The sequence below is a fragment of the Clupea harengus genome, chromosome 11 (assembly GCF_900700415.2).
Source record: "Clupea harengus chromosome 11, Ch_v2.0.2, whole genome shotgun sequence".
Taxonomy (NCBI): domain Eukaryota; kingdom Metazoa; phylum Chordata; class Actinopteri; order Clupeiformes; family Clupeidae; genus Clupea; species Clupea harengus.
This window is the reverse complement of record NC_045162.1, coordinates 26,460,023-26,532,111: the sequence shown is the minus strand read 5'-3', so window position 1 is coordinate 26,532,111 and position 72,089 is coordinate 26,460,023. Positions and strand designations below refer to the sequence as shown.

At 41.6% G+C, this 72,089-nt stretch overlaps 2 protein-coding genes across 3 annotated transcripts in view; one reads left to right on the top strand and one right to left on the bottom strand.

The window, feature by feature from the left end:
* LOC105893984 (myelin basic protein) overlaps positions 1–8,182 on the bottom strand; it is a 39,997-nt gene extending 31,815 nt beyond the window's left edge. Inside the window, exon 1 of one of the 2 annotated variants that reach the window (XM_031576588.2) lies at positions 7,884–8,182. The gene's annotated coding sequence lies outside the window, so the exon portion shown is untranslated. The remainder of the gene's footprint in view (positions 1–7,883) is intronic. The other variant, XM_012820457.3, reaches the window with a different exon arrangement.
* A 14,167-nt stretch (positions 8,183–22,349) lies between these two features.
* galr1a (galanin receptor 1a) lies at positions 22,350–28,572 on the top strand. Its single transcript, XM_012820440.3, has 3 exons — positions 22,350–23,649; positions 23,806–23,871; positions 27,442–28,572. The coding sequence occupies exons 1-3, from the start codon at positions 22,978–22,980 to the stop codon at positions 27,757–27,759; spliced, it is 1,056 nt and encodes a 351-aa protein (XP_012675894.2). The 5' UTR covers positions 22,350–22,977; the 3' UTR covers positions 27,760–28,572.
* The last annotated feature ends 43,517 nt before the right edge of the window (positions 28,573–72,089 follow it).

The following is a 72,089-nucleotide window of genomic DNA, read 5'->3' as shown; positions in this document are numbered from 1 at the left end:
AAATATTATAACTGCAAGCTTCGCCTCACTGAAACCTTATAATTATAATAACTCCAAACCCTTGCACATAGAAAACCAGATCATGTTTTGTTTTTTGTATTTTTTTTCTCAGACCACAAACCTTCCAACCTGACCATTTCAGTTTAAACTCCGACTCACATTCCCTCCCCCTGTCCAACACAATTGGTGGGTTGGGGCTCACAAATATGAGGGTATAAAACTCACTCACATATTCTTTATCAGGTACGTGAGATTAAAAGCAAAAAAAGGGAAAAAACAATGAGTTCCTGCAGAGGTGCGGGGTTGAATGGAAACTATTTCACCGGTGCCTCTATATAGGGAAGAAAAATGTGTTAACACACCTTTGGAAGAAATTACACCCTACCTTCAACTGCCAGCGTGGCAGATATGGATTTGATCTATAGGTGCATGTTCCCTGCATGTGTGTGAGTCTGCCAATATATATGTGTGATTCTGTTCTCTTCGTCCTCTCGCTCACTCTGTCTGTGTGTGTGTGTGTGTGTGTGTGTGTGTGTGTGTGTGTGTGTGTGTGTGTGTTTGAATCCCTCTGAGAAACAGGAGGAAAGGACAATTTTCCTCATAAAAGATAAGCTTACAGGTATGTGCTAGCAGTGTAAAGAGGGCAACTGCAAGAGGGAAAAGCAACACAAATTCCCAAGGAGAGAGAGAGTTCGGCATGTTTAGGCAAGCTCAATGCCAGAATTCCAGCGGAAAGCCCACTGATTGCCCACTGATTGAGCTCTGAGAGATTTGCTTTCCCAATAGTGGAAAGCTTGACATTTTCCATACAATATCGATGTACAAAATTGATGTAGCAGTGCAGTGCTAATTTACTAACAGATTTGCTATACTAATTTCTGTAATATATATTTGGCTGACATCACATACCCACAGCCCAAGCAGACACAAGCACACTAAACCTACAGTGCTACAATCCAGAGGATCAAACTCATATTATTATGGCCCAGAGGTCGTAGAAATGACCTTTGCGAATACTGCGAACCACCTTGGCAAGCTTTTGGTATTCCAAGAATGACAAGCTTTGTGCGAAGAGTGAGTACTGTTTCCCTTCCACTGACCTTGGTGCAATCACTCTCCACCTTCTCAGTAACTGAGAACGCAGCAAGTCTCTGGCTGTTAAAGTGAGCCTATGCTTCCACATCGAAACCAATCTCATACACTGATTAGAGTAACTGTCAAATACTTAAATGTAAATCGAAAGGGGAAAATGTCTACAACATCAGAGGATGCTTTGAGGTGTACTTCACGTTTGGTGTGAGAGGTACTCGAAGGGGAGTGGGATTCATGAAAAGAAATGTTGTGTCAACGCTAGGAGAGATGACACACAACAGCACGGAGATCGTGCACAGGCTTGAGGCTGTTGCGTCACACACACACACGCCCTGAAGAGGGGGGAAGAGATACGACAACACATCTTAAAGCAAATGAAGGCTCAGCCATCTCAGAGCAACAAAAGACTTGAGGGGTGCTCATTCCACCCCTCCATGCTTTCTTTCATAATCAATGTGTCACAGGCACACATGTATGCAGAGACACACACACACACACACACACACACACACACACACACACACACTCACACACAAATATATCCACGACACAATCAAGAGAGGTTTTGAAGTCACCATAGAAGATGACTGTACAGGAGAGATTTCAGAAACAGAGAGGTACACAGAGAGGGATACAGACAAACGACAAGATTCCAACCCTAATGAAGGGTGAAAAGAGAGGAAAGATAACAGGAAGCGGCTGGAGAACCACATCAGTTGACAGAGGGAGATAACAAGAGGGATGAGTTGAGAAGCACATACAGGAAAAAAAAAAGAGACACACAAGCACACACACACACACGCGCACACACACACACTTGCAAAGACACGCGGGATCACTCAGAACCCTAGGCTGTTGCGCTCGGCGCGCCTCCCAAATTGGACATATGCCTCATCAACACAAACGAGTTATTTCATTTATTCTGGCCTGCCCTACTTGTGGGATTGCCGTCTCCCACCCCCGACTGCGGGACTCAAACAACTACTACAACAACAACAACAACAAAATCTCATTAATCCAAACCGTTTGAAACATGGCAATCAAGACCGCATTGTTAACACCGTGGTCACCCTTATCCACAGCTCATCAAAAAAAAAAAACACTAACTGCCATCAGACACTGCCCCTCACAGCACGAGAGAGCAATCCTGCTGTGATTATTAAAAATGGATGTCAATCGCTGTGTACACTGCTCTTAGATAATATTTCGAAAGCCCATTGATTAATCTGACCCGGCTCGACGTCCTCCCTCCCGGTACTTCCCCGGCTTCCTCAGAAGGACCTGAGGCTACGGCTGTTCCGCTCTTGACGCGTATTAACAATATGGTTAGCCACGCTCCGCAGTCCCACAGCCTAATACACACCAGGCCCTCCACTAATCTCTTGCATGCCATTGAATACATTGCTCCAATGGATAACACTGACAGAATTATGGGTTTGTGGCCACCGATGAATGTTCCAGAGGTCTCTCACACACACACAACACAGTGGAAACCACTAAATGCTTATGATCAGCCACGTTCCTATGCAATCTGTTTCCCAATGTCCAGTTCCAAGTCACAAACTCCTTCTCGCTGGGGAGAGAGATATTCGTGATGTATTGAGAGCAAACAGCAGCACCCAGGAAAGCATACAATACTAACGCCACCCCTCCCCTCCTTCAAGACCAGCTGGCGGATTATGGAGTAACAGATGCCGGAACTTTCCAATCTGCATTGCAAATCCCAAAAGCTAGAGTTCACAAAACTCTTGGGCACAAAAGTCACTGTTTTTAAAGGTACCTGAGGCTTTCCAAATCAGAGAAATGTAGTATAAAGCTTATCTGCACTGGAAGCCTGAATTTGAAATGAATATCACTGATGCAATTTCCGCAGCAGGATAAAAGGTAACACCGACTGCTGATAAAACTGAAATAGATAACGCTGTAATATGATCAGTGTAGCTTGTAGGAATGTATCTAATCTTGGGGATGTACTGCAGATTATCTGACACCAAGTACAAACATTGGGTAAAGGTATGAAGGAGAAGGATTGTGAATCTGTAAAAGTGGGAATATAACATTAAGGCAGGTTTAGACTGTGACTGTTGCCTGTTGGAAACTTAAGTTCGCTGTAGAAGAAATATGGCATAATCATCCAATATGAGCTCAAATGGTGGTCTTTAAATGTTCAATTCAGCAACTGAAAAGACGGCACATTTAGGGCCTCTGCGGGCAATTCAATTCACTTTAAATCAATTTTATCTATATAGCGCCAAAACAATACAATTGTCTCACTGTGCTTTACAGAGCCCAGGGCCTGAAACCTCCTTAGAGCAAGCATAATGCTGCACATAAGGAGGGCCGAAAAGTCAGTCAAAAGTCAGCCTATGATTAAACTCTGTCACTGTGAGAAAATCTGGATGAAATGTTCTCTGTTTCTGTGACTACAAACCACTTCTACAAGGACACCTAATGTGAGTGATACAAGCTAAATTACGTTTGTGAGGCCTCCTGCGAGGATTCCTTAGACTTCCTTTATGTGTCAAACATAAATCACACAGCATGATAATTCAAACGAGATTCATTCTGCACAAAGCAGCACACAATAAACAAGAGCGCCGCTGTCACAGTTTGCACAAGGCTGACAGTAAGACATGTTACATTATTTATGACAACCATCAATTATGAAGAGTACCAAGTAAAGTAAGTACATAAATAAATTAGTACATTAATCAGAAGACACAAATATGCATTGCCCATAGTATGCTTGTCCATAGAATAAAAGGGAGGGATGAAATATATGTCCTTTAAGAGAGTTCAGGCTGGGGACAGTGAGGAGGAACACAACAGACAACAGGTCATTCCATACATACGTATAATCACAACATGGACACTCTGGACATTAGTCAGTTCTGTTGACAGCTCAGTAACTCTCTTAAATATTAAATAAAATCCACAGTGAACAAAACAAACATAATAAAATAAAAATGGAATTCTGCTAAATTAGATGGAAGATAATGGAATAAGACTGAGTGAGGCAAAGAAGGCACAGTGCAGCTCATAAGTGTGTGTGTGTGTGTGTGTGTGTGTGTGTGTGTGTGTGTGTGTGTGTGTGTCTGTGTGTCTGTGTGTCTGTGTGTGTCTCTGTGTGTGTGTGTGTGTGTGTGTGTGTCACCTCAGCAACTAGTCCTGACTCTTAAGCCTAGCTACCAGGCTGATTACTGCTACAACTCCTCTGGACCACGTCACCACACAGAGGTCAGTGTGTCACTGCTCTCTCCAAGGTGCTGAAGAAGTCACACTTATAGTCACTCTGCACACAGTCACTTCGGGCCACCTTCTCCAAGAACCTCTCCCTTCCACCCCCACAAAAGACATCTGCAAGCCATGTCCAGTATAAGCACACACATGCACAGCTCTTGCTCCAGTCCATGAATGATGCCAACACAAAGGCGCACACTCACACACACAATAAGAGTACAGGAGCGCTATGAATAAGTTCCTATGGACCAGTCGGCCATGGTGCTGATGTCGCATGGTCTCTCCATCGGCCGGAGCTGACTGTCGTCCTTGTGGACGGACAAACGCGTCATTCCTCCCTCCAGCTGCTCAGACTCACTCACCACTGCTGCTACTGTGCAAGGCTTACATAATGCCTGCACAGTCAGGCGCTATGAGCCCGCTATGGACACTGTCACTGGGGCGGGCGGGCGGGCAGGCAGGGGGATGGGTGGGGGGGGGGGGGGGGGGGGGGGGGGGGGGTTGGGTGTCCACATCTGTCTCAGGAGCTGGAATAACATCTGGTGCACAGTCATCAGGAGGAGGAGGAGATGGTGGGAAGCCAGTGGAGTGAAGCGGGAAAGGAGGACATTTTTCTTCCCTGTTGTCCATCGTATTTGATTGTTTGCTTCCATCTCATCTATTTCGATTCCCTGTTTTATTTCTGATTATCGATAACACACTCACAGTATAGACATCAACTGCTGACTGCTTCAGGACCGTGAGTGAGAGAAAAAACAAGGTGCCTGAGCAAGTGGTTGCGTGCCACACTTGAATCATCAGCGCCGGCCAAACTCTGGCTTGCTGCAATCAAATTTTTTTTCTCGCAATATCACGGGCTGTCAGTGATGATTACACCACTCTCTAGAGCCAGACACAGCAGCTCCCAACAGGCTCTGAGACTCTGTGCTAAAAACACCACATTTGCTCCAGTTTGAGCTATAGAAGCCCTGTTTACCATAACCACTGTGTTATCAAGCCACATCAACTGTGATTAAACAAGAAGCTTGATGTGGCTGGTGGTTGAAGAAAGGGATGCTGCGATCTGTGCTAAGGAAATATTAATAACTTTTTGAAGCAGATTAAAGAGCTTATTGCTTTGACTGAACACAGTATGATTCACAATGAGAGTGATCAACCAGAAAATGAATCTGCTATTTCAGGTGGCATCTGACTATAAAAAAAAGGAGGGAATTCCATTAACAAACGACAGCATAATTGGCGATATTTCCTTGACATTTAAGACAGAGAGCGGCTGATTACTCCTTCCTCTGGGAGAAACACACACACACACACACACACACACACACCCTTTCTGTAATTATGCATTAGGCCTTGGGAAAGTGTTGATATTACTCATCACGGATTACACAAATACAGGCACCAGGAGGCTGGTCCTGTAAGCCTTACATTTCAACTTGGCTCTGGTTGTTGTAGAGCCCATCCCTCCCATCTGCTCTCGGTACGGTTTTCTATGTTCCTGGCAAGCGAGACTCAACAACACAGGCAGTCCCTTGATTGTTGGACGGGTAGAAATCCACTGATAGTACAAACACCTGCCCTTCCTGCCCCCTCCTGCGACCTCTTCTTCCGCAGACCGAAAATGATGCATGAAGGAAATGACACAAGAGGAGGCTGCTCTGGGCACTCTGAAAGGGTTGACTAACCTCACTGACTCACCTGCAGGCTGAAACTTGCATGAACACACACACACACACACACACACACACACACACACACACACACACACACACACATTTCCACAAACCTTGATCTACATACAATTCCCCTATCAGTGTTGTCTTAGAGTCTATCCAGCTCTATAAGGCATTTATATGATGAGTACCACATGCACCAGCAAGTTCAAAAGGAGTTTAAGCATTTCTTATCTTAGAAGTGAACATTTGGATCCTTGGATTAGCCCATATCTCTCACATTTTTGGCTATTTTCATCACATTTGTGACAAACAAAAACTCCACGGAGCTATGACCTGTGCGTTTCAGGTGACGTCTAACACTGTGTGCCTTGGGGGTGTGGCCTATGACTGAGTTAGTTAGATTTGTTCAGACTTCTAAAGAAGGAAGCGGTCACAAGTGGGTGCTAGCAGAACAAACAAGTCATACTTTTTTCCCCCTCATACCCTGATAAGCTATTCTTTCCTGAATGCCATTGGGAACAAGTGTATGCAGGAAGAGGTGTGTAGCAGGAAGTTATGTGAAATCACATTCCTTTCGCCAATCGAACTCTTCTTTCTTGCTTAAGCTGCGTAGGATCCTTCCATCACACAATGTGTGGGCAGTAACACTCACCGTCACTTACTGCCAGATCCTTCTGCTCACATGTCAAAGGTTGATTGGTCTTAAGAGTGATTTCTAAGCTGATGTATTTATCAATGATTGATTGACATAATGTGATCAGAAAAATATCAAGATACTGAAACTTCAGCAGCAAAATAGCTTAATATAACAACAAAGTGCAGGACCATGTTTTGTATGCATAATAATGCTTGTGGTCTAGCAGGCAACCTGCAGTATAAGCATTTGCGTGTGCGTGTGCGTGTGTGTGTGTGTATAAGTGTAGGTGTGTTGCCCCCGCCCCCCCTTTCTCTGTTCAATCCACAACTTTCTGCCCTCAGTGGAAAAACATAGCTATTGGTGGTGACATATCTGAACAGCTGAACTGAACACTAAAGCGTCTCCCAACAGACTGTGAACTACACATACACATACCTCAATTTTGACATGTATTTTCAAATGTATTTATTTAAGTGGTTACTTTGCTTTAGGGGTTCGAAAAAAGTGTCGTTTTTTTGGCAAACCATACAAACTTCAATGAAGGCAAGCAGACACGCGCGTGCACTTCTCAGACAGACGTGGTTAAAGGCGGAAGCTGACAGCGGTCATTCAAATTTGTCACGCATAAAATAGTCTAACAACCTATGGTTTATTGTGAATTGCTCCCCGAGGTATTTGCAAACTCACCAAGCCTCACATTTCTGATCCATGTTAATAACGTGTTATATGCTGCACGATGGCCAAATAGCCTATGACACAACTCCAGCATAGAAAAGAAACAGATGTAGTAGCCTATGAAAAAAAATGTGAACTTATTCTCCAACACAATGTAAACGTAAGAGCAATATGTTCGAATGATGATCCCTGTAAGTGTGCGTAAACATTGTAGGTTGCCTGGCTGGCATGCCAGGAAGCAGAGTAGAAACATTTGTTTTTCTTCAGCGATCAACCTGCCGTGACTAGGCGTTGGAATTCCACCCATAGCTGAAAAAGTGATTGGAACCTTGCAATCTGATAAATAAACCTACAAGACGTTTGTACAATTTAACTTATATTATTAGGGAGCTGACAACACTGAAGACACTGTACATTCGACTGGCTTCTAGGCTATAGTAGCTACTACTACGTCTGTATATGCTCACTATAAATGTAAAGCCACTACGCGTAGCCTACGTTATTTTATGCACCTGAAACTGTGTTTAGTTTTGGTATCGACAGTAGGCAGGTTCGTTACATACCCCAGTGTGTTTGGATGGATCAAATTCATCCACGACTCTTTAAACAGCAGTGATTTCGTTGCGGTATAGGCTGTCCTCTCTCGCTTGCGTTGGATGCTGCGATGGAAACCTTATATTTTTAATTACAGACGCTATAATTATTGTGCTCTATTCGATCGTCTTCGTTTAGATTCATGGACATGTCTCTTCACTTCCTGTTTTTAGGTCGTGATGTTTCTGTGGGGTGGGGTTTGTACTCCGTGGGCAAAAGAACGAGCTCGCACACGTTGAAGTTATCGTAACCTTATCTGTGTCACGAGACCAGCGCAAGATTTCTCTATACAGAACCGCGACTTGTTTACATAATAGCCTTCTCCTTGGGCATGGTTGACCGAGCAAGTTGTGATTAATAAGCAAGAAATCATCAAATGAAAAAAAAATCGATCTGTATTAATATATGTAGGCTAAATTCATTATATGCATTATATTTATGGTTTAGAGTAGACAATATCGTTAAACCTATTGGCGTATCGATGCAATGTTTAAGCTGTTACAAATTAAATGCATTTAGTGCTTATTTGTATGGAGAAAATGTGCATTAGCTACACTGAAAAATAACCTGTGGTTGTTGACAATTACTGTGAAATTTGGTATATCTACCAAAACACAAGAGTGGCGCCGTGCCCATTGACTCAGAGTGGGCACGTGGCCACTCAACGTAATAAATAAATAAATACATACATAAATAAACATTGAATTGTGGCTATAATGTCCTAACGTCATAGTAAATGGTAAAGGATGGATTTTTATCCATACATCTTGTCTCCTCGGATAGCCATCGAGACCCATTCACACAGGCAACAATTAAGGGTTCTCATTTTGTTATCCGACAGTTTAATAGAGATTATATAGCTCAAAATTATTGATAAATTGGGTAGTATAATTGAAGGATAGTATGATAAACAACCATTAGTTGACCGCAATTTCTCCTCAGGCAAATTGGCCTACGTGTGAACAGGCTATGTAGCTACTATCTCGGCAACGTTGCATTTTCGCTCACAAAATAGCCTAGTTTGTCTCTGGAATAACAATTCAATATATCGTTAATAGTAGCCTATGGGGTTGCTAGTTAAACTGATGTGTATGTGTGTGCACTTTTAATAAGCTATATGGTATCCAGTGGTGTCGTTTTATGACTGGCCGCACATCTCAAAGTAATATATTAGCCCCGGAGCAATCCGATCATGCATTAAAGGCCCCCCAGGTTGCCACTTTGTTACTGGGATTCTGTTTTTAAAGGTTGTAACAGTGATGTCAGCTTTCTTTCTTTCTGTTGATAACCATTGTTTATACTTCACTGTTCAATAAAACGGATAAAATAAGTAGCCTGCTTTATTTCTCTTCAGATGATGGTGACTCTATAGTCCTGCCATGTGAGAGTAGGAAAGAGAAAATAACAATGCTGCTATTTAAAGCTGCATTCAACACTTTCAAATATAACATGACTGGCACAGGGGCTCAGGAAAACCTCTCTTCAGAGTCCCTGTGTAGCTATAAGCACTGTGATGTAAATCTTCTGCAGTAGTACTGGGAATTTGAATGAAGCCTTGTCATTGGTTCCTTGCCCCCATTGTCTGTAAAGTCTACCTAATGAAGCCCCATGGTGGGTAGGTTTCAGCATACTTTATAACCGCCCTCACATCCCAGGAAAGGGTATTGAATTTTAGTGTTTGACCTCTGCAGCTACATTTACATCCATTATTTAGGCAGGAGCACCCATTACAAATGATGATGGAGGGTAGTGTACATGCCGTGAGTACAGAGTCAGCACAGGCTCCTGTAAATTGAGTGGCTGAGCTGAGGATATGTGGTTACACAACAATAATTACAGTCTTTAGTATGTGTTTCATAACACTCCGTTAGTGGAGATCTTTAATGAGTTTTACTGGTCACGTGTGCTTTCTTCATTTATTCCTGTTTTTGTTCCGTATTATTTCTAGAAAGCAAACAAAGTATGTATACACTGTATCACTATGATCACTCCCGGAGAGGCAGACCCAGATACTCATGACTCGAGGCAGCCTCAATCTTTGATCATGAATCAAAGGGGTACTGCTGCTGTCTACAATATAGCAATCACATTTCCATCTGACAGTCTTCTGTTGGGATCTCGCGAATGAACTTGTGAAGTTTATTTGGGATATTACAAAGGTAGAGAGTTCACCGGTTCACAGGTTGCCATAGGAGCTTATCTTTGGACATCCATTTCATCAGAAACGATGCAGAAAGGTGTGTTGTAATTTTACTGTCTTCTGGGTCATGTTAGTTGGAACTATGCGTTCAGTGATAAAGAGGCAATGGCATAGACCCTGTGACACTGTGATGGAGCAGTAGTGAAGAATGGAGCTGAACCTACTTGTTTCCTTTCACATCTGTGCCACTTCATGAAAAAGATTAGACATAGAACTGGCTGTCAGTCTAGTCAAAGCCATTAGGCAACTCAGTGGCTTTAAACACGGTGTGCCCACACTCTAGGGCTGGCCTGAAGTCTGAAGAAATTGGAAGTTTTCAAAGCATGAGTCATTGAGACTACTGATACAAATAAAGAGAGAACGATTCATTTCCCATGGCTTGTCAGCTTTGCTAAGGCTATAAGGGCTCTGCAATATATAGAAATCAAATATGACAGCTGTCCGTCATGATGCGTTACATGCATGCGTCACCACTAACCTCTGTTCGCAGACTGTAAAAGTAAGTATCCCCTGAACTAAGCAATAGTATTAGTACGTTATATAGAAAACATGTAATGGTAAACTCAATATAGTGTGGCTTTAGGAAGCATAACACAAATGGAAAACACAACATTTGGGTTCCAAGTAGGGTTCCATATCATAGTGGTTGTTGACACTGTGGTTGTTGACACATATGGCACCTTTTAACTGTTACATAAGAGTATTGTGAGATTGCAGTGGCTATTGATTTAAATGCAGGTAAAGTAACAGTGTTCCTCTTTGCCCAGGTGATTTTCACCAACTGCTGATAAGGCAATACATTTCCTGTTTGTCCCGGACTTGCCTGAAAGAACATAGTGACAATTAGAATGGCAGTGGCCGTGGTAGCCTATGGATTTATTGCCTGTATTTGGTATAAGGGTTCTTATTTTGGAGGGCCTAGCTGATGAAGGATGTGGTATTTTACAACAAGAAGAGATGTGGTATTTTACAACTAGCTGCCCATTTCCCCAGTAGCCTTGTAGCTAGGCTATATGTTAAGGCTTACAAAAGCTGAAGTGGAAGCTAAAATCTATGGATCCTAAAATACTTAATTTCTGTCTAAAATAAAGCATCCTTTAATGGAAGGAAAACAATTAAAGGATGCTATGTACATGTAGGTTTGTCCATTACAGTGTCGCAAAATGTGTCCCTAGTCCCGCATCTAAATATTCTTGCTTGGATGTGTTTGTATTAATAACTATAAAGTCTGCAGTGAGATTTTAGTTAACTGTTAGCTAGCTAGTCACTTGACTATGCCCATCTGCACAACTAGCCATGTCAATGAAATGGCAGGCCAGGAACTGCTCGGTGATCAGGTATTTGCAACTTTCATAGAAAATAATAGTAATGCTAACGTTTAATGTAGCTTGAATTATTCATTTCCAACTTAGAGGACCTTCAAACTTATGAAAGATCAAGAGAGACCATGATTTCAACCCATCATTCCAGGATGCCAAATAATCACTGATTTTTAACTTATCAAGACCATGCAGTGTACACTGCTCTGTCATGTTTTGTTTTTTTGCAGACAAATACAGCCAAAATGTTTCGTCAGTGAAAAATGTAATTCTGTGTAAATCTAGTTAGGTGAACCCCTTGTTGTTTTGACAGGATCTGGTTACAAATGTATTTGCTTGTTCTGGCCTGATCTATGTTCCTCAGGTGAGTGGAGTTTGGTAGGTAGGTTCCCACGGTGATGGAAAAGGCCTACACATTTTCCAGAAAAACTCACAATGAATTCAAAATTCATCGAAAATATAGTCAAGATATTGCCAAAGTTAGAAATATTGTAAAAGATTCCTTTTACTCTGTACAAATTACATACTCTACTGGCACCAAAGCGCCACCAGACTAGCACATTTAATCTACCGTGCTTGAGACAATGTCTCAAGGACTCTTCCAGCATCTTTTCATTTGTTCTGTGCCTCACAAAGTTTCATCTCTGTGATCCAAACAGCTCAACTTGGATTTGTCTGTCTATAATATATTTTCAGTCATCGCACACCCAGTGTCTGTTTCTTTTTGTCTATTTTAGTCTATTAATTTCATTGGCCGGTCTTGGATCAAGCTTTTCTTGGAAACTGTCTAGAATACAAGCCTTCCAGAGCCTCTCCACTGCTGACAATGAGACTGGTGTTTATGGGCCGTATTTAATGAGTATTTCATAAGCTGCCAGCTGAGGACTTGTAAAGCATCTACGGTATTTCTCAGTCTAGAGATACTGATGTTCTTATCAACCTGCACAGTTGTGCACCTGTGCTTCCTGCTTGTCTTTCTATCCTGGTTAAAGCAGGTGTGTACTGTTCTGTGAAGGATGGAATAACCGTAATTTATTAGACCAATAATAGATTGATGGGTTTCTGGAGTCAGCTCTTTAATCCTGACCATTTTTAGACCAGAATCAATTCCACAAGTGCTGATGCTCCAGATACACAAGTAGCCCAAATATGGCCAGATTTATTGCCTCCTTAAACAGCACAACAGTCTTCAGCCACACAAATGTAGTTGCAAAAAGGTTTTCTAATAATGAATTAGCCTTTTTAACAATTTAGCATTAGCTAACATAATATGCCATTGAAACACTGGCGTAATAGTGGCAGAATATAGACCTTTTACACCTTTGTAGATATTGCATTCAAAATGAGCCATTTCCAGCTGCAATAGTCTTTGACAACATTATCATTGTCAATTGACATTATCAATGTCATTTCTGATCTGAATTTTAGGTTATTTGAATAGAAAAGGTATGCTTTTCTTCCAAAAACAATTCCTCAATGTAGGTCTTATAATGTAGTGTCCTTCATAATCTGATTCATTTGACTCAATATTGTTTAGGCGTACCATAATGAAAATGCATTGCGTTGTAAATACACGCTGAGCATTCTCTAAATATTAAATAAAATCCACTGTAAACAAAACAAACATAATAAAATAAAAATGGAATTCTGCTAAATTAGATGGAAGATAATGGAATAAGACTGAGTGAGGCAAAGAAGGCACAGTGCAGCTCATAAGTGTGAGCGTGTGTGTGTGTGTGTGTGTGTGTGTGGGGAGAGAGAGAGAGAGAGAGAGAATTTGGTATAATAGAGAAAATTCTCAGGTTAAGTCATTCAGGACATACTGTATAACCATGACGTTATTTAGTGGCTTTTCTATAGAAAAACCATTAAACACTATTAACATTACGTAGACATAAAAACTAGACATACTTCATTCAGGTTTGCTGATATAAAACAAATCCATTCAGTACTCAACCAAATCCATCTAGATAACAATCTGACTGAGTTGTGTGGCTATTGTGTCTGTCAATAGCTGATATGACTATTTGTCTGTAAAAGGAACAAGGAGGATAGCCTAATGCATGGATCAAGAGCTAAGAGCCATTGATAATGGATCCTAATAAAGGACTCACAGGCCAAGATTTCTCAGTTATATCTCTCCCAATTTAAATGACCATTTGGTAGTAGGTATATTGTAAAAGGCATGCAAAACCACCCCAATCTCAATGGCGGTACCTGCACAGATGACAGCATAAATTCATCATGGTGTGGGGCACATATTCCTGTCAAGTTTTGGATCCACTCATGCTGTCATAAGTGTGTCCGTAAAACAAAGGAGACGAGGTGCTCAAGGAGAGAAAACTCACAGACAGACAGCTTCAAGATTGATGAGACCAGACAACACAGGACAAAAGGAGCAGGCTTTTATACACAAGGGACAGGTGCACATAAATTAAGAAGCTTAGAGCGAAAGTGAAGAAGCGGATCAGACGTCTGGGGACCTGGAAGGCTGGCTGGAAGCCTGGGAACTGATAGAACACCCCTCTATAGAGGGAGAGCTGTGGCGCAAGCAGCATGGGGTTGGAACGCCCATGGGGACCTGGGTTCGAGTTCGGCTTGCGGTCATTTCCCAATCCCTCTCCCGATCTCTCTCCAGCTCGCTTCCTGTCTCTCTCTACGGTCTTGTCTCATTAAAGGCCTAAAAACCCAAAATAAAAAATAAATAAAAAAAACACCCCTCTATAGGCAGCAGAGCAACGGCGACCAGAAGGGCCCGAGGCCTCAAAGTTGGCAAACCAGTCGGGTACGATGAAAAATTGTCTTTCAGTTCCTGAGGATATCTCCCACCGGGATCCAGCTGCTATCCTGGGGGCCATACCCCTTCCAGTCTACCATATACTGTAACTGCCCCCTGTAACACCTGGAATCGAGGAGCGCAGACACCTGACGGGTTGGTGTGCCCCCGACATCAATAGCTGGAGGAGGGATTTCAGGAGGCATTGTGTCCACCAGGGGCCCGGGAACCTAAGGAGAGAAACATGGAAAACATGGTGAATTGGAAGATCATTAGGGATAACCTGGTTAACCTGCTCTGATACCAGAAACAGGCCAATGAACTAGAGTTTCCTGCTTGGCAGTTTAAGCCTGTTATCCCGGGTCGACAGCCACACTCTGTTGCTGGGCCTAAAAACTGGAGCCTCTCAACAGCTTGTTTTGCATGTCAGTACGCACACAGGAACATGGCTAGGTCCTGAAATGGTGCATTCTGCCTGACCGTTTGACTAAGTGTGATAACCTGAGGACAGGCTGATGGTGGTCCCCAATCTCTTATAGAAGGCTTTTCCTACTTGAGATATAAATTGGGGACCCGGGTCAGATACACGATAGGAACCGTGCGGATGTACTGGCGGATGTACCCTAAAGTTCAGTGGTCAGTGAAATACACAAAAGGGTGTTGTGAGCCCTTAAGCCATGTCACCATTCTTCTCCCTGTTACCAATGTCTTAATTTCGCTCTGCCTCAGTGAGCTTTCATGAAAAGAATGCACTCGGGTAAAATTTCTCAGGATTACCATATTTGAGATACGACCGCTCCGATGCCCACTTCCGGCGCATCTACCCCGATGATGATTTGCTTCACTGGATTGGGAGGCGCCAGGCAAAAGATCTGTCGCACAGTCCCAAGGACCCTTTTCCAGGTCTTGGTATTCTGTGGGGATTTCGATGGGAACATTGCTTTCAGTGGGCTTTCAATCAAAGTAGACATTAGTGGAACACTGGTGTGGATGCAGACACCATGGCAACAGGGTGACCATGCTTCAATTGTGTTCTGTTCCCAGTCCAGTGAGGGGTTTCCAAGACCAGGGTGCCATGAGTTGGGACATTTTGGTCTGTAGAGGCCGCCAAAAAGACTCTTTGCCTGGTGTCTGCATGTGCTCTATGTTTACTTCCTGCCTTTGTTTTCATGCTCTTTGCTGCCTCTTTGGATTTGAGTTTTCTGGTATTGAGTTCTGGTTTCATGTTCTCCAGTCCTTGTGTTTATCGTTTTTTTATGGTTTATAATAAACCCGGGGGGGGGGGGGGGGGGGGGACACCACGAGGAGAGTTCCCTGAACCTGTTCCATTCTCCAGAGTTCCCAGTGGTTCTGGGATTCCCCTGGCTCAACCGCCACAACCCCTGCATCGACTGGGTAACTGGTTGCATTCTCGAGTGGGGTCCTACCTGCCACGCCACCGGCCTCTCCTCAAGTCCCTCATCTTTGTGTCCTGAGTCTCCTGGTCCCACCGAGCTGTTCCAAGTTCCTGCTGAGTATTTGGATCGAAAAGAGGTGGGTAGCAACAGCTGAGTCGCAACTCTACCACCTCATCGGTCCCAGGCCAACTGGCGTCAGAGGCCAGTTCCGCCCTTCAGCCCTGGTCAGAGGGTTTTGTTGTCCCACTGCGGGTGGAGTCCCCGGGGCTTGCCTCCCAGTACGTTGGCCCTTTCAAGCCCCTTGTCCCTGCCCCCAAAGTCCCCCCCACCCCCCGAAACATCGGAGGCCAGCCAGCCTTCACTGTTCACCGGCTGCTGGACTCTCGCCCGGTGCTGCGTGGAGTGCAGTATCTGGTGGACTGGGAGGGGTATGGCCCTGAGGACCGTTCATGGGTCCCAGCCCGTGACATCCCGGATAAAGGCCTTTTGTCCAGGGAACATCAGGAGACGTTCCTAAAGGGGGGTTCCTGTCATGAGTTGACCATGTCTGGTCAATTTGGATCGCAATGGTGACAGGTGTGAGAGGTCCGTCTCCCACTGGCCTTCCATCAACCGCTTGGACTCTGGCCAAGACAAGCCTGACAGCAGGTGGTGCAGACGTTCCCCTACTTTAGTAGAGCTTAAGCAGGTAAGGAGGCACTCTTGTTCCTTGAGCACCTGATGCTGTCTGTCAATTCGCTTGTGCAGGAAAGGTAGGGATACATCTGCTGCGCCTCTTGAAAAGGTCTGGTTTTCTATAATGACTGTATCTGTAAAACAAAGTAGATGAGACACACATGCTCAATACCAAGATTTAATAGGACTTAAACAGGCGCTAGGCCTCAAGATACAATACAGCAGGGATACCAAGTAGAGAAAACTCACAGACAGACTGCTTCAAGGGTGATGAGACCAGACAACACACAACAAAACGAGCAGGCTTTTATACACAAGGGACAGGTGCACACAATTAAGAAGCTCAGAGTGAAAGCAAAGACCCAGATCAGTAGTCCAGGGATCTTGAATGCTGGCTGGAAGCTTGGGGACACATACCCACTAAAGGTAGTCACTGCAAATCACTTTCCTAGGCTTGGGATTGAGTGTGTATGCAGTTTCCACTTGAACTGACATAGCCTAACGAGCCTATTAGAAAAGGAATGAAAAGGTTGTTGTTTAATTTTCATTAAAAATTTAGGCCGAACCTGTGGAGTAAAGTACACAATTTTGTGTACTTGTAGGGTGTGAATGGTCCTGGAAATTTCATTAGGTGTGCTTGAAAAGTTTAGAAATGTTATCAATGAAAATGGGTAAGAACCCCTAAATACAGCAACAAATTCAGGTGTTGTAAGAATCTGAAAACTGCATTACCTCTACAAATGATTAGGCCTACTTCTGTCATGATATAGCTGGTCAAAACAGTTTGATTAGGCCTACGTCTGTCATGATATAGCTGGTCAAAACGGTTTGATTAGGCCTACGTCTGTCATGATATAGCTGGTCAAAACGGTTTGATTAGGCCTACTTCTGTCATGATATACAGTAGCTGGTCAAAACAGTTTGATTAGGCCTACTTCTGTCATGATATAGCTGGTCAAAACGGTTTGATTAGGCCTGCTTCTGTCATGGTATAGCTGGTCAAAACGGTTTGATTAGGCCTACTTCTGTCATGATATAGCTGGTCAAAACGGTTTGATTAGGCCTACTTCTGTCATGATATAGCTGGTCAAAACGGTTTGATTAGGCCTACTTCTGTCATGATATAGCTGGTCAAAACGGTTTGATTAAGCCTACTTCTGTCATGATATAGCTGGTCAAAACAGTTTGATTAGGCCTACGTCTGTCATGATATAGCTGGTCAAAACGGTTTGATTAGGCCTACGTCTGTCATGATATAGCTGGTCAAAACAGTTTGATTAGGCCTACGTCTGTCATGATATAGCTGGTCAAAACAGTTTGATTAGGCCTACTTCTGTCATGGTATAGCTGGTCAAAACGGTTTGATTAGGCCTACGTAGTTGTTTAATTTTCATTCAAAAATTAGGCCCAACCTGAGGAGTAAAGTACACAATTTTGTCTAGTTGTAGGCTGTGAAAGGTCATGGACATTTCATTAGGTGTGCTTGAACAGTAATGGAAACGTTTTGAAATGGGTGTGTACCCTCGATATTGTGTTTGTGTAGTACTTACTGTGTTTTTATGTTTTATGTTATGTGTAGTACTTTCTGTGTTTGTATGTTTTTATGTTTACTGTACGCACCTATACATCAGAACAAATTCCAGGTAGGTGTAAACCTACTTGGCAATAAATACTATTCTGATTCTGATTCTGATACAAAAGTCCACCTTATACTGCTAAAACGAGGTATTCAACCATGATGAGAGTCATATTTGTTTATCAAGTTCATGATATGGAAACTTCTTTCGCCAGAACAGAGTGAAATATTCATAGATTCGACCAAGCGATGTATTACACAAACACAAACACTAGTTCAGTATGATTGAAAAGTTATGCTACAATGAATAACAAATCTTTTTTTTTGTTCAGGGATGGAGAATCCATTTCTTATATTTCCTGTCTGCGATGGAATGGGCCTGGAAGCCCTGGGCTATGACACTGAAATGAAGTTTACAGAGGAATAACTCAGGGAGAATTCTGTTTTCTCAATTCTCAATCTGTTTTGATAAAAGGAGAAGAAAACTGCAAAATACACAATTTTCTTTTACTATTCTGGTTTAATATCAGCGAATCATTGTATGAATCATTTCAATTGTCAAATGAAATCTACTCCATTTTCTGCATTTACCAACCATGTATATATTCAAGTAATCAGCACAACAAAGCTCATCAAAAATAACAGGTGTGTGAAGACAATTTCATCTCCTTATCAAACAGCCATTTATTTAACTACTAAAAGGAATTATATTACCCATATGCACTTGATGACGCAAGTGTGACTCTTTCTCTCCAGTGTTGGGAATCTCAAGTTGCTTTGTTTCCTGGTTCCCTTCCGTCGCCAAGCAGTCATCGCTTGATAGTGTGTTTTTGTTGACCTGAGCGGACCTGTGATCCTTATCGAGCAGGCCCCTTTATTGTCCGTGGGTCTTCTGGCTTTAATCATGCTGAGTGGTAGCTCAGAGCAGAAGGTTATCTCAGAGAGGAGAGGGGGACGATGCATAATGATCACCGTGAACAAAACAGCATTATTCACTACACTACATTTCCACTGTCCAGGTTTATCGGAAGTGGCTATCAAGTCAGAGCTCGAGGGGATGAGTGTGTATTCATGGATTCTTTGTTGTTGTCTTTTTTGGTTAGTGTCTTTTCATGTCCATGCCGTAGTTGCACCGGTTCTACAGGCAGTTGCTGTCAAATCTGATCTGACTGACACGACCAATCCTGTCAAAACAAGCGAGACAACCGGCAGCATAACACATGCTTTCGAGCTTATTAACTTGTGCTGAAATATATAAAAATGACAGATATTTTTTCATAGACTTACATATTTAAAGGCGCAGTCAGTTGTTTTGTTGTGAAAAATTGAATTTAACTTTTTTAAACCTACAATAATGGCATATATCTGAAGGATGATAATTGACAATTGAAGGTTGACAATTGTTGTATGTTGTGTGCATGATGATACTTTGTTTGCTGTGTTTTTATGCATATGTTGGTCTGGGCGTGTAAACAAATAAAGACAAACAGAGAAACAAAGTGTGTAAAGTGCACAGTCGTATTGAAGACATTTATATTTATGGTATCTTCAGAGAATCATCATTAGAAGTCCAAAAGCATTACAAAAATTTGACCATAAACACAACTTATTACACACAATCAGAGCCCACCGTACATTGGAGTAAACACGAAAACTACTGCATCAGTTGAAATCATCATGGGAAGTCACTGGATTCAGAAATCCAATAAATAAATCCAAAATCCAAATCCAATTTAGCAGGGGTTTAACATGCGTGTGTGAATGCAAAGATGATGTGAAAGCACACACACTGTGGACTGAGCCACAACCACACGTGTAACTTGTGCTTCAGGGGTTATCAGAGACTCACAACCCAGACCACATGTGTAAATCTCACAGGCTTCATAGAGACACGCCGCATCTTCACATCAGAGGCCCTGATGAGGGCCCTCTCAAAATATGTCTGCCTAACAACACTCTAGGCTTGGCTGGCAAAAAAACATCCAAACAAGCCTGCCGACAAGACACCGTCCTCTAAAAAATACACCCTTCATTTGGCTGACTAGACTGAATAACATCCGTTGACTTCATTAGCAATCGCTAGGGTATATTATCTTTGTTATATATGTGTCTATGGGTGCACTATGTCCGTGCCCCTCTCATTTGAGCTAATGTCTGGGCTTGACGAGACATCGCATTGCGCTGCCATATTCATTTACTGTGGTTGGGGGGTTGGATGGCAGAGGGTTACAGCGAAAGCTTTGATTACTGTTCCCATCCCAGTCCATTTCCTTTCATGATTTACGGTTTTTAAATTAAAAAAGTGAAAATAATAAAATGTAAAAGCGACTGCAAATTGAAATGGACTAGAATATTATTTTCCAAGTTCATTTTTATTATTCTTTTGGCCTCTAATGTGTTTTTCTGTGCGATGCATTTTCTCATACCCCCAAAAAATAGATTTCTCTTTATTGGTATAGTGAGTGGTGTAGACTTATTATGAAATAGTTATTATGAGAAATAACTGAGGAACTGCCTATAGGAACAGTGATTAGACACAGCAGTGCAAACACATTATTGTTATCGCATGGGAATGGGTAGGGCTATAAGGCATGAAAGATGGAGTTGAGAAAATGTATCCTCTGTTTATGGCACCTGGAGGGGTGACAGCGTGAACAAAGAACCATCAGCTCTCTTCGCCATACAGGCCTGAGGGCTCTGGCCTCAAGAATGGGAGGAACTATCAATACAATCGACATGTTACTTAGCATAGTTCAAACAACATCCTTGCATTTTTTTTTTTTTCTGTGGTTCGAGTGTTTCTTCTAATATTAGGATGGATGAATACTAATGGAGACCCAATCCCCAGCAGATGAGTGAGTGGCCACTCTGGATAATGACATTAAGTATGTGTTGCCCTGGACAACAGAGCATAGCCCCATCTAGTGGAGACTGGCACATCTCAATGGGTCATATTTCTGGGCCACTTGGGCAGCTTCCAAAGATCAGACAGAAGACAATAAAGAGATATTATGTCTACATATAACTAAAGGTCATCAGCAGCCATCTATTTCTCTTTAGTGAAAAACAGTTAATATCAGAAAATGTCTTTAAATATTCAATCAAATGATGTCGCTGACCAGTTACACTATAGTGTCAGCTTGCATTACAATAAAGGCCATATGGATGCTTACACTGCCAAAAATAAAAGTTCCTCATACATTTGTGGAAAGTGTATGCATATTACTGCAATTTGTTTTGATGCCCCTTTACCCACATGCTAATTGAATCTTCACCTCTTCTGCATCTTACACAGGGAGGGACAGGCCAATTGAAATAATCTATTCATTTTCATCAATTAATTTTGTTTTATTTATGGCAGGCTGGGTATTCCGTGTGCACAAACCTGCACAGAACAGCCCAGTTCTTCCACCTCTGGAGAGGGGCACCTTGAGTCTCTTGAAGCCTGCTGAGATGGCATAGCCAGGCAGGAATAGAGAGAGAGGGGACCCTGTTTCGTCAGACTGACCTGAGACCAGGACCAGAACATGCTCTGCCTACCTCAGTCTGGTGCTGTTGCTGTTGCACTCGCTGAACCCTTTCTCCGACCATTTCATTGCCTCCCGAAGCTGGGACCGGAATCATGGACGAGGCGAGCCAGAGCAGTGGGGAGAGACAGAGAGGCTTGTTTTTCTAGATTGCAGTGTTTCCAAGGAGATGGTACCATAACAAGAGGTTACTAAAAAAAAAGCATCCAAACATTAAATATTATCCATCTCTTTGAGGAACTCAATCATATGCAATAAATGTTCTGTGATGATTCTTCTAATGACCTGTTCAATAATTAAAATGATTAAAAATGCAACGGGTAGAAACGAGAGAGAAAAAGGCCATCTGAATTCTATTTTGGTGTATAATGAACATAATATCATGAACGCTGTGGCAGACTCTTTGCTCAACATGCTATTGTTCTCCAATGGAGATACATCTTTCAGTTGTTCTGCTGAGATAGCGATAGCTTGCTTAGCCAATACACCCAGTAAGACCAACTCATTGTTTTGAAAGGTAAGTGCTTGTGAGTTGTTTACTGAACAATCAGGGGTCAAGGGGCCAAGGGTCTGTCACCATGTTACTAAGAAGCTCTGTGAGGTATGATGACACTAGTACTGGGACATGGGAAAAAAAACTACTGAACTGCTTGGAAACCAAATGATCAATCAAGGTAAAGCTAAAACATAGATCAAACTTGCTTGAGGCCCATTGGCAAGTAATTTAATTAGTGAACCCTCCAATATTACTAACATTAGTCATTAAAATATAGATTCTGTACTTGTCTGCATAGTGTGTTGCAAACTCATCTTACAGTCAACCTGCCAGTTACAGAATAGACCTCAGAACTGATCATTGCCAAGTAGTCCCTACAAAAGATCTTAAGATGATCTTTCTTATTGGAGACCTCTCCTATTATCTAGCATGGCTCCAATATTAGGGTCACAATATCAAGATATCTACACCATTGAACAAAAAAAGAAGCCTTTTAGTTGCTACCAAACCATTAGGGCTAACATACCTATAACATTCTCCCGAGTCTAGCTTACCATTACTGCACGAGAGGAGGAGTGAAAGGGTGGGCTCTGAGAAGTGAAGGGGCAGGGTGATTTGGGTGCGGGGTAGTGGAACTGCGTGCTGACGTGGGAGGTGCAGACCTGCCCAGAGTATATCAGAGGGAAAAAGGGGTTGAGGGGGAAACGCACGAAGCAGCTGGCGCGAGCGGAGACACTAGGTGACTAGGAGTGCCAATCTTACCAAGGACAACCGTTGCTGGCAGAGGACTACGGTATTAGCCTCAGACAGAACTGATTTAAGATCCTTTTTAAGCATCTACGGAAAGACGCTGATTAACAACGCTCAGGCACTGATTGACAGCCAATAATTGCAACTCAACTATCCAACAACAGAAAGTCTGTATTTTAAGGACTGAGATTCATGCATACAAGAATGGCAGCTCTTCGTATGAGAACATCACACAGAACTCTTCACTCACACACCTTGTGGTTCGGCTAAGAGGGAACATCCGTTAAAAAAAGAAAACACAGAAACATTTCGGGGAATACCCTTTTGACATTTTGATATAGGGCGCAATGAACTCGTCAGAGATTAGTAACTTCGGTGATGGAGAGGGTTTTTTCAACAGAACCGAGCCCAACGGCCAGTCTGATAAACTTTTGTTTGGGATTGGCACGGACAACTTCATCACGCTACTCGTATTTGGACTCATTTTCACGTTGGGCGTGATGGGCAACTCCATGGTCATAACAGTGCTTGCCAGGAGCAAGCCCGGAAAACCACGGAGCACCACCAACATCTTTATCCTAAACCTCAGCGTCGCTGACCTGTTTTACCTACTCTTCTGCATCCCATTTCAATCCACAATTTATATGATGCCAACATGGGTACTGGGTGCCTTCATTTGTAAATTCATCCACTACTTCTTTACGGTCTCTATGTTGGTCAGTATCTTCACTCTGTCTGCAATGTCCGTGGATCGCTACATTGCCATAGTTCACTCGAGAAAGTCGTCCACCATCCGTGTGGCGAGACATGCCCTGGTCGGGGTGATAATAATTTGGATCCTCTCCCTGGCAATGGCAGCACCTGTGGCTTACCATCAGATCCTGTTTGAGAGTAGAGAAAATAGTACCTACTGCTGGGAAGTATGGGCCAATCAAAATCATAAAAAGATCTATGTGGTGTGCACGTTCGTCTTCGGTTACGTGTTGCCCCTCTTACTAATATCTTTCTGTTACGCAAAGGTAAGTCGTACAATTACAACAGAAGAGTACAAATATAGCAGCTCTTCCATGTTGTTTCTAACACACTCATATTAAATCAACCCTTAAAACAACTCTTAATGAAGTTATTTCGGTTATTTTCATATGAATTGTAAATTCTGCTTTTTGTATTCTCAGGTCTTGAATCACTTGCACAAAAAACTAAGAAACATGTCTAAAAAATCAGAAGCGTCTAAGAAAAAGGTACGTCCATTGAATCTATTTAATGAGAAAAGTCAATGTAAATATCATGCTGACTGGAAATGTGATATTTTATGTTGGATTGATATTTTTGAGAAGAGATAGGTCCACGGTTGTTTCCTTAAAGCGGATGGTATTGACATTCGCAGTATTAATTGGTAGTATGTTTGGTATAATATAGTATTATCAATCAAGTGATTTTCAAGCACTGGCAGCAATCGAATTGTAGTTTTTAAATGTGCTCATTTTTAATATATAATGGATGTATTTGTAAATGCAACATGTCCTTGAAATTCATCTTCACAAACAACTACCTAGATGTGCTATGTGTTAATAGTACAAAGCATTTGCTCTAAAGAGAATGGTTTAATCCTATGAGACCTTTGCATAAAACACAGGCAGAGGCACAGAATGGCTCACAAGCACACATTTTAGCACAAAGATATAAGGACGCTTGTTTTGCATTTGACTGGAAACCCTTGAACACACACTCAACCGTTGGTCATTGATTAGTAGGGGTGGATATTGTTGATGGAAGCAATCACGCAGGGTGACCAGGAGTCCCTCTTTGCGTTGTACTGCACATCATTATGACCATTGGTCATATTGAAATAATGTCCCGTATTTCACATGTCATTTGATTTTTAATTGTCAGAAATAAGAACACACGGATGAGATATTTTACCCATCCGGCGCATGAGCCGCTTGTGTATGCCGTTGCGGCATAGTTTGTACTCTATTTAATAGCGCTACGTCGAAAGCAGCAACCTGGCTCTTACAAATGCAATGCAATATAGTATTCTAATGGGCTGGTTCTCATCCGATGGCAGAGAGAGCATGCTGAAGGCGGTCGTCAACAGACTGTGACGGCCCTCAGTCAAACTGTGCAGGTGGGGGGCCGGTGAACTCCTCTGCAAACTTACCCGTCTCACATTTGGTCTGTTTCTGGTCATCCTACAATCACGGCAAGCCGTTAAGTGGGGGGGAAGAGACAGAAATGAGACTACAAGCAATCTTCTAGACTGTCAATTGCAAGTAGAACAGATGATTGTGTGTCCATTAGCTGTTATGTCCATGGCTTTTATCATTTTTTTTTGGCTCAATCATTTACAGACAGTGGTTGAAGGTCCGTCCCCATGGCCACAGTCATTCTGCATGTTTAGGCTGTTCAATATCTTGAGCCATGAAGACTATTCATTTTTATCTCTTTCTTGCAGAACATTGACATTGATTGTTGAGGACACAATAGCCATAGATTTACCTGGAAATTAGATTTCCAGGTAAATCTATGCCCCCCCCCCCCCTTGCTTCTGGACATAATCCTTGTATGAGGCTTCATTGAATGAGATGAATATCTCACGGTGGTTTGTCATGGTGGTGGATATTGCAGCTAGCAGAAATGATTTAAGCACAAACAGTTAATACCCATGCCTGAGTTGCGCTGTGAATTTGAGAACAAGCTGTTCAAGTAAGAGTTGTTATTATCAACAGTGCCACTTGCGCTAATGCTGTGAAAGTCCATGTCACAGACAGCTGAGAAAATATGACTGGAGTCCTGAAGTATAAGTTGTTATCAGGCTTAAGCACACATTACACATGGACAGCATGTTTCTATATTTTTAAGTTACATTTTTAGCTTTTGGAGTTCTCTCCTGTTTCTAAATAAAGCACACTAACTCACCCCAAATTGGTCAAAACTTCTTGTTTTGATAAAAGGCAGTTGGCAACTGCTTTTCTGAGCAGTGCCAGACATAAGGTCAAATGAATTAAGGAATGTAAAGGGAAACTTACAATGGAGAAGAAATCAATGTATGTTATTTTAACATGAATTATCTCATGGAAAATGCTGTGATAGCCATAGAGCACAACAGGGACACCATGGCCATCACCTGGTCATAGCTAGCCTTTTCCGTCATAGATCATCACTGTCATTTTTTTTTAACACTTACCTACAGTACTTTATACAATACATTGCTTGAACATTTGTTTTGATAATAGTGATTCTGTCTGATAAAATAGTAGTTCCACCACAATAGGCTCGTTTCCACGCAACACAGTAACATGTCAGTAAATGAAAGATGCCTTCAGTATAAATCTATAGTCAGCCTAATTACTTATATGGACTGCAATGTGACAAAATTCTGCTTGTGTGGTCAAAACTTACTGTTGTACAGTTGTCAGTCTAGCTTGCATACAGCCCTTGTAGTGAGTTGGAATATTATATTCTGCCACAGTGTACACAAGATGTAACACTCTCCCCAATCAATTTTTAATCTCTCCCATTTAAATTAACTCCCAGGGTGATTGTGTGATTACTTTTCCACATAAGCATGGTCTTGCATTTCTGCCAGTCAGCCTGGTGAGAGACATAGCCAAGCCAATAGCCAAACGTTTTAGAAAAAGACCCAAAATGGAGTACTAAGAGAAGAAGAAAAATTAGCTGTTTGATTTCCTCCGCCGTGGCTCAGTTGATATTCAGCTGTCAGTTGATAGAAATAAGTGCTACCCCACAGGTTATGGCCAGGTGCAGTGGCCTTTTTGAATGAGAAAAGATGTGTGTGAGATGTAGATCCTGCACACAACACAGAGATAACTGGTGGAAAACCACACATAAGTACCCCATGGGTCACGGCACCATTACAGGACCTCTACTGGTTAGCTGTGGAAGGGTCATGTTTGGTTCTGACATTTTCCCTGTGAATGTTTTCACCTCATGGGTGGTCCATTAGCAATGGGTGGCTTTCTGTTTCAGTTAACTCACTGAAAAAAAAGAAAGAAAGAATCTGTGCTGGAATAAATACGTATGGATAAATGATATCTCCATAAATGGGCTTCTATAGCTGAGAAGGTCCCCATCACCAGCAGGATGAGATGGATGTAAGAGACTCCATATGCTGGTGTGTCAGTGGGTCTCAGCGCGGATGGTAGAATCAGTCTTCCTCACCAGCCAAGGACCTTCACCGCCCCCAACCCCAATAGTGGGGAAACAACACATTTTGAATCTTCCTGTAGACTGTTCGCCAGCACCTGTAGTGCGCTCTCGCTCTTTTATGCATGTCCCATGTAGCGTGCTAATTACACAAAATGATGGCAAATCAATCTGCTAACCTAAGACAAGGAGGAGAGAGAAATAGAGAGAGAGAGAGAGAGAGAGAGAGAGAGAAATGAGAGAGAGAGAGAGAGAGAGATAGAGAGAGTGAGGAGCAGAGAGATGACAGGAAAGTGAGCATGAAATTGATATTTCTGGTGGCAAACATCAGGTTTTACCATGAGGATTTAGGGAGGGAAGAATTTACCTAGAAACACTAACGTGAAGTGAAGTTGGAAAGACTAGAGATTAGAGAGATTAGAGATTCCATTTAGTTGCATCAGCTCTGATGCTGACCGTGCTTGTTTTCTGATGAACTTGTCTGCTATGAAAACTTCACTGTTGATCTTGTATGCCAGATTCATTTGTGTGAATGGCATGTGTGAATGATGGAATTCATTGCCCAATGGATATAGGGATGGACTCATTGATGTGTTGATTGACTGACTTGTACATCTCATGCCTCGTACCTTCTCCTTCGACAGACTGCTCAGACAGTGCTGGTGGTGGTCGTGGTCTTCTGCTTTTCCTGGCTACCCCATCATGTGGTCTACTTGTGGGTGGAGTTTGGGAATTTTCCACTCAACCAGGCGTCGTTCGTGTTCCGGGTGACCGCCCACTGCCTAGCATACAGCAACTCATCGGTCAATCCCATCATCTACGCATTCCTGTCGGAAAACTTCCGCAAGGCGTACAAACAGGTGTTCAGGTGCAAGCTCACCAGAGACTCTCCCCTCAATAACATCAAGGAGATCCGGAGCAAGGCGGACACCCCGCCCTCCACCAACTGTACCAATGTCTGACTGATTGGCAGGCTTGAATTGGCTGAGGCTCGTGCCACTTGCTCCAACATCATGAAGATCGAAGACTAATGAGAACCCAGTGGTTTGGCTTCTGGTGCATTCAAAAAAGGACTAATGTTTATGAATTGAACGTATAGCTCAATGTTTGTGCTACAACATGTCTAAATGCTCTGAATAGGGCCTATATGGTTGCATACATATGGTATATTCGGGAAAAACCTTCCACCCTCTTGCCCACTCTATCCATGTATTTACTTTCACAATCTGGCTTCACATATAGCAAGCTGTAGTACTGAATATATACGCATATTTATTTCTATTAAAGCAGGTACCTTTATTTGTGCGTGCCTTGTTGCATACAATATATACTGAAGGCAGTTCATTTCTCTCTGTGGTTCTGGGTTGACGGCTTAACACATAAACTCCTTCTCAATTGCATTCTGTCTTTGAGTGTCTGATAATCTGTTATCTTTCGAAGAACTACACACAGCAATCTATGCCCTTTATAATCTTCAGAGAAGAGCATGCCTCTAAAGAGGGTGGAATCTGGAACCATCTTTAAAGATGGGAGTGACCAGGGAACAACAATATTCTGTGTCATGCTCTCCTTTAATGGGATGTGTAATATTTGTCCAACATTGTGATTTTCATGAAAGTGTAACCTTTTCCTTCAATTATTCAGGTAAACAAACCAGGTAGGTGGCATTTTATGTTAGTGTTGACACAGGAGACTGAAATAGAGAGCCTGACCAAGTGTAGAAGGTACCGAACACAGAAAGCTCTCTGAAAAACAGAGGCCTCTTCATTTTTACAGGTCAAGAGAGGAGGGGATAGGCTATCGGTTATGCGTTGTTTACATCATTTATAAACAGATATCAGACATAAATGTATGCGTTGGTATTTGAAATGTGTATTTATAACATTGTGAAATTAAACACTGTGAATTTTTTTTTTTTTTTTTCCAAGAATGAAAAACAGGTATTTTTGTGAACACTACAGCTAAAGATCCATCATCAGTGCAGGATGACTATTTGGCAGGCAGGCCTAGACAAATGCGTTTTGTCTCTCTTTTAACCTTTTATGTCTCTTTTGGGCTCACTGTGTGACAAGACATAAGCCATAGACAAAGGTCACTATTTCCCTTCTGTTTCTACCAAATGCCAGGTTTCAAATGAGGCAAATGATCTGAGATGAAGAGACACCGTCAGCTAGAATGATACCCTCCATGTTTATCACACACCACTTACAGTGCATCGAAACTTTGATTGAACCATCTCTCATACTGATAAAGCACTGCTGTCCAATGAGATGTCCAGGCTGATTGACTCTGGGAGGCTGAGTGAAATTAATTGAATATAGAAGTACCCCAAGAGAGAAAAGAATGACTTAAAAAAAAAAAAATGCGAACCTCATCTTGACATATTTGTAAATCTTGAACTACCAGCCCCGTAGGAGATGTTGAATAAACAGAGGGGGAGGCAATGGTTTTTGGAACAGTCCATCCTGGCAGCGATCCAACGTTTATTTTTAGTGTACCCTAGAGTGCACTTTCCTGGAGACTTTCAGACAAAGAACATTCTTATTGGTAGGGCTGATCTAGATGGAGAAGCCCTCAAGATTACAGACCAAATGAAATGAGAAAAAAGTATACTACATACAATATTGTGTTTGATGTTCAAGTCAGCTGGAGAGAAATCTTTTCATCTGTTGCAGTCTCGCCATGCTTGAATGTTCCAATAAAAGGAGAATACTTTGATGTTTGACACCGTCTTTTGGAGTCTTGATCCTTAACATGCCATGCACTGTACATGGAGGTTGATGAAATTAAAAAGGAACATTTTTGCCAGTTAATATATAATAATTAGATGTGTTTTTCCCACATGATTACGAATAAAGTATTCATTTCTAAAGCGATTGAAGAGGGAGAGGTTCACAGTGCAATATGACTCAGCTCACTCAGAAGCCAGTTGTTTGTCATGAAATGTATCATGTAAAAAAACAGATATTTAAAATCTACGCCTTGAACATTATCAGAAAATGTCAAAGTAGTTCGGTTGAAAATAAATGGTTTATGAATTGTAGGTTTGCAAAGAGACATATTCTGGTGAGAGATAAATGAAAAAAAATATGATGATGCCATTTATTTATTTATTTATTTATTTATTTATTAAGAGGGCCATAAACAATAAGGGCTGTCCTTAGCCGCCCAGACCCAAGTGTTACAACCCTGGCAGAGTGAGCAAGCTCAAGGCAACATCTGAGTTCAAAACACCTATTTAACAGGAAGAAGCCTTGAGCAGAACCAAGTTCAGAAAAGCCACGTGCCAAAGATTGGACTGTGCAAGAAAGAAAGGGATGAACATGGCACAAAGCTAGGATGTGAAGAGAGGTGGGCAAAGGGAGCAGGAAAAAAGGACTGAACAGGATGAATAGGAATAAAGTAAAAGATGTGTGCTTCAGTTTAAAGATAAATATACTACTTTAAATGTGCAGCATGACAGTATGGAGTCTATCCAATACATGGTCGAGGAAGAGCAGCCATGTCTTGCAAATTTAAACCTAGAGAAAACCTTTATGGCTACACTTCTGCAAGGCATAGTGTATGTTTCTGCCTAATTTTAGTGCACATGGAATGTTGAGTGCCTGAGCCTGCAGCAGTAATCCATTTGCCAAACAGCTGCCTGTTGGTAAGAGATATGAAAGATTATCTATAGAGTAGACTGCAGAGCTGCAGATAGCTCTGTTTGAGCTCGGCCCAGGCAGGAACGGACTCTGGGACATGATTGAGACCATATCAGGGCCAGATCCATGTCAGAGTTACTACCTGTATGCGTACGTGTGTGTGTGTGTGTGTGTGTGTGTGTGTTGTGTGTGGTGTGTGTGTGTGTGTGTGTGTGTGTGTGAGTCTGTGGGTGTGTGAGTGTGTGTGTGTGTGTATGCGTGTGTGTGTGTGTGTGTGTGTCTGTGTGTGTGTGTGTGTGTGTGAGTCTGTGGGTGTGTGAGTGTGTGTGTGTGTGTATGCGTGTGTGTGTGTGTGTGTGTGTCGTGTGTGTGTGTGTGTGTGTTTGTGAGTCTGTGGGTGTGTGAGTGGTGTGTGTGTTGTATGTGGTGTGTGTGTGTGTGTGTGTGTGTGTGTGTGTGTGAGTCTGTGGGTGTGTGAGTGTGTGTGTGTGTGTATGCGTGTGTGTGTGTGTGTGTGTCTGTGTGTGTGTGTGTGTGTGTTTGTGAGTCTGTGGGTGTGTGAGTGTGTGTGTGTGTGTGTGTTTGTGAGTCTGTGGGTGTGTGAGTGTGTGTGTGTGTGTGTGTGTGTGTGTGTGTTGGAGTCGGGCTGGGAGTGCATCCCTATTTCCCCCTGCTGGCTCATAATACATGTGCACACGCACACACATGCACACCAGGGGATTTTTAAGCAGATGAAGCAACATGCATGAATTCAAACTGTATGTGTCCGTTACATTGAACGATGGATTACTTACCTGTGTTGCTGGTAGACAACCTGACGCTGTACAAATACAAGTACGCTGTACAAATAGTGGCCCCAACTGGCCAAATTTAAAATTACATCTGATCAAATGGTATCACGGCTAGAGAGATTTTAATGTTTTAATGTGACTTGTTATCAGTCAACTGACCTTTTGTCCCAGATTTTGAAGCACTGCCTTGTATTTTGTATTAACTATGCACGTTCATATAAAGTTGATTGATGATTGTGTCTACGATCACCATCACTTGCGCTCCCTTTTCGTACTACAGTTATGCTAAGTTATTCCTTGCATTCAAACACAGAGAGACATGATACATGTCAGATTACGACAATGTTCTTGCTCTCAGCAAAAAATTATGTTATCGACAGGATCCTTATATGCATCTTCTCTGAGCTATGAAGAGAAAGTGCAGTTTAAGTGTGAGGTAGACCAACACCTGACACCATGAGTTTTCCCATGAGACTAGTATGACAGCCATCGATGGCTAACAGGGAGCATTCAGGCTTATCAACTGTAGGCCTATTGCTGGGCATGTCTGACCTTTGGTAATGGAGCACCAAAGTGCAACAGATGGGCAAGAGTAGATGTTGATGACATGAACACGCTGGGCAATGTCAGAATAGATCATTTGGTGGATGAGGATGCACATCTGCCAACTGCTAGACACAATGAGACTGTGTGTGTGCAGAAACCACCTAAAAAGGGTAAGTGAGACTAGCTTAGCCTTGCTAGGTCTTTAGGAGCTAGCTTTAGGGGTGTGATGGAAGAGAACATTCGGTAAATAGAGGGGATTTCAGGGAGGTGATGTGATATCGCATTACGATGATCTACTAGCTTTACAATTTACAGTCTTCTTCTGTTTTCACTAGATAGTTTAAGACAATTCAGAATGATTTGATTGACGCTGTGGCTGCTTTGAAGTAGGCTGATGGATAGGGATCGATTCAAGGGTGCATTTGGGTTCTTTAGTGTGTCTAAAATACTAAGGTTGCAGAGCTAAGGTTAAGGCCGTAGCACCAAGTGAAGAATTTGTGCATTGCTGAGGCAGAGATGTTTTTGCTACTCTACGGGGATTCTCGTTGTTCTTTGTAAAATCCTCTTCATGTACAGGATACAAAACACAGCCCCCTTTAAGTTCTCTGCTGCCTGAGTCAGTCAGTCCTTGAAGCCCTCAGGCAGTATCGAAGTGTTTTTGCAAGTTAAAACTCTTGGGTGTTTGCAGCTTAAGGTGCTGGGATGTTTCACCTCACAGCAATAATATGCCTACTTGTTTAAATTTGTTTTTGGTGTTTGACTGTTGCATTGTGGTAGGTCAGATTTATTCCACTCAAAATAGTCATTTTCTGTTAAATGACTTATATTATTATAATCATAATCACTATGCCCTTTAGTTTTTGGTCATGTTTGTGTAAATTGAATAACCTCAACTGGTAATACATATAATTAATTGTATTAATACTTTGGTTTTGTTTGTGTACTGCTGAATACTGTTTACTTTCCCCAAACCCCAGACAAGGACATTACCACTGTCAACACATTTAGCCAAGGTCCTTTCTACAGCCATTTGACAATTATCAGTTGTCATGAAATGCTTGAATACAGTAATATCTGATAGCTTGAATCTGTTGAATTTGTAAGTCTTAATTTATCAATTTGTCTCCCCAAAATTCACAAGTCACCATGTTCACGAGTTCACGAGTTCACAATTTCATGCTTCATACTCTGTTTCAACCGTCAGCCGCCACTGATGCACACACACACACACAGATTCTCTCTCTATCTCTCTCTCTCGTGTATTCATTTGTGGACTAACTCTATACTGCCTTTATAATGTTCTCTAATGATCCTGTCCATCCGGTCACTGCATCCTTTTGTGTTCCCGCTGTTTTGCCTTCCTTCCCTTTCATCTGTGCTCTGATTCCCCGCCTTCCTTTAGTCTTCTTCATTCTCGGTTACACTACTCTCTTGTTCTTTTTCAAACCGTCTGTTTCATAACCTTTCGTAACCACTTTGTTCTCTTCTGTCTTGTTGTCAATCTTCTCTTTGTTTTTTTTTTTCCAATTCACCTCTCCGGAAGAGGCTTGTGTGTCTGTCAGCAGCTTCAGAGGCTACAAGAAGAACATGAAGGTCTGAGACAATATGGCTGAAAGACTTATGTGTTATTTGTTGCACCGAGATACAATAAACACATCTTCCCTGTTTTCTCTGTGCACTCTCTCTCTCTCTCTCTCTCTCTCCACATATGTACCCCCCCCCCACACACACACACACACAAACACACACACACACACACACACACACACACACACACACAAACACATTTAAATTATTTATTTGAATCCACTAATCATATTCTGTACAGAAAGGATTCAAACATTTCTCAGAGGTTGAATACAGCTTAGTGACTCATGGGTACAAGAAACATCTCCTACGCCAAACAGCAAGACTACCTATAACAGCTGATACAGAGCAGAACTTTGCTAGTTGTTTTGATTGTCTCTTACTAAGTCCTGCCAGTCGTAGCCCACTGACCGAAAGCTTATGGACATGCCCCAGGCTTCCAAATATCAACACTACCATCTTACATGTATAGCCTAGGTCTCTCATCTTAGCAACAATGGGCTGGTATTTGGTCAACTTGTCAAGGAAGGCTATGTCCATATAGAGGTCATAGACACAGGCTACCTCAAGGGCTACTACCTCTCTTTTAACCTTGTCCAAGAAAACAACATCAGGAGTGTTAGGGATGTTGCAGAACACATCATCAGAGCTGTTAAACCAATCTGGCATTATACGGGAGTGTTTGTACATTGACACATTGGGGGGGAATACTCCCTTAACAGTACTAGAAATTAGGTCGACAATGCGGTCATGGCGTGCAGTATAAAGTCCTTTGTACTTATTGCAGCCATTAACAATATGAGCAATGGATTCTAAATGTTGGTTGGGATTAGAGTGCATTATACAGTGTGGATGATGAGTGTTAGGGTACCATAACGCTAGATTGTATTTAGTTGGCAACACCTGTAGTCTGGCTTTAACAGTAAAGCAGAGGATGTCCTCTCCTACAGCAGCATTCCTATACATTGAATGAGAGACAGAGTGGTCAGCAAAGTCAAGGCATGCCAACTTCCCCTGCAGTCTCAGTCCAGTCCAGTGTTGTTTTGTCTCTGCCTGTTTAATGTTCAGGAGGGACTTTCTTGCTGTTGTGTTGTGGAGTGTTTGTTGTGTCCCATTGTGGTAGACAGTAGCATCCACATTAACAGATGGGTCTGTGACAACTGCATCAGATGCGTCTGGTGCAGTGTGTGAATTTACTTTCTCCCATTTCAGTCGAACTGACGCTCTGTTGCACAGGTCATTGAGGTCGAACACACACACACACACACACACACACACACACACACACACACACACACACACACACACACACACACACACACACACACAAAAACACACTTCTCTGAACCCACAATTGTCCAAAGTGGGACAGTAGAACATAGAGCAACCTGAAATCTTCAAGAGGTACTAGTGACCACAGAGGAAATAATTGTACAGAGACCTCCCAATTTGAACTGAAAACCTCTCTTATCACTTATATTTTCGGGACACACACAAACACTTTCCAGCTTACATTCTTCCTTCCCCACAAGAACAACTGAACTACCGGTAGTTATTAGTTACGTATTAGCTCTTGTTTGCAGGGTTACAATTTTTTTTAAGGCTGTGCGTGTGTGTGTGTGTGTACGTTTTGGATCTCCCAAAACCATTCTATGTATGTCTGCTGTTGTCAAAGAAGGATAATGAATGGATTTCACTTGGATTTCACCATGGGATCAATAGCAGAATAACTGCACTCTGGTAATGCAAAAGATTTCCGGAGGATTCATGTCAGATGTCTCCATTATGAAAGCTTACCTGTTTTGATCAGTCACCTGGATCCTGTTCCCGAGACTTGCAATCTCCAGAACCCTGCTGTGAATACTTACGCATCTTCGAGCTATGGGTTTTTTGTTAAAAAATAATTCCTTCTCTATCCAGACATGAAATCAACCACCAAATGCCTTCATGTGTCCCTGGGCACAGACGATGTATTTCATCTCAGGTCATCAACAGGTAATGGAAGCTTTGTTTGTAGAAAAACACATTTTCACCACATTTGGCACAATCACATATTGTTCTTCTCAAGCATTATTATTGTTATTCCGCTCATTTTTGGCGCAGCTTCTCCTCCGGACATTGGCACCATTCCAGCGCTTACAGGTCCGTCTGAGCGCTATTGCATCACTTTTTTGCCTTCGTTATGACAGCTCGATTAAAAAGATCCAACAGTTGTCTCGGAGGCAAACCTCAACATGTACTGGAAAACAGCCTGACTTCTCAGCAAAATAAAGGTTTGTATCTGCTTTTTATCTCTTTGCTAACTTATTCAGACACAGCAGCATCCCAGTTGGGTTAGTTCACTTTTGTGAATGGACAGAGTGATTGATAACTTCTTATAACTCTTATTAGCAAATATAGTCATCCTAGGCATTTGTGTCCATACAGTAACGTTTATGTTGGCTTACTGTATAGACAAGATAACAGATATGCACAACTCTTTTGAACTGGAACTGTTAAATATTTTCAAACAGGCATAAGTGATTGATATTTAATTGGCAGATCAACCCTGGAGATGATTGAATATTGATCAAAATAGTGGAATTCCCCCTTAGGCTCACGATGGAAAGTGGCCTACTTTAGCTCTTCACAGCGCAGTTGTATATACCTAAGTATAAATACCTAAGTCCGGGGAATGTCTGATTGAGCCCAAGGATAAACATTAATACATAGCACAACCACAGCTAAATATGTGATACTCTTTAAATGTAGTCTATCATGGCCGTCACTCGATCGGATAGTACTAGGTAGGTCATTCCACCATCGAGGTACTACTAATGAAAAGAGTTTTGATTGCCTCCTCTTGCTGTGGAGAGAGGGCAAAGACAAGAGCCATTCTTCGGGGACAAAGTGGTCAAGTTCTTCCTAGATCTCGATGAGGTGCATTGCACACAATGAATGGAGACCATCAACTCATCTTGAACACCTACTTATTCATATTTTAATAGCAGTGTGTGTTGTTTGCCTCTCTGTGCCAAATTATTGTTAAATTATATGTATTGCTCATCCTACAGGTAGTAGGAGCGTCAAACCTTTCTTTTGTAATTGCATTGGTTACAGTATGTGATGGCCGACTGCTGCAGGGGCGACAGTGGTACAGAAGGTAAAGAAGTCGTTTAGTAAGCAGAAGGTTGCTAGTTCGATTCCCTGTCGAAGCGTCCTTGAGCAAGACACTGAACCCCTAATTGCTCCTGATGTGCAGTGTGCCATAAATGTAAAATGTGTATACATTGTAAGTCGCACATATGTAAGTCGCTTTGGATAAAAGCGTCTGCTAAATGACTAAATGTAATGTAAAAGAAATGCATCTGTAGTTTTTACTTGGCGCTCCATTCAGTAGGCCTACTGAAAGTGGATTATAAATAAATAGGGATTTTTTTTTATGTTATGTAAAGAGCAAATTATATATAAGACATTACAAATAATGGGTATACTATGTACACATTTTAAACTGGCTTCTAGGATACTGTTGTATGTAGGATATATATATATATATATATCGTTTACAAAACAAAGATCTGTAATATAGTGTCTGGAGGACTATAAGAGGCGATGCTCTGCCATCTCTGAGCAGTGAAGGTGGAATCAGCTCTCATATTCAGGTACAAACCCTGAGGTCACGGTGATCGTACTGTAGGAGATGAGAGGTGCCCTGCCAAAGCCTCCTAACACAATTACGCCAACAATGTGAGCGTTCCCGCAAGAGGATTACAGAGCCTGCATGAGCTCCTACTACAACCTCACATGAGCTCTGATATATCATGATTCTTATCACCACCTGCCCAGTAACACCCGACCAATCAGATGGAAAGGAAGTAAGGCCAATAGGAATAATCAGTATGCAGAGCAAACAGTTGACTTCCAATTACCCATCAGCCATGATAAGCTAAGAGGCTGGTTGATGTTATCTTTGCTGCAACATTGCCTTGCATTGACTACCGGGATGTTGATGGTTAATGTTTACATGACAGCATAATTGGTCAGTGCGTGGAAATGATGACTCTATTTGAGTCGATCTACTAGTTAACTGCCAGTTATGTTCATATTATTTCAGCATGACACCATGGGTGACCTCTCCAGCTTCAATGGTTACAGAGACTATGCAAATATTGATTAACCCTCCTATTATGTTTGGGGTCAATTTGACCCCATTCAATGTTTAACGTCTCTAAATAAATGTTTGACATAATTTGTTTTGCCTCATATTTAATGACTTTTCCTAATTTAATGGGGACAACTGGGTAAACACAAAATGAACATGATGATATGTTTTCAATGTCCTGTACACATACTTTACGCATAGGTGTTGTTTGGGGTCAATTTGACCCCAGGCTGTTTTAATTGTATAAAATATATAAGAAATATCAATATACTTTTCTTGATAAAAGAAATCGTTTTTTATTCCAAATGTTATAGATAACAACAATATGTACTTAGAAATAATATGAAGCCATAAAAACACCAGAAGGATATCTCTTTCCAATTTTAGATCAATCAGTGAGATTTTATGGGGATCTGCATATTTCTCCATAGTCGCGTAACATGTATTCTGGATGTATAAAGGGAGTGGGTGGGGATATTGTTTTATTTTTTAAGGGCTATTTAGGTAGTCAACAAACAAACCTAAAGTACCTGACACATAAACTTGGGTAAAAAAAAATTATTATAATATTTTTTTGGAGGTTTAAATTGCTGGGGTCAAATTGACCCCAAGCATAATAGATGTGGGTGAAAAACGTCCTCATGACAATGCTAAACCTTTACAATTCACTACACGCTTGCTGGTCCATTATTTTTCCTTCAGGCATGAATAACCACAAGAAAAGGCTTCATGATTGCCTGCCATTGAGCCACCTGCATCTCCTTTCCTCATCGGATTGCTTTCAGATTGCAATGGAGGCGAGTATCTGTTTTCCCCCCTGTCACTTTGAATGTGTCATTTGGCTGGACATGGCCTTCTCCCTGCTCTGTTTGTGAATAGAGCATGTGACAGCTTATGGTAGGGCTGGAAGCCAGCCTTCCGAAAAGGGCCGAATTTCATGATGTGGAAAGTGGGGCTGTGACAACAGAAAGGAGCTCTGGCAAGACAGTAATGTTAGCCCAGAGCTCCGCAGCACTACAGTCTGAGTTGCACAGCTTGGCCACTATGAGATATCTGGACTAGATTGGATTTGGATTCTTGATGAAAATGTTTAAGGTCATTTTAGGGTAAAATGTTATGAGTGGCCACTCCACCTATGATAGATATGGATCCAATTATATCACAAAGCTCCCACACAGCTAGCAACACTTCTTGATGTATTGTACTATATATATTGTATGTTCACATGTATACACTCTATGGAGAAACACATATGGATGTGTAAGCCTGTGCCTAAACCATGGGATTGTTTCTTTTCTTCTCATACCAAACCCCTGGTGGCCCACATTCTCTTATTGTTGATGGCTGGTCCCAACAGAAGGCCAAGGACAGGTCTTTTTTTTCTTTCTTTTCCTTTTGAAAGATTTTGTATGGAAACCTCCCTCTCATTTAATAGGCACTGCAGCAAAAATAAGCAATGAATGCATGCAGGAGATCAAATGCTTGGGACCTCAAAGGCCTGGCTGACTATGAGGATAAATGAATTTCTGTCTCTTCAATATGTCAGTGTTCAGTATTCCCTGATTCCCTGAACCACCTGCTTCCAGAGTTCAATCAGCCTAAAACATGCTTGATTGCTTTTGCTAGGTTTTTGCATCTAACCTTTTCTCTCTTTGAATAGCTCAGATGGTGTGTGCTAATTTACTGTTTTCATCAAAATACACTCAAACTCAAATGTGGGTACAGGAAGAGGTTATATGTAGAATATCGGAGAGGCGGAGAGGCAAACAACATGTTGCAGATTTTGTCCTCAGAAAGCACTAATAAGCACTAATAGGAATATTCATTTCTGACCTTCCACTGTTGATCTTTTAAAATTGTGTATGTAAATTCTTTCATATGTCTTTCTTACTTGTATTACCATCTTTGTGTCAGTGTCCAAATGCATGAGAAGACAGCAAATACCTAACCTTAATACAGGCATTTCCTCTGAGAAACAGTGCACTGTTAGTGCTATATACAGTTGTGTCTGTGTATCATCTTACTGAGAGATGGAAGGGGGGTTACAAAGCAGTTCAAAGTACCCAAAAATAATTTATAGACTGAAGGTTCCAATTTGAGGTTGGCATTAGCTTTAATATATGTGGCAATGAATCTACATGTTAAAGCAACACACCAAAAACTGGCTGTGTACAGAAATAGTGGCTATAAAGGCCTATCCAATGAATGCTCGTGTATGCGCTTATGCACGCACCATAGGTGTTTTTATGGGGTGTTATTTCATCTTTTAGAACCATGGAGTCTCAAAAGCAAACAAAAAATGACCAACTAATATTTGAAAACTGTATACTAACACTACTAAACACAAAACACAAGGATTGCACAGCACCTGTGGGCTTTCACAGTCCGTCGTTCATGACAGACTTGCTCAGAACAGAACGTGTATTTCCATGGCAACTCGGCTATAAAGTTAAATAACATAACAGCCTTACCAGACACAAATATGATCTCTTTTACGTCATTTTTTGTTGAGCGACACTCATCACCTGGACTAAATTGGCCAGACACATTCTGCCAGACAGAGCCATAAGCATAGCAACAGCATTGACAATGACACACTGATTGATTGACACATGTAACCAAAGCGTGGTTGCCTTCTTTATGTTTTTTATTGGATATAGATAATAGATAATAATAATATAGAACATGACAAACGTCTATGTAAGCTTCTGGGGCAATTTTGTAGAAAATTTTGAAAACAGGGATATTTTAGTGTTTTACAGATATTTGTTGAGACTCGGACACCCGCCTTGAAACCGGGTCAATTTCGGACAAACCAGAAACTGTGCAAGCACTTATGCCTTAGAATTTCATTTTGTTAGGTCTTATACCCCTGCATTTCACCTGCAGTGTGAAATGTATTAATTATTTTTGAGCATTTCGATGCATCTTCCTCTAGTATTTTTTTTTCTTTTTTATTCTTGCCTTCTCGGCACAACCTATCTCCTTTCTCTTTCCGCTTCTGTTGTTGTCCATCACTTCCAACACACAAATACACGATGGCCCGCAAGAGAGTTCATCATAGCTGTTATTACGTCATTAGCTGACAAATCAGAATTCAAGGCACACCAGGGCCACTAGGGGGTTAGACAGACTGTGAGTGTGTTTTATATTTATATCGACTTATATGTGTTTGTATGTGGGAGACAGTGAGAGAGAGGTTACGAGCACAAGGCTCCGGCTGACCCGATGGCACAGCAAGGAACTTTTAAGGTATCCGTCTAGGACACACAGTAATCAGGCTGAAACACTAACGGCTCACTTGGAATTCTCCCAACCCTCCCGATTACCACTCCGCTACTTGGTGTCGCTCACACCTCAGTTTGCTTCCTGACCCCGGGTTTCTGAGCAATGCCAGGGTGTGGACCTTTGCTGTATTTTAATGTACTGAAAATTTATTTTTATATCAGCAAGTACATTTCAAGCACATTATTGTTTTGTGTGCAAAATATAAGTGCAATGTACCAATTACATTTACTTCAGTGTAATATATATATATAAGTACACTAATTAGCACTTATACTGAAATGTATGTTTAGGATATTCATATAAAGAAATATATAAAGGTCATTTATTTGTTCATAGTGTGCATTGAATACTCAATTCAACTCAAGTTCAATTTTAGTGGGGTTTTACATACTATTATCAAGTCCTATTTAAGCTGATTTCCGAAAACAAAATATGACAAATTACAGGTACATTTCTACAACAGTAGTACCCCAGTGTACTTAATAAAAACTAAGAAGCACTAATAATTGAATTGATATTTGGTGTCTTCAAATAGTAGTATTCCAAAAGTATATGTGTATAGTGTAAGTATATTGGTGTATTCAGATAGATAGTATTCAGAAAGTATATGTTATATATATATATATAACCTACCATAGCTGTCAACAGTCAAGCTTTGTGATATGTAGCTCTGAACTCAAGCCAAAAAAATTCCTTGCAATTTTTCTGATGCCATGAAAACCTTGACTGTTCAATAGATTTCAATTCCAACTTGTTTGTTGGGTCGGACGGCTCCTCATCACTATTCAAAAAGCATAGTTTGTGCAGGAAACACACAGCAGGACAAAAACTGCTGGTGCAAATGTTCACTGGAGGGGGCATGTTGGTGGAGGAGCTCGGAGAGGTAGGGGGGAGCCAGGTTGTTGACGGCCTGGTAGGTGGCTAGGAGAATCTTGAAATGTATCATGTTTAACCAGTGAAGGTCATGGAAGACTGATGTGTTGTGGTCACTTGAGTGGGTACTGGTAAGTAGGCGGGCGGCAGATTAATTCATTCATTAAACCTTATCAGCCAACCCTTATTTTGTCTGGTGAAAGAGGGCAGTCTAGAGGACAAACTCCATGCACACTGAGTGATCTGAACCGCTCTCAGGTGTTCATTTTTCACTTGTCCTCTAGACGGATAACTTAATGAATGCCGGTAGAGGAACACGGCAGCTGTATATAAAAAGGGCTGATTAATAGTTCTGTTTTGATAGCTCAGCTCATTGATAGGAAAGCTACTGCCCTTCTTTTTTCGGAGTTAGAAAGTCTGTACGGGCACTCTCCTTTGAGACCCAGGCTGGTTCAATGAAACTTGCATATGTGCAGAAATGCCATGACTGTGAGGATGCACCAGTCCAGTGCATTCTAGCCTGTATGGCCACCAACATGTTTGAATTGATCTGTGTGTGGCACTGGGACATTAGTGCCTCACAGTCTGTGCAATGGCATTTGATCTGGCACAGTGATGCTCGAATGCATTTGAATTATTTACTGACAAAATCATTGAATGTTGTTATTGTCGAAAATAAAAAAGGTTTCAACTTCTCATACTGAGGTACTTCTGAAGAAAAGGCGAACAAATATTTGTCCATTAACACATTCTACATACCTTTATTATTTACAGTTTTTAGGAGTAAATCAGAAATATAGGCTGAGTAGTTTTGTCAACACAGTTCCAATTTCTCAAGATATACCTCTTACCTCTGAGCAAACAGTGTAAACAGTAGGTCCAGTCTTTGGAATCTGACCTGGAATATGCCAGTGAAAGCTTTCTGCATGCTAGGGTATGACTTATTTGCTCTCAAAGGTCCGGGGGACAGTCATGGGGTTGCGACAATCAGTGTTCACCTACTGTCATGAATGTATAGTCCAAGATATTTTCCTGATGGGGGAAGCGTCAGCCTCAAGCTGAGCCTCTTTTCATTACGCCCGCTTTATATTTGAAATCTACACCACACTGTCACATTCCCATCTAATATGAAAAGCAACTGCATGCAAGGCAATGGCATCAAAAACTAAATCTAAATTCAAGTACATATGATCAAATGACCACTTACCCTAAGTACATATGATCAAATGAACACTTACCCTAAGTACATATGATCAAAGTGACTGGATCAACTCTTGTCTCTAGAAGCAGCATGAACAACATAGACAGTTCTCTCAAAAAAAAGGAATCACAATTTCCTAGTTTTCATTGACTTTCTTTACATAACTTCACAACAGAATATTGCAATATTCCCAATCCCTTGGACAGCAGTCATATTGTCATGCTCGGATTTCAATTACTTTTGTGACACCATCTTAACTCCCCATCGTTAGCTGATTAGCATTTACAGACATACAGCCTTTTCTTTTCTCTATACTCGTATCTTTTCAATTCCACTGAAAACTGAGTCGAGTCTGGCAGTGGCAGGCTGGTTTGAGGGAAACCAAAAGAGTCGAGCACAGAGAGAATGTGGCGCTGAAGATACAATTATTTTTATTCGTGTAAGAGTTGCCCCTCTCTCTCCCAGCCAATTTGGGTGCGTAAATGGGGATGGAATGTGTCTGACCTGCTAAAAAGGCAGATAGAACGCATTTGAATTCATAGGGAGTGAAGTCCTGCAGTTACATGGTTAAGTGCTTAAGTGATATTACAAGAGGGGATATTAAATGATAGCCTGATCTAACCAGATCCAAAATGACTTCATGAATTCGTGTCTGGCCAAGCTGCATTAAGGATTGTTTCTGGTCGTTGCATCCTACTGACAGTAGTCTTTGGGTGCATTTTGAAACCACTTGACTAGCCTTTAACCAATCAGCACTGACCACTATGGGATTGCTTCCTGGTTCACCACTAATGGTGCACGTTTATATATAAGCCTTTTCCTTAAAGCCTGTTGTCAATGGCTTTGTCATTGATGAATATATTTACACATTCCTCCTGCTCAGGCTTCAATTCTTCAATGTTTGCTACTACTTTACTCACTGTATCACTCTAGCCATAAGCCATTGGTCGCTCATTGGAGGCCCTTAAAATTGGCCCAGCAATTCATCTGGCAAAGAAGGTAGATGGAGCCAGAAAGAAATGAAAAAAAAACATGCTGTGAGATGGCCTCATGTTTGCTAGTTTAAGACTTACTGAGCTGTCCAACAGTTCAACATCTGGACAACAATGTCCCAAAATCAAATCCCAAAACTCCGAGTTTTACAGGTGATTTTTTTCAAGGTTTAGATCATTAACTTTGGAGCCTAAGGCTTGGACATGTCTGTACTGTGCTGTTGTGACTAATGACTCACCTCCGGAGCTTGGAGCAGGAGCAGTATATTACCATCGGTTACATCGGCAATCCATTTCTCCTCCTGTGAAGGTGAATGAAACGGGATTTGTGAGGTAAAAAAATAATGGGTTGAATGTTCGGTGCCGAAGAATGAAGATGGTATTTCAACCAAATATTTCGGAACTGTTGAATTTTGAATGCTGGAATGTTGTTTTCAATCAAAATATACAACCCCAGTGTATTGCAGTGCAGAAAATGTAAGCATGGTTATCGTGATATGTTTTTGTTCACATAATTCAACATGCCATCTTGCATTGAGGACATCTGGCCCTATTATACTTCCATAATGAAGCCTGCATAAATTCTACCAGAGGGAACATTTTGTGTCAAGGACCCCGTAGAATTAGAGGGAATCTTCCAATAGAAACAAACACCTCAAACAAAAGACACACATTTTACAGAGAAAAGGGTGATTAAAATCACATACATAAATGACAATAGGGATAATTCGTTTAATATTCGTTTTCCCCTAACATATTTATTAAAACTGTATTAAAACTTTGTCTATTCAGACAAAATTACTCAGCGGGTTTAATTAACTGAATAATCTCGATTAATGGTGATGAGGTGGTGTGTAAGACACATTTTATTGCCCAAATGAAGTGACCATGACAACTTCAGGCGCATGTACACACACTAACTTTTAACATGGCAACAACCACTTTCAACATGGCACAACCACTGACAATTAAATAATGAATTTACTGTGTTGTGAGTCGGTTTTCATAAACACACTACTGATGGCTGCTCATGCATACACGCTTTGATAATGCAAATCACCCTTTCAATTGCTGCTCCAACCCCCTCGACTCATTATAATTAGCTGCGGGGGCAATAAACGCCAAAAATCAAGAGTGTGGATTTGTGCATCAGAAATAAATTAAAGGCTTATCCACTACGAGAAGAAATTACTGGAGTCTTCTCTTTAATGCACATTAGGAACTGTTGCATGGTTTTGATATTAAGGTGAAAATGTATTCAGAACCCGCATAACGGTGATAACAAGACAGTAATGACTTCTGCCGTGCATTATTGTTTTAGGCATTAGTTTCAGCCCAGACACACCATCACAAATACACCATGCACTCGTATGTGTGCATTATGTACACAATAAACAGTATACAATTATTACTTATTATTACACTACATATTAGTTGGCTGGTGCAGACGAAGTTGTGCTAATTATGTGCTAATAGTTTTTGCTGCTGTCTTTATTATTGTACCAGAACACCCCCTATTAGTGTGCTGCATTTATCAACATACCAAATTATGTCATTAGATACGCAATAATGGATCATTAAATTGATCCGTTTAATGTGTTATTTGTGTAGAAAGCAGGGCCCATTATATGCTAATGCTTATAGCCAATGCATTTGGATTGTGCATATTCATATAATTTGAAGAGTCTGAAGACATAATGTCCTCGCATCCTGACAAGAGGTGCATACAAACAGATGCAAATATTTCCTTCTGTAACATGTATGTTCAGTCTATTGGCGAGATAGCATTGATGTTAAAATCCCTTTTGAGAGATAAGAATGATTCCAACAGGTTTATAAGTCTTTTTTTATTTACGAAGCAAGCATAGGTGTACCATCTTTGTGTTACCGAAGGATTATTCTTTTTGTTAAATGTCAGCTTGCTACACCCACCAGTCTTGCAGAGTAATTATGGATCTCTCCGTGACAGTGATTGCTACACAGGAATATTGTGAGTCACTGCAATTTCCATCCAGGAAATGCAAAAGGGGAAAAACATCAGGCAGATGTTTGTGAACATTTTAAAAGAGCTTTAGGATAAACAAATGCATTGGGCCCTTTGTGCCAATTCTGGAGAAGCAGAAAGAAGACTTAACTTTTCTTCTCTTGTGTGTCTTCTTTGTCTATGTATATTTCATAGTAACTAAATCGGCATGCTTTTGGTGACCCTGGTATACTTTGGAGTTTACTTTGCCAAACTCAGACACACTACCACAATTTAGAGCTTTTTTTTGTTTTCCAGGATTCAACAACAGCTTGCTGAGAATATGAGCAACAGGGAGAGTGGTAGGCCTGCTACTTTCCCCTGCTGGATAACCGTATGACCTCGCTGGGGGACAAAAATGTGCCCCGTAAAACAAATAACCACCATAATCAAACTAAAAAAAGGCCCAATTATAATGTTCAGTGCTGACATACAGGGCTATTACCTTGTTTGGCCTGAATGCATTAACTCCACAATTTTGAGTAAGCCTAATGATGAGAGGCCATCACAGTCTCCTGGTATTTTAAGCCAAATATGTACAAAAAAAGAAAAAAAAACAAGACAATGGCGCATCAGATAAATAAAAAAAAACACTGTGTACCACTCGAGATACCATTAGAGTTCCCTTTCCTCAGGCTGCCGGAGATGTAGGTCCACCGTCTTTTGTGTGCAGCACATCAGCCTGTTACCACATGACCATGTGATGTGGGAGTGAGGCATGCATACCTTCAGCATTGTCAGAGTACAACGTAGGTGTGATGGTTGGTGCTAACATTATTCTACCTCTCTCATTCTATTCTCTGCTGATGCAACTTTGCGGCCACATATGTATGCTATCTTATTCTGACTATGCATGCACCAGTGAAATTATGAATGATGATACTCTTATCTCTCTCCACATATGTATGCTATCTTACACTGATTATGCATGCACGCACCAGTGAAATTATGAATGATGATACTCGTATCTCTCTCCACAGTGATGTTCCATTTTTGGGTACTGGCTGTCTTTTACACTCTTTCAACTCATTCATCACCCTTATCAACTGCACACATTGCTTGTGGCCACCAAAGATCTCATTAAGTGTAATGAAATATGATGCGAGAATACAGTCATAACCTGCTTCTCAGCACATCTTTGGTCGTCACTTTACTAGTGCATGGTGGAGCTGGTGTTGCATTGATATACCAGCATTGCTGTTGTTTTTTTCTTTGGGTTTTCTCTGATCTTTTCCATCAAGAAACAAACACTTGCTGTCTTTGGCTGATCACAGTACATGCACTGCATACACATTCCCCAAGGGACCACAGGATGTCTCATAGGCAAAACTCATTATGAACTGAGTATGTACTGTAGTCTGTGGACTTCATAATTACAGTAAATTGATTGATTGACATTAACAAAGTCACGGCTCGCCTTCTGATCAGACTATGGAAACTTGAATCATTTCACTGGATGAGAGCAACAATCCCACATGACTGACGGAAGAGTGTGCGCGTCCCCTGATGAAACGCGTCATGGATGATTTTCTTTCATGATGGATCGCAGTTGGCTTTCACTTCTCTTTCACAGAGACCATCTCCTTTCTCTTGCTCTCTCAAAAGCCGAGTTGTGTTGCAACATTCTGTTGATGTCCCCCTAAGTGTGTGTTGTGTGTTGTGCAGTGGGTTTCTTCTCTTCGGGGGTCACTGTTCAAAGAGCCCATGGAGTGTCTTGGCTCGGAGCCTGATTGTGTTCATCGGCTCTTGTTCACACCCTCCGCCGGGACCCCTAATGAATAATTGAATATCTTAGGGTTAACACCTGTGAAGATGGCACACCGAGACACTATTATCACCTCATGCCGTCCACATACCAATTGCAGGGTAATGGCTCAGTGGAAGAGTGGATAGATTTATCCTGTCACGCACAATAATTGTACTCTTGACGTTTTCATTGCTCTTGCAAATGCCGTCATTATAAATTACAGTCAGTGAAGCACCAGTCTGCGACGGTACGGGGGATGACCTCTCTGCTCCCCACCATCTCAAGTACCATCCTACCCCATCATTCACAGCAGGAACAAAAGAAAGAGTAAGGAACTCAACTTCATCGCCTTTCTCTTCTAAAAAAAATGTGATGCTGGGGTTGAGTGGGGGCTGGATGCACCTGATGTTAAAAGAGACCAATTACTCAACTAGCGGCAAGGACCTATCTGCTATTTGGCAAATTCCAAGTCACAATGAGCACTTTAGGTTCCATTAATGAGCCTTCACCACCTGCCGATGCAAACACACGAGTATGAGCCCACTGACAACAAAATCAGCCTGCAATTCCCATCTAAGCTATTAAAGTTGGAAGAGAGGCAGAGCAGAATTTGACAAAATGGTCGGCATCATTAGAATCCTCTTCAACATTTTTCACAGCTGCAGAGGTTCACACCTGGATGCTCATCATTGCTATTTACACACATGTTATCCACAGCAAGACTGTCTCACCAGTAAGTATGGAGACTTTGACATATTTTCACAAGCCTGCTGTAGGCTTAGACTTGCTAAATATGTTTCATGTTGGCATTTATGTAGATGATGATTGAAACAGAGTGTCATTGAATCAGAGTGTCATTGAATCAGAGCAAAGGACATAGTTCTACTTGATGCTCTTGTATGACTTCTGTATCCCAGACGGCATTTATGGCAAAGTTCACATCGCAACCTCCTAATAAACATCTAACATGCCGTTTTACTCTTGTCCCAGACCCAGACTTGTAGTCTTAAAATGTTAAAATCCACATCAAAAGTGGAAAAGATCAAAAAGATTTTTCAACATGCTTGACTTAAGACAGAAGGAAATAAACACATACCATTTCAATTTCTAACGCATGAGATCCTTTAAAAAATAAAACAAAAGTGTCCCACAGTTATTTGTCATCTCCACACTCCACGCTGACACTCCAGGAGTAATATTAGCTGATAGCGGCCCTAAACACCTTGATAGGTACAACCAGATAGGTTAGGTTATTGACTTTTCTGAGTAACCTTTACCTGTGTAAATACAGCAAAGAAATTCAGACAGTGCCCTTTGGAGATTCACACCAACAGGCCACTCTTCTACCAGACCTAAACCAGAAAAGGTGGTACTTCACTGTGTTCCATCAGGTCCTCTATGACACATGACCCCTCAGCCACAACTAAAGTCCTCCCTTTTCTGAAAGGGCAAAAACTAGTTACCAATCCACCATGTTGCCAGTGATGGGCCAACCACCTAATATCATTTCAAGAATTTCATTCAAATTGAAAGTGAGATGACACGTAGACAAAATGGTAGCAAAGAGAAAGGGCATGCCAACTGCAAAAACACTAGATTCAAAAGATGAGGTCCAACATCGTTTTGTTCTTTGCTGAAAATGATGAGCTTGCCACAGGGGATGCCATTCTGCCAGATCAGCTCCTTACTGTCAATGGCACCATAAAAAATACATCAGGTACTGAATTCTATGGAGTTAGAATAGTTTCAATGTTCAAGGCTAAGCATTATCAATCATTAGCTATTGTTAGCCATCAACAAAATTGGTATCAATCACAATTCAAAAAGTTAAAAGTAGATGAAAACCTTAATTACACTCCGAAATCGGCCCATTTTCCAGTGCATGTTTCCAATGCTGAACAGGATGGATGGGAGGATAACGACTTTTTTTTACTTTACATAGCTCAAATAATAAAATATTTTTGGACCTCACCCCAACTCTATCCTTTGTGTAATCAGTTGTATGTACAGTGGGGAAAATAAGTATTTGAACCCCTGCCGATTTTGCAAGTTTGGCCACTTGCAAAGACATGTGTGATCTATAATTGTAATGGTAGGTGTATTTTAACAGTGAGAAATAGAATATCAACAAACAAATCCAGAAAACTGCATTTTATAACATTTATGACTTTATTTGTATTTGATGCAGAAAATAAGTATTTGAACCCCCAAGCAAACAGCAAGAATTCTGGCTCCCAATGACCAGTTATGTGCCCAAGAAGCACACAGATTAGTCCTCATTAGGCCTAACAGGGTACACCTGATCTCAACTGGTGACGTGTATAAAGGAAACCTGTCCAAAGAATCATACTTCACAACCTTCAACCTCACCACCATGGCAAGACCAAAGAGTTGACCAAGGACGTCAAGAGATAAGATTGTAGACCTGCAGACAAGGTGGAATGGGTACAAAACCATCGGCAAGCAGCTTGGTGAGAAGCAGACAACTGTTGGTGCGATTATTCGTAAATGGAAGCAACACCAAACAGCTGTCATCGCTCTAGGGTTGGGGCTCCATTGCAAGATATCCCCTCGTGCGGTATCGGTGATCATCCGAAAGGTGCAGAATAACCCCAGAACTACACAGGGGGAGCTTGTGAATGATCTCATGGCAGCTGGGACCACAGTCACCAAGAAAACCATTGGCAACACACTACGCCGTAATGGTTTGAACTTTGAAGTACTGCAGCACTCGCAAGGTCCCCCTGCTCAAGGAAGCACATGTACAGGGCCGTCTGAAGTTTGCCAAATAACACTTGAATGATTCTAAGGAGGATTGGGAGACAGGATGTGGTCAGATGAGACCAAAATCAAGCTCTTTGGCATCAACTCGACTTGCCGCGTTTGGAGGGGGAAGAATGCTGAATATGACCCCAGGAACACCATCCCCACCGTCAAGCATGGAGGTGGAAACATTATGCTTTGGGACTGTTTCTCTGCCAAGGGTACAGGACGAATCCACTGCATCGAGGGGACTATGGATGGGGCCATGTAACGTGGAATATTGGGCTTGAACCTCATTCCCTCATTCCCTCCCATTGAAAACGCAACATTAAGGATTTGGAGAGGATCCGCAAAGAGGAGTGGACCAAAATCCCTTCTGAGATGTGTGTAAACCTGGTGGCCAACTACAAGAAAAGTCTGACGTCTGTGCTTGCCAACAAGGGTTATTCCACCAAGTACTAAGTCATGTTTTGCTAGGGGTTCAAATACTTATTTTCTGCATCAAATGCAAATTAAGTCATAAATGTTATAAAATGCAGTTTTCTGGATTTTTTTGTTGATATTCTGTTTCTCACTGTTAAAATACAACTACTATTACAATTATAGATCACACATTTCTTTGCAAGTGGCCAAACTTGCGAAATCAGCAGGGGTTCAAATACTTATTTTCCCCACTGTATATGTGGATTGAGCTGTAAGGGGAAGCACCATAGCTATACCTAAATAGCCAGACTACGCCACCCTGGGAACTTCACAGAGAATATTAAACTAGAAGCCCAATTAGGCACTCACTTATTAACCAACTGGTGTTTTCTTCATTTTCTTTGCCCCTTTTGTTGGGGGGCTGGTCACCTGGTGGTGGAGTCCTGTCAGTGCATGCCAGTAGCTTATCACTAGTACTTTATGGTTGCAGTGTCAACTCTGGTCTGCAAACCCTGCCTGCTATAGCTTTTGTTTTCATTAGTTTTGAGTCCCCCCAACAGTGGTATAACAGTGCTGTCTGTTTGGACCCTGGTTTTAAAGACACAATTATGGTAATAACCATTTTCTACTTTTGACTAACCACTCTTGAGTCTCTCTACATCAGCCTCTTGCTTGGCAAGCGTGGCAGTTGTTCCATGGCAACAAATAATCATGTCTGAGGACACATGCAGGACCAATGGGGCGGGGGTTTAGAGGAGGGGTGCAGACATTGCGCCACCAATCCAACATAGGACTTGGCCAATTGAAGAATACCTGGTGGCCCAAAGTGTGCAGAGCAAATGTTCCTTCGCAAGCACCCCCTGGGAATGATTCATTTACATTTACATTTAGTCATTTAGCAGACGCTTTTATCCAAAGCGACTTACAAGGATGTATACACATTTTACATTTACACTGATGGCACACTGCACATCAGGAGCAATTAGGGTTCAGTGTCTTGCTCAAGGACGCTTCGACAGGGAATCGAACTAGCAACCTTCTGATTACTAAACGACTTCTCTACCCCCGTACCACTGTCGCCCCCAATGGCAACTAGTGGCTCCAGGCAGGCCCCCAAACCTGATACAGGGCTAGGCGGAGCCGGGAATGTGCCACAGGGTAAGCAAACTCTCCGATACATCCAGTTATCTGTGGAGTATCTGGTAGTGTACAGAAGTACAGGAGTACCGGATACACCTCTTTTCACACGGTGAAAAAGGCATGTGGAAATCAGTGCCCCTCAGAATCAGTGGAGTTCACGGAAACATTCCTTTCACACACACATTCTCAGTTGCATAGCCTACATAGACATTGGTTACATATTTTGTTTGAGTTAAATGGTCGGTAAATTTAGTAAATTATGGTAATTGATTGTTTTAAAATTGGAGGAGATTCGGCGGCCAGACGTTGAAAACCAAAATCCAGGTTACATTTTAAAGAAGGAACAGAACGCCTCCCACAAAACAATTTCCATAAAACACCTACGTTTTTGATTATTGGTGTTATGATAATCAATGCACATCTATTTTTGAAGCTGTAATGTCCTCAAATCAGCGTTACCCTTTTTAAGTCTCTCCCAGAGGAAATGTCACTGCTATGTTAGCATATCGACCCATTCTTTTAAGGTGGCAATCTCTCTATTTTGGCCTTCAATTGTAATAACTGTAATAATTTAAGGCCTCATAATGAAATTCGGTTATGCAGATTTTCACATTTTAAACTATTAACACTTTCCATTTTAACAGAGAGTTAAATAGCAAGTGATCAAAGAAGCATAAAAGTACATGAAAAGCACTATTCAAACTAAAAATAAATGACATACTTCAAAGTTCTGTTTAAATGTAGTTGACTGTGAAACACATGCTAACACATGTATCTTTAGCCTCTTCTCCTGCAGAGGTCTGCTGAAGGTCCCACAGCAGTGGAAGCAGTGGAAGATTCAGTGACAGATGAAGCTACAGATGATGTCACGGTTCTTTTCAGCAAGTGATGTCATTTTCAGCATGCTTATGTCTGAGGGATGGGCAGGTCAACCGCTTGATAATCAACTAAACACACAAAAACAGTTGCATTTTTTTATTTATGTCCATATCCAGAATGTCCATCTCCAGAATGTCCTTATTTCACTGTGAGAGGACTGAGAGGATGGGACTGCTGTTCAGCATCCATCAATGATCGAAAAGCCAGGGCACTTGTCAAACCTCTGTAATGCATTACTTTTTCAAGTCTTCGCCAATGATTGTATCAACATAATGAGAATCACATAATTTCCTATAATGCCCTTTGCATGAACTACATGTCCTCCTAATTACAGGAAGTCAATGTGAATGTGGAAATGTGGAGGTTTTTCATTCAATCATGGATGGCACGGGTCAGAAATCAGTACTCAAGGGATACAAACGATTTGCTGGTATGAAATGTGGTATGCTCCATACCGCATGACTGTTGCCCTCAGATGCATCAGCAGCATGTCAATACTGTCTCTTTCTTTTGCATTCCCTCCGAGCCTCATTACGCAACCGTGTGGATATAAGCGCTCTGAGCTCTAACAAAGCTACCCACATGCAGCTCAAAGAAGCTTGAAACGGCAGAGCGTAGCATAGCCTGGCACAGTATAGTTGAGCACCGAACATCATTGCAGCAAAAGAGCACAGTGTCAGTGGTATGGCTTTTAAAGGATTCTCTCAGAACAGGAGCCGCATGACTCTTCATTACGCTTCAAATTTTAAAACCACTGCTCACGAAAGTTATTTATGAAAAGTGGCATTTGGCAGTCTTGATAGAATTTATTTTCTTCCGTTAAGGTCATGGGCTGAACATTTCAGCAGCACATCATGAAATTAATATGATGTAATATCAGGTGATTTTAGGATGTCTGAGCAAGGTGATTTACACGGGGCCTCACATCAGTGGGAGCTTCAAAATTGACAGTGTAATTTAAGGGCTCACCATTAATGCCACTCTTCAGTGTTTACAATATTAAAAGGCTGAGAGCAGTTTTGAGAAGACAAGCTGGGTAAAATGTTCCTAATTTGATTCCTGCTGCTTGTGTCTAGTAATAGAGTAATTAAATAGTTTCCGCTGAAATGATAGCTGTAGTTCCTGTTGTGTCTTATATGATAATTTCAAAGATATTTAATCAACTCACACTGCGTGATGTCACATGTCTCTCAGGCCTTTGAAGTTCAAAATAAAGGAACAGTGTTTTTTATGTGGCAATGAACATATGCTACTTCTCATGCATGACACTGCAAAGTAGCAATACAAGCAGAAGCTGGTCACAGTTCAGAAATAGCCCACAGCTAACTTTTAACCAAGGCAGACAGGCTGACAAGCTTAGCTTCACCGAACCAGCTGTCAATGTTTTGTTTTTGCCTGCCCTTGTTTACTTCATAAACTTTAAATCATTTAAAGCGATTCACACGTTTGTAGAATATTAAGGCCTTATCTTACCCTGAGATAAGTCTGCCTCGTCTAACTGTTTGCCTGTAGCTAACTCCTGTGGCTGGGTAGAGCTGTCAATATGCCCTTGAAAATATGCCAGCCCGCAGAGTTCAACTGATACGTTCCTTTCTCACCCATATATTGGTGTTGTATTTTTGACGCTGGAAACAGATAGAGGGTGACGCAAGACGTATTTTATGTGCTCTTTCTCAACCTTTTCTATTTCCTGTTACTGTTATCATTGGCTTACTCTCCACTCATAGCTGAAAGTCAGACAGGCTCACACACTTAGATGACCCTTTCCGAGTAAGCAGGAGGAGGCTTGGGCACTCTGTCCTTGCTTGCGAGTACCTCTGCTCTAAAGGGAGAGCTAAATTGATCCACTGGACAAAATGGAGCTGCAGCTCCACCTGTGATAGTCGTCAGTAGTGTTCCCTCTTAGTGTTGTTCACGTATCCCCCTATTTGTTCCTCTTGAGATCTGTGTCCCTTTTCACAGTGCACCGTTGTTTTTTCTTTTCTATTTCATTTTCTGTCCATTCACTGCTGACCTCTGTGATGTTGCTTGTCCATATGTGCGGCTACAGCAATAGCAGTAATTCACCAGAACCATTTTTCTGTCTTGTTTTTCCAAAGTCGCTGTGTGTTTTTCAAAACAACCTTTTGGTTTTTAGGGGGGTAATTTGCCAGGTTGGCTGGTAGCCATGGAGACCACCATTGCGTTGTGTGGAGTTGTACCCATCCTGACCAACATACAGAAAGGAGCCTGATTAATGCTAGCTCATAGTGCGCTACACGACCAGGAGCCTATTTTCTTTTGCCTTGATTTTTAGGATATAATCACCAGTGACCTCGGTGACCAGTTCTACATTTGCATATGACTTCAAGAGCACATCACGGAGCGTTACTGACTGCACATCCTTCTTTTTTTTTTTTTAATAGCATATGTGTGCAGTGTTTTATTTATTGTTATGCAGATGTGTGGCATTTTAACTGTAGAGCTTGATGGTGGGACCTGCTCATGAAAGACAGTGCTGATAAATCTGTTACTAGCTAGTCTCTTATTGTCATTATGTTGGAACAGCCTGAATGCATCCACTTTATTACTTGTTGCCAGACTTATTAGGCCATGTGCCTTATTCGCCAGACCAGCCAGAACAAAGTCAACTGCTTTTAAACTCGCTGATTATACCATGACCAGACCAATGCCATCCAGCCAGGCCTCCTACAGGTCTGAAATACAGCTGGCAGAATTGTCTGGGAAATAATCCTGGCATGAGACAGCTTGACCCCTCATATTGTCCTATGTCATCCCCCAATGTCATATCTCCTCACACACTTCTATGCTGAAAACATTCATATGGCTATACTATGGGATCTTTAAATGTATTAAATACTCCCGCATCCTCCTCCACACAAGCAAAATGAGACAGGCCTACGTTGTGGTCGTGAGAACGGTCATGGTCACATCTGTTTATGGGAAAAGGCAGTTGTGTTGTTTATCCAGTGTGCCTCTGCTTCAGCAGGAGATGTTCTGTATTGCAGTGACATCTACAGGTCATCGGCAGACAGATTTTTCTGTCAGGACCATTGCTGGACAGGTAGGAGATACTGACCCAGATATCAGTGAACCCCACCAGTCCAGAGAATGACTGAAAACAGAATACAATCAGAATCAGAAGAGGTACATTTTATCCCAAAGTGGCATAGAGATTGAATATCAGGTGCCCATCAATGGCATCATCAATGATGGATTTTTTGTTGAAGTTTTTGCTTATCTTTCAAGAGCTTTGAACATGTTGAGACAAACTTGCTATTCACATATAGAATCAGTGGGCTTCTGAGGGTGCTGGCTTGATTGAAGGCAATTTAAGGCACTTAGATGTAATCTGCCTTCCATCATCTTCTAAAAAGCAATATTCTCAGCCACTCGGGCCCATGGTGGGAGCGGTATGGGCTGAGAATAGGCTGAGGAAATGCTGTTCCGCTCCATGTCACTCCCCTGCATGGTTTTGGAGATGGGAGAGTACAGAGAGGCTGAACACCCCCTCATCTCTCTCTCTCTCTCTCTCTCTCCCCTCATCACACTCTCCTTTCTTCCCTCCGTCCTCTCCTTTTGCATCCCCCTCAGCCCAGCTATACAGTCATGGAGATGTTCCCTGGAGAATAAGCGCCGCAGAATCATGTCGGAGGCGTTACAAAGTGCCCCTCAAGTCGACGATGAAATTACACCTCACGCTGTGTTGAAACTTTTTCCCAAGCCCTGTTTAAATTGGATCCTCATTTCCACCATGTCCCCCACTCCTTCTTAAGCCCACTCACATAAGGCCTGTCGTCAACTTTAAGGAGACCTATGAGGTCGGTCATGTTTCAATAGTGAATACTGCTTTCTTTTGTGTTTTTGTAACCCCGTCGCTCTTTTTTTCCTCTCTCCTGCTTCTATGTATTCTGTCTTCCTCTCTGCCTCATCAGTTCCATCTGTACTCCCCTCCCTTCTTTCCCACAGATATAGTATATATCATTTTTTCCTATAAACATATTCAAACATGCCAAATTAAGCTATAAAAAAAAACAATTTCCTGTCTGAGTAAATGTCTATGTGAATGGCCTGATAAAATAAGTGCTTTGTTTTTCCCCCCCAAGATCAGAGTATTTATCTAAATAGGGAAGCTGTTCATAGCCATTTGCAATTACAGTATTTGTAATGTCATGGCTAACACTTTCTGGAATAAAGTGATGAATGGACATTATGTGCTTGGTCCTTTATGTGGATGCACATTTATTATTGGTACCACATTTCAGCAGGATAATTCTGAACTGATTGAGAGAATGGAAAAATATTTGCTAGCTAATATTTGTTTACCATGGTAGTTCGGAGATGAGTGAAATGTAATGATGTATTAAACATAATTAAACATAAACATAATTACATAATGACCACATATATTTATTATCATTTTATGGGTTGAAAATGGCTCAATCTACTGATTTAAATCAGCCCTGAGCCTTGCAAGGCCAATGCTGATGTGGAGTCGACAAGTTGGTACATATCTACTGTATGTCATGAAATGTATATGTTGCCGCTCTGTAATCATTTTCAATTGCTGATTGAGACTCATCATTCACAGGAGTTTACGACCCCCACTTTTGAGCATTTTAGGCTCATGCCTGTTGGAGGGTTTACACTTTAAAGTTTTTGGACAAACCTTTTCAACATTTCCAATCGATCAAATACATCCCACCACTGTGGAAGGAAGTGTAAAATGCCTTGCAAGAAATTCAAAGATGATTTAAAGACATATTCTTTTAAGACAGATATGAATAATTTACAGTGTTCCTAATCTGAAGCCATACCTAAAACAGATGCAGGACTAGATCCAGCCAGGATCATGGCTACACTTTAGCAACTGTATGCCTACCTTCAGCTTTTATCAAGACTGATGAAAAATATGATTTCACTAGGAATCCAGAGAAGAATGCAGTCACAAGTTTTTAAAAGATTTTCAAAAACTTTAATATTGGAATCTTGCTCTACATACAGAGCTTGATTAAAAGAAATTCTGTCAGTAGCAAGGAAATTATGTTTAAGCAAATTACCGATCCCTCTTTAAACAAAAGAAATAGGGATGCTGTATCAAGATTTGCATCGGTATACCAAGATATTTAAAAAAGGACGTCTTTGGAATAAGGCCAACTGCCAACAAGGACGTCTTAAACTCAGTGTGTTACTTGTTCACTATAGCTTAAGGTCTCCACCTAGTGGTCATAAAGAATATTCACAAACTGTACTGAACTGAGGTGAAGATGTCCGGTAAGAATCTAGCTGGAATCTCTTGAAGGAGAGAGAACAAAAAAGACAGCAAGAGCTTTATATTAATCTTTGGCAAGTAAAGGGTGAAACACTTAAAGGGCTAATCCCTCAAGGTAACACATTATGGGGAATAAATGTACTTCTACTGAGAGCCATACACATTTAAATATACTTCAATCATTTTCAGCTCAAAAGAAGATTTCAGGATGGTCACCAACACTATGTTTGCTTCATCCCTCTGACATTTGACTTGTGTAAGTAAGCAGGATGTAGTGTCACTGATTTCTAAAAGGAAGCAGTCGCTTTGATCCATGCAATCGTTCTAACACCCGTGAGTGTTCTAGAAGCCTTTGATAGATTCTGATGCCGTCCACTTGGTGGCAGATTTGGGACATGCTAAAGAGGACTCAGATGCCAAACATTAGACTTTCAGTCTGACGGTGACACCGCATGCCAGCACAAGTGCCATCTGACAAGCTCTCGATGTAGAGCAACATGTAGATTCTGCTGTCAAAAATACCATGATGTAGTTTGGTGGGGACAGGTCAACAGTGGTATTTTCCAGTGTTTCTGTTCATTCTCTGCATCAGGTGTCTGACAATGTACATTAATATGGTAAAAAAAAAAAATGATCATGCCATTTTAGTCATATCAATCATTTCATGAATTAGTTGTACTTCTATTTATGCGTCTCACTTTATGCTCTTAGCTAGCTACTCTGTGGTATAGCCATTAGCCATTAACCCAGTATAAAGTGTATGTGTTGATAATGAATAAAACATTTCCTTTAAAGTTTTGTGAAAAATCTCACTTAATAAAATGTGAAGTTAAGAGTATTGTGTGGCAAACTCATTTTTGGATAATCCAAATCTTGTTTTTTTTTTTTGTATTCATGTTTCCATATTCTGTAGCATCAAAGTCATGGGGTCAAACATAAAAACTTACTCTATTTTATTGGAATGATTGTATCCATCAAGACATAGCTGCAGCATCAGTCAGAGCATGGGGGAAATATTTAGAAATTACAGATTTAAGTGCCCTTGACTTAACCTCCACTGAACTTTTGGTGCAAGTCGTCGGCAACTTAAATCAATTAAATATTTCTCTTTTCTTCTCTTGAACAAAGTTTAATTAACAACTACAATCCCGAGGGGCGGAATAAAGGACAAGAAAGAGAGGAAGAAAAACTTTTCTGCCATATTTAATGAGCAGAAACGATGTACAACCATCTTAGTTAGATTATGTAGCAATCACTTTTTCTACTCTATTTTTTAGGGGCTCTTACCCACCCTGCTTAGCATTCTGCTGGCTGGCCCTGAGAGAAGGCAGCACGCTTGGTTGCCCCTCTTATCGCCCATCCCCCTGGCTGGCTGGGCATCCTTCTGAAGTACACACTGCCAGGGCTTATGCTGATGACATCATCTGAGCTGTCAGTCTAATCATGGCTCGGCCCTGAGGGTGAGTGGTGTCATGCACTGTTGCACACCAATATCCCAATCCCACCATTCCGACCCCCACCCCCCTCCTCCAACTCAATTGCAAGACAAGACCACCCCGTCAGTGCAGTCTTCTTTTTCTTGTCTTTTGCCTCTGATGACTTTATCTTAATCACATCCTATTTCATTTTCTGTTATCTCTGGGTTCTCACGCTACACTGCCCAATCCCCACAGACACCAGGCATTAGAATGCATATTTGGTCTTGCGTGTGGGTTTCTCCCCTCAAAGGGGTTGCCACTTAGTGTCTCGAAACAACTGCTGATTTTGTGTTGCGACAATAAAATATCTTTTGTTGCACCATATCCTACTTGCAAATAAGACTTTGGCTTTTCGTTAGTTAGTTGTTATATAAGTGGTTATAAAAAGACATGCGTTTCAGTCTTCAATAGCATATCTCAACCTTTATTTGAAATGCTCAAATGGTTCAGGGAACGACTTTTCTAACCAGCCAGATACGTAAACAACCATAACCAGTTGCGTATAAAACCAAACCTCAAAAAAGTTTCAAATTGTTGCTTGGTGTTACTTTAAGAGGCACATACAAACATGAAAAAAATATTTCTTCATTATATCAAAGTGCAAATCCTTCCTTTTTAAGTCCTGACTCCTGAATAAGGCTCGCATTTGGTTCTGTGACATAAAAAAGAGTTGCGAACCTTAGCAAAAGCAGCAACACTCTTGGTCTTGGTAAATGTTTTTCATAGAGCATTAAGCTTTACCACCTTCTCATAGTGGGCAATCAACTTTTCTGGAATTTTCACTGTGAAACACACAAATGAAAGGTCAGTTGAGGAAGGAGGCCAAGCGCCAGAAGAAGGAGATGGCCGACAGGAATAGAAAGGATGTTGAAGAAACAAGGTTGAAGAACCTTGTGATGGCCATCCCTGAGGTGCAGAGTGCCGAGATGAAGGATATGTCTCTGGATGAGGGGAAGGAGAGAACTGGGGAGAGAATGGACGGAGGTGCTAGTGTAGCAGTTGTGGTGGTGTCTCTAGACATGGCAAATTCAAGCGCAGATGCTAACATTAAGTCTCTGGAGACAAAGACCTCCCTCAATACAAGGCCTGTGTTTAGTGCGAGGCTGGACTGGTACAAGTACCAGCCACGAGTGCGCAGGGAAGAGCAGCAGACCTCGCAGCCTGGGAGGCATGAGAATTTAACCCTAGCAGAGAGAGACCGGCTGGAGGAGGAGAGGAGGAGGAGGAGAGGCTGCTCGGCTGCTTTAGCCAGAGGGGCTCTTCGCTGGTGAAATTGTTCCAGGAGTTGAGCAAAGAGGACTGCGGTGAGTTCAACATTTTCAGATGGCTTAACATCCTAAAGGAGTTGTAGTGGACGCCTGCAGGTTTATGTTGTTACACTTGCTTATTTGAGTCATAATTTTTTCTCTATCCACAGACCAAAACCAGTCATCTCTCGGCAATGGGACACCTCAGCTGGCCGAGGGGGACGGGAGGAGCCCATCTCACCAGCTTGGTGATGGAGACCGAGTGAGGCCTGTGTCTCGTCCAAGACTGGACTAGAACAAGTATCAGCCGCGAGTGCGCAGCAATGCCCAGCAGAACCTGCAGCCTGGGAGATTTGAGGCTCTGACCTCAGCAGAGAGAGACCAGCTGGAGGACGAGGGGAGGAAGAAACTGCTCGGCTGGTTTAGCCGGAGGGGCCTCAACCCCCAATGCAGCTACGCAGGCCGCAGAGAGCGGCCCAGCCAATGGCAACTAAGGAGGATCCTGTAATAAAATAATACATTATTTTATTTAATTTACAAGCCATCTTGTTGTTCGTTTGTATCTTATCTCATAGGATGACACAGAGAATATTGCATTTGGGTTTGGGGACTGCACCGAGCAATCATATATTAAATAATGTCTTGCATATGATAAAAGGTTGTGTCCTAATTTACCCTTCAAGCAGGTGCTTTTACTGATATTTCTTGTGTTCTGCAAGGTAATCACCAAGGTTTACAGACATGATTCTACAACACTGTGAAACTAGTTGATACTTCAAAACAAAAGAGCCCCTACACCATATGGCACCTTCTAGCCATATGTGAAAGTGGTAACTGATACACCAAATACCCCACTGTACTGTACTACATAGGCCTACTTGGCTAGAGTGCCCCCAGACTGGCAGAAGGACAATTCCAAAGCTACAGATACAAAGAAACCCTTTAAGCACATTTATTAAGTACAAAACGAATTATAAAAATACACACATAACATTGCATTATTTGAGTCAGTTAATCAGTGGTTGTCTACCCACAGCAGCTCATAGTTGGTCACATCAATGGTGAAATACCCTTCATCTGACTCCATTGTCTTCCATTGAGAGTGGGGCACTTTCCTCTACAACCACCCTGGTGAAATAGTGTCCATTCAGCACGCTCCTAAACCCCACCTCTGTAAGTCTGCACAGCTGCATGAGAGGGGAATCCGCTGCAACACTGAACCATGCAGCGATAGCCCAAGGATCTAACCTACACTGGCGACAATATTTTACTACTTCGCTTTAGTTCTTTTATCATTACCTATTTGTCATGTGACCCACCAAACCCCTGCTAATCACGTGACTTCCTGCAGAGCTGTCCTCCTAGATCCCCACATTATTACAGTACATATGGCAGTTGTGTGTGTGTATCTCTATGTGTGTGTTTGTGCATGTGTATGATCATTGCGAAGACAAGGGAACGATGCATTTTTTATTACATTTGAGAACCTACTGCCAAAATTCTCCCATTAAAAAATCGGCACAGCATAATGAGTTTTTTAATTAAGTCTCCTGCTTTATCATGTTTTACAGACAAAAGTCTGGGGAAGCCACCGTGAATGTTGAAAGGAATGGAATCCTCCATTATTGATGTCATGGCATTTGTATTTGTATTACCTCTGGTTTGTCACACTAGGAAAATAGAGCAGCCTCTCTCTCTCTCTCTCACTCGTTTATGTGTGTGAGCGTGGGTGCGTCTGCATGTATGTGTGTGTGTGCGTGTGTGATGTGTGTACATTGCAAGCAAGAACCCTAGAATGTCAAGAGAGGAGAAAAGTGGAGGAGGGGACAGAGAGACGTGACAATCTTGTTTTCATTTTTGTTCTCTGTGAATTAGACAGGATCACAAGCCTATGGGGCGACAGTGGTACAGGAGGTAGAGAAGTTGTTTAGTAATCAGAAGGTTGCTAGTTCAATTCCCTGTCGAAGCGTCCTTGAGCAAGACACTGAACCCCTGATGTGCAGTGTGCCATCAGTGTTAATGTAAAATGTGTATACATCCTTGTAAGTCGCTTTGGATAAAAGCGTCTGCTAAATGACTAAATGTATAAATGTAAATGTCTATGCTGAGACAGAGCAGATGTTCAGTGGCATCTCGAAGGTAAGTGTGGCAGGACGGGGTTAAAGCTGACGTCACTGCACCGTCTGTTTACTTCTCCCCGTCCGTCTAATTTGCACGTTAATTAGGTGGCACTCTTGTCAGTCTGCCCAGCCCCTTATAAAATGAACAACAAGGTGCCAACTGGGCATGCGTCATACTCCACGGTACCTGTTGCGTCAAGCTCAGGTCCACCAGTTTGTGGTAGTAGCTAATAGTCTAGCAGGAGGTACCCCTACCCGAGTCAGAACAAAACACAACAATGTATTTTTTTTTTATCTTCAGGGTCTCCCATTCATGAAATGCATTGTTGTGTAACTTTATTTTAAGGCACATTTTGTGAAATCAATAGATAAAGTGATGCACCCCATAAACTGTGAAAGAGCCGATAGAGATCTGTCTGGAGGGTGCAAGGGTTTCATAATGCTGTATAGCTTTCCCAGGGAAGCTCTGATCCTGCTCAAATTGTGTGTGTGAGTAGCAAGGTACCTAGTGCACATGTACCAATTGAAGGTATGTTGATCATTTATTTCACTTGTGTACTGTCTGTAAGCCTCTAAACACAGTGATACAATAGGCGGAAATCATAGAAATTATTTTTCATGTTGAAATAACACTTTACTTTTTCTGATATACCAAATCAAACAGTTTTGAAGTCAGATATCTTCTCAATTAGCATTGTGTACACAGAGATATATCCATTGTTCAGTGTTTTTGGGGGGTATGGACTCCATATCACCCTCTAAAGGTGTCAGGCTCGATCGGGGATGGGACCCGGGTCGCTGGTTTGGTTAACCAACGCTTTAGCCAAGTACGCAAGTGAGGACCCAATGGCAGGATGTAGTTGGTTTCTTTTATTGTTGCAAGCAGCGGTAATCAGGGGTGCAAACTCATCAGGGATGAAAAAGGTGACAACGATGCAAACCCCCTAGGAGGGTCCGGGGCATGCTCCCCGGGGAATATATTTTATATATAAGAACATTTTGCACATTTTAAAGTTCAATGCATCAATCTGGTGCACTTTGACAACAAAATGATGAGGCTAGATCTATGAAAAACTTTGTGCTGTTGTAAACAATTTTGTGCTCTGGTAACAGTTTCATCATAAACATTCCTGTGTTGAATGTTGCACGGGCACAGGCCAACCCAACCACCCACCCCAATACCCTCCCGGCCACCCACTCCAGTCCACTTCACCAAAGCACATTACGTCACAGATCTCCATCAGGTATTAAACCAAAAAAAGGGCCAACTATAGGAACAAAAAATCAACAGAGGCTGCATCAGGCATGGCCTAGCTTCTCCGTGTTCTTGAAAAACTGTGACAGTGGGAACACATATTCTTTTCCCTTTACATTACTCTTTGAGTCTAGCTTGTCAGGACAAGGCCCATTTGCACCTGACTCCTAGTTGAGCCACAGTAATGGCATCCTCCTCCTAAAATTATCTCATTCTGAAACCAAACTGAAGTAGGAGAGTGGTAAGTTTGTTCAGTTGCAGTGAAGCGCCCGGCAGTAGAAAACGGGTCATACATGTACCTCATGAGAAGTAAAAGTCATCATGAAAAGTAAAAAACAAATAATGATGAAATAAATATTAATATGTATCTACTGATCTTTGCTTTAAATTTAATTTTTGTATGATTCCGATCATTTTTATAATCAAAATCGCTGAATTTGACCATGTCCTGTTCAAACAGAGGCTCAGTGTGTGAGGGATTGCACAATCTGAGATGAGGCGCAGCTCGTCGCTGCCTCACCTCGCCTCATCTCAGATTGTGCAATCCCTCACACACTTGGTTGAGCGCATGACTTTTGCTTTCTTATTGTTTGTCATCACTGAAATATTTGTAGACACTTTTATTATATGTCGTATGTATCCATATAATAGGTAATGTAATGTATTTCACGTATGTGAAGAAGCTATTTAGTCTTGCTGATCTGTCATAAAACCACAGTGAAAAAGCACATAGGGGAGGCAAACCTAACCTCTGCCTCAATCAAGGGGGCGTGCGAGAGCCTGGAAAATGGACTTCCAATCCAGTGAAGTGATGAATACATAATGGGAGACCAATGCCAGAGCTAAAAGGTTTGCTTCAAACGACAGGACAGAAGATAACTTTAGCAGCTAAACTCCGGACCAAACTCGGCTGACGGCCATGTCTTTTGTGTAAATGTACATTTTTCGGCGTTTTCACGCTTAGATTTTTCAAACCGGCTCAAACCGAGAAAAAGACACTGTACTATCCGATAACACCGTTATTGTAACCAGCAAAAATGGTTGATGTGATTTGCGAGGCGTTTGTCAGCCAACTGTCTGACCTTTAGCACGTTAGCCTACGTTAGATAGCATAACGTTGTTGCAGCGTACCAACGTCACACGTTACCGTAAATTACATCTTAAAAAGGCCGCTCGAAACCAACGCTTTCACCCGAAAGACATGTCTTGTAATACACCTGTCTATTACGGCATCGAGGCAGCTACCTTCCATTTCGAACAGACCCGAAGACTCGAAATAAAAAGCATGCCTTTGGGTGCCGTGGGTTGACCAAACGAACAAGCTTGAAAAAAATATTCATGACAGCTTGCGTTTGCAGATTACTTGGAGGTACTTCTTCACTCCTGCCTCGCCAACACCGTGAGGAGGACAACAGTGAGTGTGCTGTCAGATTGTAACTGGGAAGGGACTTTTGTTTTGATGAAAATACAACTTTTATTCTGAAACAGGAAGTGGTCCTCATGCCAGGAAATAGGAAGTGCAGAGTCACTTAAGCACAGGTAGTGTGTGTGTGAGTGTTTGTAAAGCACATGGTGACTGCTGATGGGGGACTTAACTTGCTGGCCATTACCAGGGATGCTACTGGTAGGACAATGTTTTGATGTTATCTGTTGATCTGTTTAATGGTAATCTATTGCAAAAGTGTGCTTAAGTTTTGTGTTAGTTCATGTAATGGTTGTTGTAGAGTGGGAGTAATGGTTGTTTGAAGTATGTTGTTTGGTGTAAGGGTGAGAATAACCTGATGGTTGTTTGTGTATTTGATGGAGGGCAGTTTGTGAGTGCTGTATGTTATGTTTGTTTCTTGTAAAGGTTTTCAACCTGAAAAGACGTGTTCGCACTGAAAAGAAGTATTTGAACTAAAATAAATCAAAGAAGAATGAAGAAACCGTCTGAGTCGTTTCCATTTTAACCCTGTTGATGGCCAAGGCCTTTTTCAAGTTTGGGCAGAAGCTAAGAATCCCCTGATAACTTGACAGTGAGTGATTCTTTGTTTGGCGCTTTGGCGCGAAGTAGCCATTTTGTTTAAGGCTCCACCGCTCTCCAGCTGCGAATCAGGCCTGCACCGTTCATCTGACAACTGCTTGGTTACCCACCATTACTGTATTAGTTATTTACATGCCGGCTTAGATATTATAGGTTTAACAGTGTTATTTTGTGTGTGTATGCTAAGCGGATGCTATGCTTGTGTAAGTGATAATAGCATGCTAGAATATGCTATACTGGTGTGTGGGCTAATAGCATGCTAGGCTATGCTTTGTTTATGTGTTTGCTAAATGTTAAATGCTAAATCTGAGGTAAGTGACTGGACACAGTCAAACGAAAATTAGTAGTTTGTGTGTTATATTCTGTGTACTTATGTGTATCAGATTCCAAGTAAATGGTTGAAATGTATTCCCTTGTGTACTTGAGATATATAAATAACTGGTTTGTTAATTGATAGTAGTAGCCGACTAGGTTAGATTTAAAAGTGATGTATACAAAAGTTAACCTAAGTAGGATTGTTAGAGATAGATATATTTAGTATTGGGCTATTAAATGGTATTTATAATGTGCTTAAATAATAGTGTTAGCAGTGTGCTTTAAACTTGAACCTAGTATTAATTATATATATTAAAGAAACCGTTTAAGAATTCGGGCAGCGCACTCCACTAAAATAGCTAGGACAGCTAGGGGGCGCTACAGCAGTACTGTCAGCACCTCAAACATGGGTCTTATCGTTGTCAAATTATGTATTAATTAGAGCTGTGAAAAAGAACGCGTTAACACGTTATGATTAAATTACAGGATTAATTAGTTAATTTTTTTTAACGCATGCGCAAAATGAGCTTCCAATATACCCACAATTCCGAAGACGTTATCGTTTCACCCTAGCAATACCAGCCTTAAGTACCACCTCAACCCGATGCATGTGTTGGTCGGCGAGGGGAGTTAAAGTGGAATGCGCCAAACCACCCTCACTGAACAACGTAGGCCCCTCATTAGGTCTGCCTGTGCAAAGTTGACTAGCACAGTTGCCAAATGGATTGCAAAAAGCTGTAGACCGATTAATATTGTTGAGGACGAGGGGTTCACCGAAGTTTTGCGAGTGGCAACCGAGGACTCGGGCATCAAAGCACCGCGAAGACACAACAATGACAAAAATCCACGAGCTGTATGAAGCTGAAAAGAAAAAAAAGTTAAATGACTTGCCTGCTACGAAACATCAGGCGCTGACAGGGGATCACTAAACTTCTGTGAGTAACGATAACTACCTGGGTGTAACTGCACATTTAATCACAGACGAATGGAAGTTAGTCGTTTACACTAACGTGCATGAAAACAGAAGAGCGCCACTTTGCAGAGACATGTGCACAACAGTTCCAAACTGTTGCAAGCAACTGGGCAATTGAAGACAAAACGACCACTATAGGGAAGACGGTGCACGTAATATGATAGCCGCGGCTAGGCTACTGTAAAAGGGCATTTAGAGGCATTAGATTGTGTGTCATGGTGTGGTTAATGGTTGTTTGACAAAAAAGAGAATTTTCAAACATCCTATAAAAACAATGGCTAAGAAGCCCAAATCATTTCTGTTTGATTTAAAAAGAAAAGAAAAATGTTTTATTCATCCATACAATGGGTAAGAAGCCCAAATTCTGTTTATGATGAAGATTATATTAATGTTCCATTTGGAATAGCAAAGATAACTGCTAAAGAACTGCTGAGTTTTATTAATAAAAAAAAGAAAACGTGTTAAATGTATATCCGTCCTTTTGTCATAAATCTTTTTGTTCTCACAAAAATATACCGAGAAAATTGGTAATATGTGATTAATCCACAGAAACCTGTGATTACAATTTTTTTTTAATCAGATTAATCATTTCACAGCCCTAGTATTAATGTGTTTTTTTTTTTTTTTTTTCTCCCTGTCTCCAGTTGAGCTTCTTTGGGGATTTTATTCTGATGATGGATGAGTATTTTTCCATATTTATACATTTCTGTAAATATTTATAAATAGTGCAATGCTTAGTTCAACCCCCAATGTATTTCTTTAAGAGTGGGGGTGTTGCATAGTCCTGGGCTTTGCTTTGCTTCCTGCTCTGGTCTGTGCATTTCTTCCTGTAGGTGGAGACTGGGCGTGGTCATGTAATTACTGGGGCCGGCCTACAAGGATAAGACATCCAGTTTCCAAGATGGATGCTCGCTCTCGCCTCGCATAGACAGACGCTGGCACACACAATTATTTTGGCTATTGACTGTTGACTCAAAAGCTCCTTTGGAATTCCGTAATATTCCTGATATTGTTTCTTGTTACCTGGTGGTTATTTTCAGCACGTTATTAGTTTAGTTAGTTAGTATAGGTAAGTAAGTTGGACTGCGGAAGACTCACTTCTTGTTTTGCCTGTCTCGTGACGTGTACGTCGGGCACGGGAGCCAGGGAAGTTCATAACACCAACTCAGCAAGCGTGAGGTTTTCTTTTTCCTTTTTCCTTTCGGTCTGGTTGTAACCACATTGTTTTTGTACTGGAGTTTGGCGTTTTCTTTGTTATAGTAAACTTATACTTTTGTTCTTAAAACCAAACACTGTGACTCCTTTATGTTATGTTTTCTGGTTGGGATTCGTAACATAAGATTGTGGGCTCGTCCCCAATATGAATATATGCGTAGTTTTTTTCACTAAGCTCTTTGAGTTTTGATGCGCATATTGATTTCCGCTTTATACGTTGGAAACGTTTCCTCCGTCAACTGCGCATTGTTTGCCTTAAATAGTCATCGAAGTGGTTCCTGTCATAGTGGGTTTGTTATAGTGTGCCCAGCTCTGTCGTTTTTGCAATTAAGCTTCTTTGGCTGTTTCTCACTGTTGCGAAAATTTTAAGTCTAGACACGTTTATTGATTCGCCAACGTGATGAACTTGTTTTGATTTCTGGTCATTACAAAGTAGAGGTTGGTGGTAGTCCTGCAAAAGCAGATCTTTTGTCAAGACTTATTGAGGTTTTGACTGCTCAAACCAACTATTAATAAAATACAATGTCCTAAATACAAACTAAAAGTACAAGAACAGTACAAGACAAAACACAAACCAACTATTAATAAAAAACTATTTAGACAGTGCACATGTCGTCTACGCCCTGTAGCGTATGGTTCAATGTCCTGACCATCCCAGGATGCCGCTTCTCTGGCACAGCTGACCTCGCCAGGTCCGCCATTATCTGGCCATATCTGGAATATTGATCTGGTTTGATAGCACAGCCTAGTGATGGCGAAATGAAGCTTCATGAACCTTCGAAGCTTTCCAGCCAGACGTGTTGAAAAAAGGTTCACTACTCGAAGCATCGTTCGCTCTCTAGTGACACCTGCTGGTCAATAAAAATACGGTGTAGGAAAGATTTTCCTCGGGACAGTTAATTTGTTCAATTTGTTGTGCTGCGCAAGGCCTGCTAAAATAACATGCACACAAACGTATGGTGAAAAAAACGTACCTACATTAATTCAAATTTCGTTGTATGGGAATACAATGACAATAAAGGCTTTATTTCTCTATTTCTTCTTCTAATAATTGTTCGACATACGAATGTAAGTGTTGTATGGTGGCACAACGGTTAGCGACGTCGCCCCATTGGCAGACCACGCAGGTTCGATCCCCAGTTAATTCTGAAGCTTTGGATAAAAACGCTTGCTAATTATCTTTACTCTCATCTGTATTTTGGAACAGAGGGTAGTTAAAGTGCTTTTGGAATACTGGTCAGTACTTTTGTAAAACCAAGGGTAGTGAGAATGCTTTTTGACAACTGGTCAGTAAAAGTGCAGGGCAGTGAAAAGGGGCCATAAGTGCTTTGTGCAACTGGATCGAGGGCAGTGAGTGCTTTTTAAAAACTGGTCAGTGAAAGTGCAGGGCAGTGAAAAGGGGGTTAAAGTGCTTTGTGTCACTCTAGGTTTTTATTTAAAAACAATATTTGTTCCACCACCTTTGGACTCAGGCGGTTCCTTTTTTTTTAAAAACCATTTCACCCGCCTTTGAAAATACCCGCTCGCAAGGTACGGATGATGCAGGTGTGCATAAAAATGTATGTGCAAGCACATAGAGATGTGGGTATACATGTTTGTGTATTGCCCAGTATTGAAGTGGATCATCCGTTCTGAAGATGTTTGGCTCAGTCATGTAGCGCTGGACCTCCACTATGGCATCTGCTGTGGTGTTGTGTGTTTTTCGATTCTGCTTCACACTTGCGTCTAAATGACGCCACAGTTTACCTAAGAAAAATGAAAACAATTTGTTATTTTATGTAATAAATCAGTATCAACCCAGTATAAAGCATGAAGAACATACCTGAGGAGGTTGAAGGTCCCTCAGCTTGACTGGCTGTTGTTGCTGGCTGTGGTGGTGGTGGTGGTGGTGGTGGTGTGTGTTTGGAGATAATGAAGGCACACTCACTGGTGAGCCTCTTCACTGCTTCGGTTGCTTTGGTCTGGCTGAGGAAGCCTAGTGTTTTGAAGCGTGGGTCCAGCAGCTTTGGCAGTGTCATTATGCTCATTGACTGCAGTTTATGCAGTTTGTCTCTTAAAAGGTTAGTCAAACTGTCTGCCAGCTGCTGGCCCATTAAAGTAGTTTTGTTCTGAATTTCCTCAGCCAATGCATGGTTCAACATCTTCAGCAGTGGAATAACCTTTGAAGCGGACACCCGCTTCTCCTCGCTCAGCTCTACTGTGGCATCGTTGTAGGGTGACAGGATACTCAGACACTCTCCAACAATCATATACTCCCCTGCTGTCAGGGGGGGTATATCCGTGAGCAATGATGCCACAGCTGCACCTACTGGCTCCCTCAGGTCATAAATCCTTTGAAACATCCGGTAGGTGCTATTCCAGCGGGTGTCCACTTCTTGGAGGAGTTTGAGTGAAGGCCTTGCCATGTGGGTCTGCATTTGTACGAGTCTTTCCTTTACACAGAAAATAACAATATAAGAATTTCTGAGGGAGACCATAATGACATGGTGACAACGACATAATAAAACATGTAGTACAATACAAACATGTCAATACATAATGATTGTGTGAATGATAACAGCAAATATAATGTAACATACATTAGCAGTAGTGCTGGATCGGAACAGACCCACAAGCTTCCTTGCCTTCATCCTGAGCTCTGGGAGCCCAGGAGTCTGGTCAAGAGCTTTTTTTACCATCAGGTTAATGGCGTGTGCTATGCATATTGCATGCTTAACTTTCATTTCCATGGTACAGGCAATCATGTTTGCTGCTGCATCGGTCACCACACATGTAACTTTTGAGGTGATTCCCCATTCCTCCATAATGGAGGCCTTGGCTGCTGCCAAGTTTGCCGCAGTATGGGCTTGGGAGAATTTATGCACAGCTAAAAGGACTGTGCTCAGTGTGTGACTGTCATTGATGAAATGACAGGTGACCGCTAGATATGCATCCATGTGGATGGATGTCCACATATCTGCCGTGAGGCTCACTGCAGCAGCTTCCTCCACTCTGGCCTTGGCTTCCTCCTTGGCCTTTAGGAATTTCTGCTCCACCATGGCTTTTAAGGCCTGAAGAAATAAGATTACATATTGAATGAAAGCTGTGAAATAATATATTGTGCACATGTAAATGGACAAATATCCTGTGCACGTACATACCTGTCTTGTGGGCAGAACATATGTGGGGTCCAGCTTGTTAACAAACCCTCTGAACCCCTCATCCTCGACGAGGGTGAATGGCTGGCTGTCTTTCACAATCAACTCAACCATGGCCTCATCGAGTTCCTGTTTTCTGGAACCTAAGCAAAACAAAAAATAGTCTATGTATACAATATTACAACCAAAAATGAAAGCGCACACAAAGTGACAAAACGC

Coding starts and splice junctions, on each gene's coding strand:
- galr1a (XM_012820440.3), top strand. CDS start 22,978: ATGAACTCGTCAGAGATTAGTAACTTCGGTGATGGAGAGGGTTTTTTC. Junction 23,650..23,805: donor TATCTTTCTGTTACGCAAAG/GTAAGTCGTACA, acceptor TTGTATTCTCAG/GTCTTGAATCACTTGCACAA. Junction 23,872..27,441: donor CAGAAGCGTCTAAGAAAAAG/GTACGTCCATTG, acceptor CTCCTTCGACAG/ACTGCTCAGACAGTGCTGGT.